Raw genomic sequence first — 72,089 nt, 5'->3', positions numbered from 1 at the left:
TATTTGTATGAAAGTTTACCTTTATAAGCTAATATTCTAAAGAAAAATGATGTATATTTATTATACAAAAGTTTTCTAGAAAATAAATTAGAAAACAATAATTTATTTTATTTTTAAATAAATGTTTGTTGGTTATTAAAATTATTAATAATAATGAATAAAAATAAGAAAGTAACTAATATGTTAGCTTTAAATTTTTATAAAATTTATGGTGTTAAAATTAATTATAATTGAAACATATGGTTTCAGTTTTAAAATAATTAATTATAAATAATTAATAAGAATATGGTAGGATGATTTAATAAATAAAGAGATGATATCTTTATTTATACATTGTTTTATATATTACATTTTATTATGGTTTTAAATATGTATATATTCATTGTTTGACAGAGTTTAAGTCAAAAAGGAGAAAATTAAGTTTCTCTAAAAAGAAGACAAAAGGTCGTAAACAGTAATATAACATTGGTGCCTTGGCACAGTGGTTCAAAGTTTAGACGCAATGAGGCGTGGAGGAAAAGAGGTCATGTGTTCGAATCCAGCTGATGAGATAATTTCTTTTGTAGAAATCAGATCATTGATGTTAATAACCATTCCAATTTCTTGTGTAGAAATTATGAGATGAATGGGATAGTCAATAATGATTTCTTTGTAGAAATCAGACTTGTTAAAGGTATTGATGTTGAAACCATTCCAATTTCTTGAAATTATGAGATGAATGGATAGTCAATGATTTCTTGGTAGAAATCTGACTCCTTAAAATGGCTCTATCATTGATGTTGGAGATGAATGGTGTAGTTAATGATTTCTTTATAAAATTCAGACTTGAGTCTTGATGTGAAAATCATTATAATTTTCTTGTGTAAAAATTATGAGATTAATGTGTTCATAATGATTTCTTATAAAAAAAAACATGATTTGTCTAAATGACATTAATTATGAATGTTGAAATCATTATAATTTCTTATGTAGAAATTATGAAATAAATTGAGTATAGAAATTTTAATTTCTTAAGATTAAATAAGTTGTTTGTGTTAGAACTTATTCTAATCATGCATTGAAAGAGACAATTATGTAAGTCGAAATATTTTCGCAAGAATTATCTCGGTGAGAATGATCCACCTAGATTTGTTTTGAGCATTGCCGCTTCACGTGGATTATCGTTCATAACACGATAATGTAATTACTTCGATTAAGACATGAGGTACATTTGTAGTTATGTTTTATTTGATCATATTGCTAATTGATTATTATTATAAATCATGCATATTAGCTAATAATATGATGATTCATGTTATTCATAATAAGTATGATTATCTAGAAATTTATATATATATATATATAAATTAAGATTTATTTTCTATCTATTTTTATTTTAATAGATAATTTTGAAATTTGTCACAAATTGTATTCTTTGATTGACAAAGAATTATTAAAGAATGTTAAATGTCATCTAATTAATTAAGAAACGAATAATTGATGACATGAATATTTATTTTTATAATTAGTTAGTTTTATATTCGATTAAAGATAAATGATCAACATTCTAATTAAGTGTAATAATTAATATTCTAATTAATTATCATGTATTTTTTAAACGTATTTTTAATGATAAATGAAATTGTATATATATTTGTTTAATAATATATGACATATTATTTATTTGATTACGTTTCTATGTTATTGACTATATATACTATAGTTGTTTTGTTGTGGTGACAAAAATTCATGAAGCAATAATATATAATAACATATATATGGATATATTAAATTTGGTATAATATAATATATTTGATATACATTGTTTAATTGTATCATAAAGATTTATTGGATTTGATATTTTGAAATCAAATAATTACAAGAAAAGTCTTGTTTGATTTGAGAATAATGTGGCAAACGTGCCGATATTGCGGGATGCAAACGTGCAATCGAAAATAAATGTTTAAGCGGTTTCGGTCAAAGATGCTTAAAACATTATGATTTCTTTTGTAGAAATCATGTGATATGGTGAATATTTATTTGATTAAATATTCTAATTTCTTTTATAGAAATTAATTGTTGAAATGAATATTTTAATTGATTAAATATTTTAATTTCTTATGTAGAGATTATGTGAAGAATGATTTATATATGAATAAACATTCTAATCTCTTGTATAGAAATTATATTTTATTCAATTAAATATTTATGATATAGTTATCTTATTCATTGTATGATAAGTATAACAAAAGAAATTTGTAAAAGAATTGTGTGACAATTTCTTGATTATAAAATCATTGATTTAAATCATATAAGTATGTGATTTAAAAAAGGGTACCAACATGAATGTGGGGGCAAATATTTTTATTGATTATAACACAAAAATAATTGTGTATATTATGATAAATAAAAAGATAATTTATTGTTAGAGAAATCTGTTCTCTATAAAAGATAAAGTTGCGCAACTTTATAAAAAGAAAGAAAATAACAAGAAAATGTCTTGTTTATATTTGCTGAGTTGGTGTTCAAATCGATATTTTAGATTTGGGGATTTTGAAATCAAGAAACGTGTCATATTTTGACATTATTTTCATAAAACTATGAAGAATTAATGTCTTCAAAAGGATTTTATGAAATAAATGAAAATGAAAGTTTATAAAGTTTTGATATGACTTATAACAAAATTTATAATAATGATATGAAAATTTGATCATACTTTTATTAAAAAGTGGATGTGACAATTATATATATCATGAAGACAATGAAAATTATTTCATTACGTGTCTTTTGTACGATATTTTTATCGTTGAAAATTACGATAAAAATGATTAAATCCATAAAGGATATGAATTGCACTAAACGAAATATCATGTTGTTATCAAATGATATATTGATATTATTAAATGAAAGACTTTACGTCTTAAAGTGAATATGTTTACACTTAGAAGTGCAATCTACGTATGGAAATCTTCTAAGAAACTTATGATGGATAGATTAAACGTTATAATCTATATTTTTGACTTATGTCAAAAAATAAAATATTTTTATGTAAAATATATAATTGTTTACACTAAGGCAGAATAGTTCAAAGACATTTTGTCTACTAGTTAGCCAGGTAAACAATATTTTCATAAAAAATTAAATGATAAGCATGTACGAATGACTATGCTTCTTATTAGAAGATGTTCCAAGGTTAACTAAGAATGTACCAACATAAATTTCTAATTATTGTGATAGTAATTGAAAATTGGACAAGTTTAGAGTGAGTGACAAGTCTAGACATACACGTCTTAGACATAATGTCATTAGACTATACTCTCTAATGGAGTTATCAAATTTGACTATGTAAGTCAAAGATAACATTGTGGATCCACTAATCAGATTATTGAATAGAGAGATAGTTTGAAGTCTTTTGAGACATTAGCCTACTATAAGTTGGTATGAAGGAAAACCCAACCTATGCAGACTGGAGATCCCAAGAACTAGGTTCAATGGGACAACCTAATTGTACTGACTTGGAAAGTTATTGTTGAGGATTAATCCTATAACGAAACAATAATATTTTGACGAGGATAAGTATATCGCTTTTAATGATTCTTTGTGAGCAAAGAGATCACCTATGTGAGGGAGAAGTGGGGCCGCTTCGAAAGAATTGCACGGCTCAATTCTAGACCCTCTCACAGAACCAGGCGCGTGTTCCATGGCCAAAATGGACACAACCATGAGAGCTTGACATGTATTAGGGAGAATTCTATGTGAAAGTGTGTAATCGTTTACACAAAAGGCAGAATAGTTCAAGGACATCGAGTCTACTAATCAGCTAGTAAAGTTATATGCTTTCACAAGGGAAGGTTCAAAGGGTTACACCTACCTATCCTATGTAGAATTCAACTGTTGAACCTTTCACCGGGTTAATCTTTCAATTTCCATTAATGTGGGGGATTGTTGGAATTAAGCTAATTCCATTAATGAATGGAAATAAGATTGTAAATAAATAAAATCAAATAAAATTCACACAAATTCAAACGTGAATTAACGGTGAATTTAATCCAAATTATAATTAAATATTAATTGTTTAATTAATATTTAATGCCTAATTAGAAAATTAAAGCATAATGTTAGGATAAACATTTAGTTTTAATTGGCCTATTGGCTAACGTATGGACTTTTCAATTAGCTAGCATTAGCATTGAATGTCTAACATTGCATTTCTGCAAATCAACGTATAGGCTGATGTTAATTAGTTATGGATTAATTAACAAATGAATGAGCAATATTTATTGCTAATAAACGTTTGGATGGTTTTATTTACAGGTTTAATTCTCAGCAATATATACCCATTCATTATTCATTTTACATATACTTCATCCTTCATATTTTTCTCACACTAGAATTCCAAAAGTCTTCTTCTTGTTTTGTGAGTGTTCTTTGAGTTATTTGTTCGATTTTTCCGTTGAAACCCGGTGATAGTTCAAGTACTTTATCAAGCTCGTTGTGTAGTGATTTCGGTGCTGAATCACTACTAGATTCGTTGTACCCTGGGAGACAGCCATCTGTGATAAGCTCTAGCACATGGGGAGACGGTGGAACTGTTTTAAGGGAAATGTGCTAAGCACATGCCTCGAATCAACAATTTATTCGGTGATATTGTTTTTTATATATTTTATTTATTTCATCTATTTGTAACATAATTTATATATATATTTCTGTTATTTTTCAAGACAAGATTTCTAACACTAAGATCGTTGAATTCCGATGCAGCATCCTCAGATTGACCATCATCATCCAAGTCATCGGCATCATCATCATCATTAACCACGTTAGTAGTAAGTCTCTTTTCTCCATGAAAATATCAGAATTCGTAATGAAGATTTATTCTATAAATGATGAGGTAAGTCTTCACATCGTCTATGGAAATAGACGTCGTATTCAAGCATTTCACGCAATGACATTTCACTGTTTGTCGTCTTGTACTCTTAATTGCAAACTCGAGAAATTTGGCAACACCTTCCTCGTAATCTGGATGATCTCGACGTAAGATCATCCAAGTTTTATCAGATACTTCCATTTTTCTAATAAGATGGAAAACAACCCGAATTATTATTAATTTAACTTTTTCTAAATAAATTAGGATTACATTTATCTTACAAAATTCTAAACAAATATAACCTAAATCAAACTCAATATAAAACATATTCACCATAAATCAAAATATAACCAAATATCAATCGTTTATGGAATATTCAACCTAATCATACATCAATGAAACCAAATATAACCTAATATATAACATATAACCTAATTAACATATATCTAACATATAACCAAATATGTAACATATTAACATATATCTAATCAAAATCCAAAATCAAACCAAATCAAACCTAAATCTAACCTAATCTAACCAATAATTTAAACATTTTCATCAAATGTAACCAATAATTCAAACATATTAAAAATCAAATATAACCTAAATCTAACCTAAATCAAACATAATCTAACCAACAACTCAAACATATTCATCAAATCTAGACAAAAATGCAAACACATTTAAAATCAAATCTAACTTAAATCTAACTTAAATCAAACATAATCTAACCAACAATTCAAACATATTCATCAAATCTAACCAACAATTCAAACATATTCAAAATCAAATCAAACCTAAATCTAACAAAATCTTAAATCAAACCTAATTCAAATATAAAAAATTAACCTTGTTGTAGCAGCTGCAGGCGGAAGGCGACGGTGGTTGGTCCGTAGATCCGACGGCGAGAAGAGCAGCGGCTGAAGGTGTAGAAGAGAAGCGGCAGCGAGATCTTCAATAGCCGACGACGAATCCGGCGGTATCGTCTTGAATCTGTAGGTAGCGATGACTAAAAGGCGGGGGCGCGGTCGTCGATCTATCGGGGAGGGAGAGAGGAGCAACGTCGTCTTCTTCTATCGTCAATCTGTCGAGGCGTCGTCGGATGGCAGCTGGCGGCGAAACGGGCAGACGCAATTGGGGAGAGAGAGGCGGAGCAATCGGGGGAAAAGAGAAGGGTTTTTTATTTAATCAGGTCTTTACCGAAAGTTATATGAAAATTTTCAGTTTTGATCAATTAATTAATTCCGAGAGTTTTCATATAACTCTCGGTTTTTGATCACTTAATTCCAAAAGATTTAGACATATCTCTCAGTTTTGATCATTTTAGATTTCAAGAGATTTGTTAAATCTCTCAGTTTTAGATAATTTTAAATATATAAAACTGAGAGGTTTGTGTATATCTCTCAATTTTAGATAAATTTTAAATAGATAAAACTGAGAGATTTGTGTATATCTCTCGGTTTTGATGGTCATTTGCGAAAGTTATACCATTAAGTTTCGGTATTATCACTTCATTATTTGTTAAATTAATTAGTTTCTCACTTTCTAATAACCTTGAACAACATTAATTTAACACATTTGATATCCTTAAAATATTACACAATCCATATGATCAAACATTACACACATTCATAGGATAATCAAACATAAACATACATATACACTTCTTTATATAGTCAAACACAGTCATATACATTTTAACATTAAACACAATCTGAATTCTTAAAAAATAATACACACTTGATTAGCTTAGTTAGGAGTCTAGATTAGAAAGTGAAATGTCAATTAAATTAACAAATTATGTAGTGTCAATGCCGAAAGTTAATTAATTAATTATCAGTACCTACATTCAAACCGAGAGATTTTCAAATATCTCTCGGTCCTGACCTTAAACAGAATGTGTTTTTAGAAAGTGTCAAAAGCGAAGGTTTTCCAATAAACCTTCTCAATTACCCACTTCCCAACATTTAGATTTTTTTTCAATTTTCTTAAAAATGGTCAAAAGCGAAGGTTTTCCAATAAACCTTCGCAATTACCCCCTTCCCAACATTTAGAATTTTTTTCAATTTTTTTAGAAAGGGTCAAAACCGAAGGTTTTCCAATAAATCTTCGCAATTACCCCCTTCCCAACATTTAGATTTTTTTTCAATTTTCTTAGAAAGGGTCAAAAGCGAAGGTTTTCCAATAAACCTTCGCAATTACCCCATTCCAAACACTTAGAATGTTTTTCAATTTTTTTAGAAAGGGTCAAAACCAAAGGTTTTCCAATAAACTTTTGCAATTACCCCATTCCCAACATTTAGATTTTTTTTCAATTTTTTTAGAAAGGGTCAAAAGCGAAAGTTTTCCAATAAACCTTCGCAATTATCCCCTACTCAACTCTTAGAATTTTTTTTAATTTTTTTAGAAATGGTCAAAAGCGAATGTTTTCCAATAAACCTCCGCAATTACTCCATTCCCAACACTTAGAATTTTTTTCTATTTTTTTAAAAAGGCTTAAAAGCAAAGGTTTTCCAATAAACCATCGCAATTACCCCCTTCCCAACACTTAGAATTTTTTCTATTTTTTTTGAAAGGCTCAAAAGCGAAGTTTTCCAATGAACCTTTGCAATTATCCCCTCTCAACACTTAGAATTTTTTTCAATCTTTTTAGAAAGGCTAAAAGCGAAGGTTTTTCAATAAACTTTCGCAATTACCCCCTTCTCAACACTTAGAATTTTTTTCTATTTTTTTAGAAAGGCTCAAAAACGAAAGTTTTCCAATAAACCTTCGCATTTACCCCCTTCCCAACACTTAGAATTTTTTTTAATTTTTTTAGAAAAGGTCAAAAGTGAAGGTTTTCCAATAAATCTTTGTAATTACCCATTTCCCAACACTTAGAATTTTTTCCATTTTTTTAGAAAGGCTCAAAAGCAAAGGTTTTCCAATAAACCTTCGCAATTACCCTCTTTCCAGATTTTTTTGTATTTTTTGGGCATGTCAAAACCGAAGACAAACCAATACATATAAAAAAACATTTATAAACCAAAAGATAATTATAATTCATAATTCTAAACCAAAAGATAATTATAATTCATAATTCTAAACTAAAAGATAATTATAAATTATAATTCTAAACCAAAGTCAAAACACACCACAACATGTTATCAGTCGAACGAAAACGTTTACAAATAATTATTTACAAACTTTAATCTACTTAGTGGTTGGGGGAGGATGGGGTGGTATATTCTGCCTCATGAAGAATTTAACTTGTTGTTCAAGATTCTCCAATTTTTGTGTCATTTGCTCCATGTCCGCTTTAATTTTAGTAGGCAATTGAGCTCTTTCCGCATCCCTCAATTGAATTTTCTCCAATGCCAACGCTATGTGTCTCGCATCCTCCTCAAGTTTAACATCAGCAGTAGTCATTGGGTCCAACGTGACAGACCCTGGGTCATAACTTGATTGTGATAGCAAGTTCTGGAATAGCAGGGCAGTTTCTCTGGTGTTTTCCGAATACGCTTCCATTCACTTATCCTTAATGCATTTCATTAATAAATTTATGAATCTAACTACAATATATATAACATTAATAAACTCAATCTAACATGAATCCAAATATAATATATATCAAACCAAAAAGTAACATAAATCATACTAATCAAACATAAATCAAACGAAATAACCTTAATCCAAATGTAATATAACTTAAATCAAACAAAATAACATAATCCAAAATATGTCAAACAAATTATAACCTAATCCAAACATATATCAAACAAAATATAATCTAAACTAACCTAAATAAAACCTAAAACTAACCAATAACAAACCTAAATCTAACCATATAACCAAACGAAGAATCTAACATAACCAAATAAAACAAAATATAACCTGGAATTGGCGGGGGCAGTAGTGGAAGGCGAGAAGAGGGCGGGGTTCAATCGGCGGCGCAGGCGGAAGAACAAAAATCGTCTTCGGATGGTAGTGGGCGGGAGGCGGCGCGGGTGGAACGAGGAATCGGAGAGAGAGAGGGAGAGGGGAAAAGAAATAGGCGGAGAGAAGAAGAGATGTAGGATTTTATTTTTAAAAAGGTCATTAACGAAAGTTTTTTATATAACTTTTGATTTTGACGCTTCCAATTTTTTTAAAATAGAGAAAACTGAAGGTTTTCCAATAAACCTTTGCAATTACCATTTTGGAGAAAATTAAAACCGAAGGTTTTCTAATAAACTTTCGATTTTGACCATTTCCAACACTTATAATTATTTTTAAATTTTTTTTGAAAGGTCAAAACCGAAGGTTTATTAGAAAACCTTCGCAATTACCAATTTGGGGAAAGTTAAAACGAAAGTTTTCTAATAAACATTCGGTTTTGACCATTCCCAACACTTTATATTATTTTTAATTTTTTTTGTGAAGGGTCAAAACCGAAGGTTTATTAGAAAACTTTCGCAATTACCAATTTGGGGAAAGTTAAAACCGAATGTTTTCTAATAAACCTTCGTAATTACCTAATTTCCAACACTTAGAATTATTTTTGGTTTTTTTGGAAAGGTTAAAATCGAAGGTTTATTAGAAAACTTTCGGTAAACTCTCATATCACCGAAAGTTTTACACACCTCTCATAATCTTTTTTTATTAACGAAATATTTCTTTCTCTCGGTACTATTACCGAGAATTTTCTATAACTCTCGGTAAACTTTCTCTGTAAAGGTTTTTTTACTAGTGCTAAGAGACCCCAAAATGAGTAGGCAATCAAATCCTAATAATCCATTACTTTTCATGCATACAACCCAATAAGACAATACATGAAAGACTAAATACAATGAAAATCAAAAAATAAAATAAAAATAAATAAGCTCATTACTACTCTTTTGGACTTATTTGCATAAATGCATGCAATATAGTTTATTAATCTTGTTTGAAATTAACAGCTGTCCAGAATAATTAAAGCTTGCATAAGGCCAATGTTTATCAATGTTTTAGTTGAATATATAAATGTCAAACTTTGTTTTGAAAATAAGGCTACAAAATCATCTTAGGAAACAAACATTGGCTATTTGTTTCAATCTATGTGTTAATAATCTGAAATAAGTTCATATGCATGAGATGTTTAATTATTTGAATTCAAAAGAGTATACATGAAAATCAAATAAATATCTTAAAAGTTTACAGTTTTGATTTTTTTTAAATAATAATTGAATTAGCTAGAATCATGTATAGAGTTCCAATTAATCATTCATCCAAATAAAAAAGGAGATAAGTTGAATGCGTCTGAAGAAACTAGGATGGATATCAGAGAAATGATGAGCTGAGTTAAGAGGAGGAATCATAACTTCTTTTCCAATAATATATACTGTCCCTATCTATCTATCTATCTATCTATGCAACCAATTAATAATATTACCTGTCCCAACACAATAAATTCCCTTTTTTATGTCATAATTTTGAAATCTTAAAAGTACTTTTCATTTTTCACCTACTCATTACCAAAATTAAATGGTTCATATATTTATTCTATAATTTTATTTGTAATGAGTAATAAAAAGTTAAAATATTGGGTAAAAATGTTTAAAAGAAATTAATATTTAATAAAATAAAAAATTATATAGTATATTTTGCTTGATAAATTGATATTTGAAAGTATATGGATAAAATATAATTTAAATAATATAAGGCTTGATTATTATTTATTTTCAACTTTACAGTCAAATTCTAGAAAAAAATACGTTTATTCAATTTAATTATACTTTGTAAATGATATTATACAATTTATATTCAATTTAGGAATACCAATTGAATATAAACTTTATTGTGTAATATTTGGTTTTAAGAATACAAATTTATAATAGAAAAATCAATTTTGTTTTCTAAATAAGCAAACACTTACCTTTAGACAGGGACGAATTTGGAAATTAAAGCTGTGGTGGACTTAAAACAAATTAACGAAACGAATAGATGAAGGTTGATTTTGTCACATTTTTAGAATTAGATAAAAATAAAATAAAAATTGAGGTGATGTGAAAGTGAAACCACCCCGCCCTATAATATACTTAATCAGTTGTCACGTTTTTTTTAATAAAAACTAATTAAATAAATATTATCTATATTATTAAGTTATCGGTCGACAAAATCAGATTGGGTAACTCAATTATCAAAAGTATTGTATAGAATAAATAAAAACTATCAATTCTATGTAGCATTCTAAAATAATTAAAAAAAATATTAGTTTGACATATTAAATGTGTTGTAAATAATAAAATTAATAAAAATGTTTAATTTAAAAAAATATAAATAATAAATATTGAAATTTTAATTAATTCCAAACTAAAATGAATAAAATGTAATTATTTAATTAGTTTAGCATTGCATGGAAATGTTAATAGGAGTTGATTGGATTGATTATTTAACAACATTATCGAGCTAGAGCTAGAGCTACATTTTGTTAGGAGTTATTGATTTTTTTGTAGTTTCTCCGCATTTTAATTATTATTTTCTTTTATTTAAATAAAATTGATAATTTGAAAATGGTTATGGGTGAGAATATATTAAATAATCCAGAAATTTGAAAAAAAATAAAAATAAAAAGATTGTGTCAGCTATAGATATATAAATGACTACACTAGGAGAATCACGTGATTCATATCCATTTCTTAAAGGCCTACAAGTAATTGCATTGCATTGCATGCGTTTGATTGAACGACCAAGAATGCTAGCTGGTGGTCCCGCCATCAACATTTACCTCCAATGTTTTGTTAAAATATTATTATTATTATTATTATTATTATTCAACTCTGATGAGAAAAATAAATCATATGATTTTTGTTTGTAATAAAGAGGTTATTTTGGATATGTTAGTATGACATCTCACTTTTGTAACCCTAATTTTAAATAAGAGCTAGCATTAGTAAAATCGAATGTATTTCATTAGGTAAAATATTTATCACTTAAGTTATTGACAAACAAATAATAGAAAGAATATCAAATATTATCTTTATGTATTCCAACTTGCAGACACAATGTCATAAATATATACATTTTGTCAAATTCATTATATAAACATAATATTTTTAGTTCATAATTAAAATTGACATATATATATATATATGTATAAACAAATCGATCGGTGATAAAATCTGTAGCAAGAGATTGAGAGTAAAGAGATGACAAGAATAGAGGATTTGCACAAATTAAAAATTACCCGATAAAAGGATTTCTCATTATTCAACCTTATTTATATTGTCTCAATTACAAAATGAGTAACAAACTATTGTCTCTAGTCTAAATAAGTCCTTAGACTTATATTCGTTATAATGTCAGAATGAAAGTTAATTATTCTAACTAATTAATACCAAAATGACTAATGCAGTTAATTAACTGCCTTAACAAATATTTAGCAGTTAATTAACTCTAACAAATTTACTCAAATCATAACAACTTTGTTAAACAATAATTAGAAATAAAATAACTTTATTATTTTATTTCTTCAATATATGACAAAGATCGTAATTAAATATGTCATTAGTCTCCCACTTAGTTAGTTTTACTTTGATCATCTCTAATCTTTCCATATAACGGAAATTTATTCAATATAGACATTGCATTAAGTCTCTTATTTTTGCTTGATTTATATCATTTTGAGAACAATTAGATGATGACAAAATTAACAAAGTCTTACCTTTACCAGATGAAGATTCAAGTCATTGCTTTCAAAATATTAGTTCATTTGTTCTACTAATTAATAAGTTATTAGTTTCCATTTGAACAATTATTATTTGAATATTAATTAAAACAAATTAATGTTTTGAAATATATTTTAAGATGTTCTTTACTAATTAGTTATTAAAAGGGTATATAATATTTTTGGTGTACAAGACATATCAATAATGTTTTTATAGGGCGACTTTTGATATTATTTTTATTGTTAGTGTAAGTTTATACTTTATGTATTTATGTAGTATACAATTTTAACTAGACAAAACATATATATATATATATATATATCAAAAACTGTAAAAATCGTCTATTCTGTTTGATTTGAATGGATTCCTTTGTTGAACTTAATTTATTATCTTTATTTATTTTTAAAATGGTTTAAAATTTTATTTTTTTTTATAAAAAAAAAAACTAACACTGATGCCCATTTGGACTCTCACCCTTTTAAAGTTACTTTCCTTTTCAAATTTGAACGCCGTTATGTAATCCATGCCCCGTCCTAATATTTTACTTTATGAATTTGTTTCATTTTGATATTATATATATATATATATATATTTTTTATTTTATTTTATTTTCTTATTTTAGATTTGAATCTTTTGATGGAAATTCAATTTTAGTTCAGAGTTCAACATATTTACAAATAATTTTATCCGAGAAAAAAACTTGTATTCCAATATTACTTACCCTCGTATAAAAGTAAAAATAAAATATCAAGAAAAAAGGGGGGTTAGTAAGAAAAATTGAACAAAATACTAAGGATTCTCTCTCAAAAGTATTTATCAAAAAATAATTAATCTTAATGATGCCAATGCTGCTTATTTGGTAAATTTAATATTTTGATGTACACTATTGTTTTTGTTGATTTATGAAATGTTATTTAATAAAACAAAATAATTTATGACTGATATAATGTTAATATTATAAAATTTTCTCTTTCTCATTTAATGTATAAATTAATTTTTCAGTTAAAATTTCTTTTAGTTTTGAAAATGATCATAGTTTCTTGAATTCTGCTTTTTCCAATAAATTTATAAAAATTATAACCGATGTTTAATTTAAACAGTTAAGACTTTAAGTACTGTTTGATATGATGTTATTTATTTTTCTTCTAAAACAACTATTATATATTTTATCATCAATCAAATATAAATAAAAATATTTAATTAATTAATTTTATTATTATAAATTAAAAAAATTAACTTAAATAATTCACTCTTTATCAAATATTTTAATAATTGATACATACCTTTTTCAAAAATAAACAAGTATTATAAATATTTAATAAAAAAATAACTAAAATGATCAATTATATATATATATTTTTTTGTCTTAGTTAAATTTTTACAAATATAATCAAATATTAATTCATACAATTTCACTAATTACATAAATCAAAATATTTTATTTCTAAAAATAATTATTTTACCATATATATTAATACTTTTAAATTTTTTCACAACAAAAACTCATTTTTCTAAAAAAAACAAAACAAAAATTGGATAATGTTTGATTTAAAATAATATTTTCTTCAAACAAAAACCATTCAAATAAAGAAATAATAATTTCCAAACAAGGCGAAGTCTATTATTGGCGCCCGGTTCTCTCTCGCCCTAACCTTTGACTACCTCGGCGTAGGCGACGCATCCAATTGACCGCCTCTTTCTCTCTCTTCACTCTAATTTGAAAATCAAGAATTAATAATAATTTCCATCCATCCAACCAACTATGAACGATTTGGAATCTGTTCATCTTAGTTTCAGTGATCTAAGTACTGTCACTGGTTCAGATTCCAGCAGCCCTACTGAAATGAATCCAAAGAAAAATGCAGAGGAAGAAGAAGAAGATAAAGAAGGAAGTGAACATAGCATTTTGAGTTCAATCAGTTATTCCTCCAAAGATGGTGTTTTTCGAAATTTATCATACAGATCGAAGCCTCATAAAGGAAACGACTTTCGATGGGAAGCAATTCAATGGGTGAAAGATAAAGACGGTGAATTGGGTTTGAGACATTTTAGGGTTTTAAAGAAACTTGGATTTGGTGATATAGGAAGTGTTTATTTGGCTGAGTTGAAGGTGGGGATGATGAGAAAGTGTTTGTTTGCTATGAAAGTGATGGATAAAGGAATGTTGGTTGGGAGGAAGAAACTTCATAGAGCAGAAACAGAGAGACAGATTTTGGGTATTTTAGATCATCCTTTTCTTCCTACCCTCTATTCGCATTTTGAAACAGAGAAAGTTTCTTGTTTACTTATGGAGTTTTGTAGTGGTGGAGATCTTCATCTTCTCCGGCAACGCCAGCCCGGTAAACATTTTACAGAACAGGCAGCCAGGTCAGTCCCCCTCCAAACTAATCTTTTTTCTTTTTTTTTAAATTAAATTATAAATTATCTGGATTAGAGATCTTAATATTTGAGTTAGACCAAGCTTTTTTTATGTTTGCCATTTCATGGGTTTTGGGTAAAATTTTGTTTCATTTGATTCTTGAAAAAATGAATTTTAAAAATTTAATGACCATATTACCCTTTAAATAGATTTAAAGTTTGGTATTTTGATGGATTATTGATAAATATATTAGGTTTTGGGTAAAAAAAAAAAGGCCAGTATTTATTTGAAAATTATTTTTAAATAACTTAAATCATTGAGTAAAAACTATATATATTATATTTATACATTTTAGTTTTTTTACTTTATAACCCACATGTTCTTAAAAAGAACAAAACAAAGTTATTTTTCATAAGCCATTGAATATTAAAATAATAGGATTTTAAACAAGTCATACACATTTGAATTTGGATTATGAGAAGGGGATTGAAAATAAAATAGTGATTTACATGAATCCAAATAAAACAATATAACTAAAAACAATTTTATAAAATTAAGAGTACTTAATTTTAACACTTATAAACTCTTAAAAATTGATAGAATATTTTAAATAATAAGATTTTAAAATAAATTTTATTTTTAATTATATAAATAAATCCACTAACTTAGTATTTAAAATAATTTATAAATTATTAAAATTTTATGATTTTAACTAACTTAATCATATGTTTGAGAGATTAAGCTAGCTAGACAATTAATCTAATCCTAAGTTAGGCTAATATATAGGTGAATCAAACTAATCCTTAATGAGCATTTCACTTTTTGTTTTGATTCATTAACAATAATATTTCCCAATAGATAGGAAAATAAATTCGGTCAAATTTTTATTTTATTTTTTTGCATAGAACATGTTCTATGTACTATATTTATATATGTGGTCCATCAATCATCATCTTATATTGTTTTGTCATATGTGTTCTTGACTTGTCTTGTTTATGTTTCCTCTTTTCCCTTTCTGCTATTACACTGTCCGAAAATCTGAATGATTTGGCTTCTTCTTCTTATTCTTCTTCTTTTATCCCACCACTTTGCAGGTTTTATGCTTCAGAAGTGCTCCTTTCTCTTGAATACTTACACATGATGGGTGTTGTTTATAGAGACTTAAAGCCTGAAAATGTCCTTGTTAGGGAAGATGGTCATATCATGTTATCAGATTTCGACCTTTCATTAAGATGTTTAGTCAAACCAACTCTCGAGAATAAATCTAATCCCAATTCATCTTACAACATCGAAGATCCGTCTTGCAAATTCTCCGTTTGCATCGAACCTACTTTTTGCTTTAAACCGCGACTATTCAAATTCAATAGCAAATCTTCGAAATTGAAGTGGGAACCGATGTTTTCGACGAAACAAGAATCAGTCCCCGAGCTCGTCGTGGAGCCAACAACCGCTCGATCGAATTCTTTTGTAGGGACTCATGAGTACTTATCACCCGAGATCATAAGAGGAGATGGACATGGAAGTGCGGTTGATTGGTGGACATTTGGGATATTTTTGTATGAGTTGATTTATGGGAAGACACCTTTTAAAGGGATTGGAAATAGGGAGACTTTGTTTAATATTGTTGGACAGCCTCTTAAGTTTCCTAGTAACATTAGTGGATCATCGAGTTCTTCAGCTTTGTCTACGGATTTGATCAAGAGATTATTATCGAAGGATCCACAAAAGAGATTGGGGTTTAAAAGAGGGGCTACCGAGATAAAACAACATCCTTTTTTTGAAGGTGTTAATTGGGCGCTAATTCGGGGTGATAAGCCACCTAATGTCCCCGAGCCAATCGACTTGTCGTTATTGTCTAGTGGAATGAATAGTTGTAAGAAAACAACCGTGCCTAAATGCGATGAAGGAGATTCAAATAGTTCTTCGGGCTCTTATCTCGAATTCGAATTCTTTTAAAGTGGTTAGGAATTGTTTATTTGATTGCATTCATCTTTTTGCCTTCTAGCATGGTTATGTTTGTTGTTATCTAAATCTTTAATGAAAAAAAAATGAATAAAGCTTTTTAGATCATTGTGTTTAGTTTCACTAGTTTTGTGGGTATGGTTTTTTTTAATCAAAATGGTACCTAAATTGTTATTCTCAACATTATGTTGATAAAATCTGTGATTTCAAAACATTTATTTTCACTTTCTTTTTGGGATAACAAAGAATCTCAATTTTTAATTATATGTCAAATAATTAAATAAGAAAAACAATTATTTTGTTTATGATTTAGAAAATAAAATTATGATTGAAAATGTAGGGTGGTTGTGGATTGTATGATTGTAAGAGTTTTACATGCTTAAGTTTGTATTTTTTTTTATTTTGTAAAGATCATTTTTGTGGAATTTGATGGCTAATTGATTGTGTTTCAATGTTAGGTAAAAAAATATAAAGGAAAATATGTGCAATTATTTGTTGGAATAAAAAAGATATGAAATTAAATAAGGGTGATCAAATTATATTATTATGAAAACGTTAACTAAATCACCACGAGATCATATAATAGTGGAGATGTCAAAAGATATCATATTATTTTTATCCTAATTATAAATTCTAAAATCCTATATATATATACATTTTAAACGAGAATTGTGTGAGACTAAAACCTAAAACAAACAAAGAGAGTTAGAGTTTGTAATCCCTATTATAACTCTATTGAATCGATTATTCGAAACCAGAATGTAGGACATTATTGGTCTAAACCTAGGTAAAATTTTCGTATCGTTATTTCATTCCTTCTTACTTTTACATTATTGTTATAAATTCCGTTTTTTATTTTGTTTGTGAATCTGATGTGTAAATGAATTAAGAGTACAATATTGATTTTTTTTATTTAAAATCTTGTTTTTAACAAATTATTATCATTTTAACTATTAAATCAATTAATTTATCATTTACCTAACACAACAAAGTGTTTTGAACCTGTTTTCTTTTTCATTTTTAAAAATTGTGTAACTCTATCTAATTAATATTATTATAATGTATTACTTAATTCAAAATTAAAATATTAAAATACTACTTTAATTAAATTTATATTTTAAATATAAAAAAAATATTTTAATAATTTATCTTAAATATATTTCAAATAACCTATTTTTTTATCTAATAAAATTTATCAGACAAAACGCATTAAATTCTAAACAACTCAAATTGGAAGAATTCTTTACTTTACTTTTATTAAATTTAAATACAAAATTTTATACAGGATTTTAAATAATTAATTTTTTATCAAGCTTTTTCTTTAAATTTCACAAAAAAAACCTAAAAATTCTAGGATCAAATAATCCATATTTATATATTTATATATATATATATATATATTACATTTCTTGATAATAAATCAGTGAATTTTTCTTGAAAATTCAATTTTTTTTATCCGCTGAGCCAAGCCAGCTGTGGAATGAAGTACTTATCCCTAAATTCGATTCATTTTACTATTTGATTCTGATTCCGAATTCGACGAGTATATTTATTTGTATTTATATCTCTTATTTGTCGGTTATTTGATACCCGATAGATGATAGATGGGTAAATGTTACCCAATTAAATATTCTTAAGATTTTATAGGTTGAAAAATAAGAAATGTAATTTCAAAATTAATAATATCAAAATAAAATTAAAAAAAAAACTTCATTTACCCATACTTATGTGGTAGTGATTGAAAATATAAAAAACATTGTTGTTATTAAAATCCAATAAAAATGAAAGAAAATAAAAAGTTAAACAAACTAGAGAATAATGTTAAAAAATTAGAGAGAATAATATTAAAAAATGAGAATAAAAAAATAACTTTTTATTAATAAAAAATGTGAAAATAAATAATCATAAAGATAAAATATAATAAATAATATATATTTATTATAATAATTATAATTATTAAGAAAACATTAATATATATATATATATATATATATATATATATATATATATATATATACACGAAATTTGGGTTTGAGTTCACACATTTTTTTTTATTTTAATCCTGGACTCAATTGAGTAACTTTTTATCTTTTCATCCCTAATCTTAAATCCAATTTAAAATACTCAGACATTGATCATGGGTACTCACGGGTCTCCATTGGCATCCTAAGTTAGTGTCATTTTTGTGATATGCAAGGGAGTCAAGATATCATTTATTTTAAAATTGTGATTGTATCACTCAAATTTAGAGTTTGTTTTAAATTTATTTGGATAATTCGGAATATACTAAATTCAACTTTCAAATTTATCAAACTTCATTTAAACCCAATGTTATATTTCCTAATTTAATCATCTTACTCCTGAATTAAATCTTATTGGGCTAAACTCATTTAGAACATAATTAATTGAAGCTGATTTTTGCATATGTTGATGATCCCTTGAGTTTTGGAATTTTACTAAATGATTTTCTTTTTCATTGGGCTAAACTCATATGATTCATTGATTCCCAATTTGGATCATATGGAGCACTCTTTATAAGACATTATTTGATAATAAACACCCTTGTTCTAGAATAACTTATTATATACAACATACCACAACTATATATGAGTCATTGTGTTCGAATCGATTAACAATATGATGATAACAGTTACATTATAAATAAAATGAAAACGACTCAGTTTCGAGGCTCAACTAGAAATTGAACCCTTTATAAAGAAAAAAAAAAGAGTATGAAGTGTTGAGATTTTTAGGGTTATCTACTCAAACAGGTCCTAAGAAAGAAGAAGTAATTAAACATAGAAAGAAAATATTGAGGGGGTTAAAATGCCCAATTTCATGTACACCTATAAAATAAGGAGCTTTCTCTAATCCTCAAGAAACCGTTCTTCAAACAAAAGAAAAAAAAGAAAGAAAGAAAAGGAGAAGAAGATCGGATATAGATTTTGGTTCCGCAAAGGATCTAATCATCGAAGATTCATTCGATACGAGCTATGATCGGAAGCAGCACGAGACAATCGGGGCCGTCAACGGCGGCGACGACCACCACCAGAACCATAACCCTAGATCCCAATCCCTCCGCCTCCACATCGCAATCGCCAGAGGTATTGGTGCTGAGGCTCAATCGTATTAAGAAGAAGAAGGTCAGTTGGAAAGAAGGAACCGTGGACAACGAATTTCTCAACAAGAAAAGTTCCAAGAAGTGCTGCATTTTTCACAAAGAAAAACCATTCGACGAGGACGACAGCGACGACGATGACGACGACCACGATCGTACTAGTTCTTCCAAGAAGAATGTGGATGATCATCACCATCACCACCACGACGACGGTGGTGGTTGTTCTCGGAGCTAGGTGCGATTTTAACAATGTTATAATTAACTGATTCGATTACCAATACTTATTCTGTTACACATATATATATATATATTTCCTGCGAGGAGTGAACTGTTGTTTATAGGATTAGACTTATTGAATCTCTAATGGGAACTGTTTATATATTATTACATGATTGTTTTTCTTATCTTTGGTTTCCTCATCATGAATTGGTTGTTTACAATATCATTGTTGGTTCATTGGTTGTTGGTGAAAGGATGAAATGAGTTATGTGGTTATGCCTAGATTAATAAGAATGGATAAGTTATGTTCAATCTTATTAGTCAGATTAGGAAGAATGATTGATTTCAAACATTTGATCTTCAAAAGGAGGTATAAGTAAACCGATTAATTAGGGTGGTAAGGAAGGTAAATAACCCTACTCAAAATTGGATTGGTTTGAAATATAGACATTTGATTTCTTAGGTGAATTTGAAGATCTGAAATATAAACTAGAATTTCGAAATAATTCCCCAGATTAGTATGTGGACTGTTTCTTCTGAGAAATCATTCAATGTCTTGATGAGAATAACATAACATTTATAAGACATGAATGAATAGAGTTGTAACTGTAAGTAACTGGTTTGTTCAATCCTAAAGGATCCATGTATATAAATCACCAACTCATGCTCAATTAAGGTTGACACTAATAGGATTTGTATACGGTGGCAATTACATGTAGGATTCAACGAACAACTATGTGCATAGAAGTACTAGGATATGGATATGCAGGGCCGGTTCTGGGGTAAGTCCCAGCAAGCCCGCGAGCTAGGACAGACCATCCATCCATCGGACAGCCAACTTCTCATGTTACATTCCTTTTGAAAATCACAAGAGCAGATAATTTTTTTTGAACAATGCCAAATTATTCTCTCTCAAATTATCTCTCATAAATTCTCTTTCCCAATTATTTCTCTAAGTCTAAATATAAAATTGATCATTAGTCTCACACTTCAAATCAACCAAATATTTATCTCTCAATCTCTAATTACTTTTCATATTTTCATCTTTAAATAAGAAATGTTATTTATCTCATATACATATGATCTTAATATTAAATTTTAACTTATTTCTTTAACAATTATTCTTCAATTACAAAAAAATAAAATAATATATATATATATATATATATATATATATATATATATATATATAAATAAACTATATAAATAACAAAGCTCTATTTTTCAACCCCTGCAACATAATTATGTATCTATTTTTATGTATCTATTTTGATATTATTAGCTTTTAAATTATTTATAATTTAATAAAATTAAATTTTATCTTTTTCAGCATTTATCGTCTTATACAAATAATCAGGTAATAAATACTCGTTGGAATCGAATAACTAACAAATCGAGAAAGGTATTACAATTAAAAATATTTGTGGGGATGACAACTAATAAAATAAAAATCGAGTTCATAAATATATACTTCAATGCCCCCACACGCCAACGCACCATTTTCGTTTGAGAACCTAATTAATTCGGTATGCCATACTTGAATGATTTGATTTTAAAATATAATTAACTAAAGTCACCTAATCTTATTTTAATTACTATTCTTACTATTTTATATATAATTTTTATTTTATCATTTATAGATAAAATAGAGTAAGTTTTTTCTATACTAATTTGTTCAGAAAAATTATTTAATTTTTCATTTTTAAATAGTTGGATTCAATTCTCTTTAAAAATTAATTATAAAGATTTTTAAAGCAAAAATTAGAGAGTTAAACATAGAAACTCAAAACTAAAATTCCCAAATTTCGTATTTTTGAAATTTAATTTTGCATTTTAGAGATCCTATAAATTTCAAAAACTTTTATTTGTCATAAATTATTCTCGGTTTAATCTCACATTCATGTTGTATATTTCTATGAGTTAGTTTCATATTTGTTTTTACAGGTTTTCTTTTCAGCTAAATTCTTGTTTAAGACTCAAACTTGGATTGTTTTTATTGAGCGAGACTCGAACTTTAATTATATTATATGGAATTTAAATTATCAAAATTTCATTCATTTGGCCTCTTTTTCAAGAGGTTAAAACGCATGTCGTGTATTATTTTTATTTTTGAAATTAATTTATCATGTTTTTAAATAAATGATATTTAAAGACGTTTTTTACGTTTTTTTTAAAATTAAGTATTATTTTAGATATTTACGTATTTTAATTTGTCGATATTGATTTGTTTGATTAAAAAAAATCTGTAATCTGTTAAAAAAAACTTTTTTTTTAGGAAATTTGAATAAAGATAGATTTTGTATTTATTTTTCAAAAAAATTCCTAACAACTTTGTGTAAAGTTACCAATTTGGAAGTGTTTATGTTTTAAATTTATTATTTTTTTGAGATATATGCATTCAAAATTGTTAAATACGATTGAAATGATTTTAAAATATATGTAATGTGCGAGAATAATAGGAAAATTCAAAAAAGAAACAATTGTTATTTTGTTTTATAAATGTGATAAATTAATTAAGAAAATAAAAATTCTAAGGAACAATTGTTATTTTGTTTTATAAATGTGATAAATTAATTAAAAAAATAAAAATTAGTAAGAAGACAACTTTAATTTTTTCTTACTTCAATTACTAAAATTGTGATATTTGAAGTCTATAAAAAACAATTTAAAATTCGAGTCTATCTAATATAGTTTTTAAATGTCTATCATATAAATATTTTTAAATTAAGTAATTATATAATTAAATTAACATGTAGTTTTAACTATTAAATCACTTTATTATCAATAAAAAATATAAAATAGACCTCATTTACTTTTATTAAATATAAAATAATATATATATATATATAATGCTTAATTTTTAAAGTGTCCGAATTGCCGGGTCGAGAGCTGTGGTTAATTTGGATATATGTGAGAGTAAATGGATATTTGGGTCGGATTGTGGGTCTCATAAACTTAAAACGGTTAAAAATAAAATTAAAAATGCTATAGTTATGGTTCGAACTTGCAACCTAACAAAACAAATACATCCTTTTAACCAACTAAGCTAATAACACTTTATATTTCAAATTCAACCCAAAATTTGATAAACGTGTGACATTTTAACAATATAACTTCAACTTTTTAACTAACTAATCTATATATATATATATATATATATATATATATATATATATAATGATGCTTAATTTTTAAAGTGTCTATTGTCGGGTCGAGAATTATGGTTAATTTGGATATATGTGAGAGTAAATTGATATTTGGGTCGGATTGTGGGTTGACCCGCCCATAAAAATTTTACCGTAATATTTTTTTCACGGTTTTTTATATTATTACTCGTGCAAATGTACGGATACATGCTAGTTTTAATAATGTATCTTACAAACTTATTTTATTTTATTAAAACATTTTTTTTTATAAAATCCTTAAAGCCCGTGATGAGAGGGACTCTATTATTTTGATTTTATTCAGATGGACTCATAATAGACTGTTAACAGGCCCATGGTAAATATTCTTAACAACATTTTATGGGCCGCTAAACAATGACTACTAATAGGGAAGTAGAGGTACGATATAATGTATTTCTTTATTCTTATAGTATATCTTACTAAAAAATTTCGGCACAAAAATAAATTATATTATATTGTATACGGACATTTTGGAATAATATAAATAACCTTGAATATTGACATATATTAAAATTTCAATATGATATTATACTGTTTATATTGAAAATTTTATATATATATATATATATATATATATATATTTATATATATATATATATATTATTTGGTTTGTTCTATAAAACATTTGATAGTGAAATCAAATTAGTATTATATCTTGTAAAATAAAATGTTTAAAAATTACTTATATTAAATAATATTACAGTTTAATTATATATTAATTTTTAAAAATTAAATTTTTATAATTGACATCAACAAAAAAAAATATATATATTATAATTAGAGACAAAATAAATATATATTAAGAGTTGAAGAGAGTTTGAATCAAAATTCTTGAGGTGTAATTAAAATCTAATTATTTATTATTTTATTTACTTATAAATATTATTTTAATAATACATAAATACAAAAAAATTTAAAAATTTCATATATTTACTGTGTACCAGTAATGTATTTTACCATTTTTTTAGTATACCGAATAAACTAATATTTTTAGTATTGTATGATGTAACAAAAATATATGTAATTTTTTCACCCGTGTCTACGCCTTTTAAATCAGTCATGCCTTTTAAATCAGTCACGCCTTTTCGGTTTGAGGACTCGAACATCTTTTCACTTTTTCTATCATCATCGATCTTATTACTCAATTAATACACAAAATACTAATATATCCTCTACTTAAAATTATTATTTTTATTTTATTATTATATATCAATACTATTTAAGTCATTTTAACAAAAATATTCTCAATTTCTTTACCATCATTATTAATTATTATTTAGTTTCTACTCTATGTTATTAAAATAACTTCCATCCAAATTAGGGCTTTAGCTTTTTTTTTTTTTTTTGGATAGAATTAGAATATATTTTAACTTTTAAATATATAGCAACTGTATTCCTTTGTTTTATATAATTATAAAATTATAATTTTTAATTTAATTTTTTATTTTATCAATATCTTTTTTCCTTTAACATAATTTTGTCAAGATTAACACATTTTGAACCTTTTAACCTATTTAAAATATATATTTATCAGTTTTAATAATATTTTGTCCATTTGATTTGGTTAACATTTTGTTTTTACATATTTAATGCATTTTAATATATTATTACATAATTAACATATTTATGTTTAACATATTATAATCCGTTTTCAAATGGTCTATCTAATAATAAGCCGTTTTCTGAAAGAAAAAAAATATTATAACCCAAATTAACCTTTTCAACTAAATCGGTTGAAATATGTTATAAGCTCTAAACTATGTTGATTAAATAAATTGGTTAAAAATATATTAAACATTTTTCAATATTAAAAGGATAATAAAATGTTAGTGATGTAAAAAAATGTCTAAAGGAAACTGTAAAAAATATATTAAATTAGTCCTAAAAGTGTTAAATTAATCTAATTTATCTTAAATATGTTAATACATTGTTAAATAAGTTGGACCAAATATGTTAAACTCCTAGGGTAAGTATTTAAAACTAATTAAAATTATGATAAATAAATCAAAAATTAAATTGACCAAAATTATAGTTGGTAAGTTAATTTATAGTGTATCAGCTAGGATAAGTTAAAATATTGAGTTAAATCTTACAATTTTAATACTCTAAAAAGTCTAGCATAAATGTTTCAATTTTTTACAATTATAAGTTAATGATCTTAAATTTTTTAAAATTATTTTAATTTTAAGATTTTATATAAATCAATTTAATTTATATTCAACTCTTCAAATTGATTTGATAATTATGACAAAAATATTTAGTATTATTTGTTTATTATTTTTTTCTAAATTAATTTAGTTAATTATAATTAATTAATAAGAATATTATTTTTAGTATTATTTTTTCTTACATTATTTTTATACTTAATTATATATATATATATATAATTAATATTCTTTTAAATAAATTTTATAAATTCAAGTAAACTCTCAATTATAATGAATAATATTTTTAAAAACTTTATAAATGGCTAGCAATCTTAAATACAATTTATATTTTAACTCTTATCCTAGGTATATATCCCTCATAGGAGTAGTATTGTCAAACATACAAAATGGTCATTGTATTATTACAAACTGTTTAAATTGAATACAAACTAAATAATTAGTCTAAGTTGTCCATATATATCTACATAAGACAACACTAACAACCATATTAGTATCAAATCATATTTAAATACATATACAAAGAGTATTTATCTTAATATCCCCTCAAGATTAACATCTATAATTTTAGGGTTTTTATCAAATTAAATATGTTAATTGGTAGTTTGTTTTTATGTTGATGGTTCTAAGTATGTTTTGTTGAATTTATTGTAGTAGATACTTTTCTACCAATTTTTGTTTGACGAGTCACAAGGTTTGCGATCATTTAAATAAATGAAAAATGATTTCATCTTTAAAACATACCACATGTTTATAATTTAACGAAGAATGTCAAATATTCTCAAATCCACCTCAAGAAGGTTTATTTCTCATTAGATTGTTTAGTCATTTTCTTTTTAGAATCTATTGAATATCATCAGTGCATTATAAATTTCATATCATGTCATGACTCATGATCTCTTCTTTCTTTTTTTTCCTATTTATTACTTTACGATTTAGTTATATTTTTAGATCGTTATTTAAAAGACAACAATACAAATATTAATTATAAGCAAATAATATATTTGTATCCTTTAATTTCATGTTCATGTCAGAACAAAGATTATAGATTTGATGGTAATGAATTATTTTGATGTACATATAACAATCAATAAGTTATTTTGGTTTTCTTTAATTATTTTTGCCACCAAGAAGGAGAGTGATTGATCGTAAAAAAGTTTCTATTCAAGTTGGGGAGTTGATTTGACCAAAAAGAAAGTCGGAGCTTGGTGGGAGATCAAAAATTTTATTAGAAAATTTTAATTTGAGAAATCATATTAGAATATGTTAATTTGTTATTGACTTATTTAAAATAGTTGAGTTTTATAATTTTATAAAATTAAGAATTTATTTAAAATTATAAGAATTTACTTTCAAGATATATATAATTAAATATAAAATTAATATTATTAAAGTGAAGGTAATGAATATGATCTCATTCTAACTTTTTAATTAATATATATATATATATATATATATATATATATATATATATATATATATATAATTCAAATAATAATAATAATAAATAAATAATATTGAAAGGATTTATAATTAAAAATCAATTAGATTACTTTATCTATATAAATCAATTCTAACTTTATTTTTGAATTTATAACTATAAATTCACTTTATTTTTGTAAAATTGTATAAAACTATGAAATCAAAATAATTTATAAATTTATTAAATCTTAATACGGTAGAATTTTAAATTTAGAATTATACAAGTTTACCTAAAACTAGAATACTCTGTTTTTTTTTTTTATATATATATAATCTTGTGAATTTATAAGATTTTAACTGTTTTACTATAATACCAATGTGAAATGATATGTCGTATCAAATTTATAAAAAAAAATTGAGAAAAGAAAACAAAATGAAGACTAATAAAATTATTACAAATCTCAGCATATTTAAAATCCGTGGCATCTCCTCTAAGCACTAATTAATACGAGTCGTCTACACCTCCACTCAAAATAAAAGTCCACTTTTCTTTGGCTAGGATTGATACTCTATTATTATTATTATTATAAATTAGTTATTTTATATCTATAATTAAACCAACAAATAAATGTAATTATTATTTCTATTTCTAAGAAAAAATGAGTGATAAGAGAGTAAATTTGGAAGAGATATATTATTGGTTGAAAAAATGATAAAAGGTGAAGAGAGAAAAAAAAGATAATTTTTTTTTGATAAACAAATTGAGCATCATTCTCTCCTTTATTTCCTCTTTCAAATTCTCTCTTCAAATCATTTAAGTTCATATATTAATTTTATTTAAAAAAGAAAAATCAAACACATATAATATATATATATATATATATTAAATTAATTAAGATTTATTTTATTTTTTTTAAATAAAAAAAAACTAACATGACACCTCATAGTCATGGATCCTCTTAAACTCAAAACACTTGCAGATGTAATATAAAATATTAGTTTTAAATGAACTAGCATGACACCCCATAACGTTTAAACTCAAAGCACTTTTAGATGAAATCGAACACGTAATTTTTAGTATTTTAAGCCGACTCTTACTACTGGGCTACTATGGTGGATAACTACTCACTACTTTAAGCCCGACTCTTAGTATTTTTGTTTACTCAACTTTAGCCCTACATAAATGATTTCATAGAGATTATGATGGTAAGAGTTGTCTTACCTCCTAAATTAAAAATGAAAAATACAATCCCTTGTGCTATTTTTGCTTGTGGGCCTTATGAATTTAACCATTTTGACATAAGGGTTATGTTATAGATTAGAAAATCTTTTACCTTGGAAATAATTTTGAGTAGTGTGACCAAATATGTAAATGTTCTTGAACCATTAATTATATGACATATAATACAGGAAAATAATTACCTGTTTTTGTAACTTCCATTAGATAATGATGAAAAACAACAAGAAGCAGATGCAAAAATAAAAAAGCAAAACAAAAAAAGGATGGATTTGATCCGAAGAAAGAGGATGATGATAATGAGATTATGGTCCTTCTCGCATGGCTGCTTTCATTGACAAAACAGCAGCCCGCACTCTCACAGTTCCACTCTCGAACAAACCTTAGTGTCATGATTCCTTATCCATTGAGCAAAGCTTTCCCCACTATCCAAGCATAATCAACTTTTCTTTTATTATTATTATTTATCATAGATCAATATTTTCTCGACATTTATAATAAGAATCAAATATATTTGTACAGTATTTACTATTTTGTTGATGAGACGAATAATAAAATATCTATATTGGGATTATGACGTATTCATATAAATAGTCTTTTTATTGTGTACATCTCAATATGTATCTCATTATACTAAATGATATAAAATGATAGAGCTAGATTTGTTCATTCTAAAAAATACTCAGGACTATAATAGGGAATTGAAAAAATAATCTCCACGCTAGACAGTTCAAAAAATCAATTTAGTCGTTATAGATTTGAAACTATGAAATCCAAGATCATACTAAGATCCGAAAAACACTCAATAGAGGAGCTAAAGTTTCAAAACATTAAAAATTGGGAAGAACGCCAATTTTACACACAAAGTTGTAAGAAAGTGTCAAATTTACTTATTAAGTATCAAAATTCCATTTATATATATGAACTTGTCAAAAATTGTCAAATATATTTAAAATAACAGAAATGTTAAACGGTGTTAAAATTTTTGTCACATGTAATATCCATATATTTTTTATTTTTTTAAATTGACATTACTTTAATTATTTTTTATTCAAACAAAACATTAAAATCTTTTCTTATTTATTTTCTCTTTCTTTACCTTCACAACTTACCATTTTCTTTAAATATTTCTCTCTTCATTTCTCCATCTATGAGTAATTTTATTATTAATAATAATATTTAATTGATTAATTATAAAAATTGTTCTAAAAAGTAACGAGTTATTAAGACTTCGCCATAGCACTGGCAATTTAGGATTCGGCCAACAGAGACTTCACCACAACATTGACAATTTAGGATTCGATCAATGAATGTTTCAACCAATGATGATGATAGTGTAAGGTTTAACTGAGAAAGACTTGGATTTGGAGGTTACGTCTGAGAGCTGATAAAGTTTAACAAGGTGAGTATTATGAAAACTAAAATTAAAACAAGTCGGTTAAGGGAGATTTTACCTTGATTCGGCATTGTCCGCTAATGGCGACAATGATTTAGGGTTCGACTAATGAAGATTTTGGCCACAACGTCTATGATTTAGGAATCGGCCAACAAAAACTTCCACCAACGATTATGACTATTTAAAGTTCAGTTATGAAGCACTTGGAGGTTAGAAGAAGGTAAAAATCCAAAAGAACTTGAGTTAATCAAAGAGAGAAAAGTTAGAAAAAAAATGGAGAGTTGTGGAGGGATGAGAGAGAAAGTAAAAATAAGTTTTGCTTAAATTAAAAAATAATGGAAAAATAATTAAAGTAATGTCAATTTAAAAAAAATAAAAAATATGTGGATATTACATGTGACAAAAATTTTAACACCGTTTAACATTTCTGTTATTTTAAATATATTTGACAATTTTTGACAAGTTCATACATATAAATAGAATTTTGATATTTAATAAGTAAATTTGACACATTCCTACAACTTAGTGTGTAAAATTGACATTCTTCCCATTAAAAATTAGGGCATTGTTGATCTCGAAAATATTAACCACATGGTCAACAAGGATGTATTGAGTTTTTATAATAAAAATTATGATCAATTAGTAGAATCAGAACTATTAATGCCTAGATTTCTAGCTTCATTGAATAGTGCTATTTCATTTGATGCATTATGATGTTTAGTTGCTTCTAATACAAAATGTGAACACATAAACATGTGACCTCTCTTTTTTTTTTACTCCTCCCCATGATTTGAAAAAACCTAGTTGCCAAGATCGACCCGGTCGACCTTAACCTCGATTGATCGTCCATTGTCATCTTTCTCTCGAATCCTTGGTGGCGATCTCCTTTAGGATCTTAACTCCATGTGAGAAAGGACCCCATAATTGATCCATTCTTAGAACAGTTTAACCATTAATATTCACTCTCCCAAAAACCCGGCAATAGCTAGTCCCTAAACTCAAGATAAGAATCAATGGTACCTTATCCATCTCCACCCAAGAACCAAAGAGTTCACAATCAAAACACACAAACAATAATAATTTTCTTTTATATTTGATTAGTTCACAGTTGACACGTACTTATCCAAAAGCTAAATGAATTAAACGTCACTATTTTTCTAGTATGATTTGGCCCTTATACTAGTGTTTATTAGGGGACCTCCTCAAGAAGAGCACTAAGGCTAGGTTTTTCATGTCGGTTTCATTAGATTCATCATGGATTATGATGATGATGATGATGGCCGGGGATAGGATTTTGGCTTTAAAATTAAAGATGATGTGGTAACCATATATCTATCTATCTATTCATTATTTTGATTGCACCTGTTTAATTTATAATATCGATCGTGTTACTAGAAATTTTAGTGGCTGGGTTGCTAATTATAATCATCATTATTGGGACTGTTAACATGACATATAATTCCTCTCAATATATGGTACTTGATGTAATCATTTCTTTTAATAAAATATTAACTAATTGTATGTATAGATACATTTAATATACAAAAGCAAAATAGGAATTGTCCCTTTTTCTTAAAATAAAATAAATTAGATTTTGTTTCGTATTATCGTGAAAAAAGTACTAACATGACGTCAAATTGTTCCAAATTGTATTTTAAACAATTTGAAACTCTATTTTATAAATATAAAATCAATGAAGATCAAATAACCCAGTGTGAAGAACCAGCAAAACTTATAAGATTAAAGTAAATGAAAATCTGAAGACAATTAATGCAAACATTTTAATCTTTCTCTTTTTATATACTTTGATATAATTTTTTTTTATTGTCATGTTATTTTTTTTTTTAATTAAGGAGAACTAGAATGACACCCTAAAGTCCGTTTTAATTCAAAGCTTAGGGTCCGTTTTAATTCAAAGCATTTTGATATGAAATTAAAACGGTGACATTTTGGTTTCTTAAACCGACTTTTATCATTGAGCTCCCTTGGTGAGTTTGTTGTCACGTTATTATTGTTACGCATAAATGATAAATTTTTATCTTATTATATGGATCAATCATTTAAAAAAAGTACAATATTTGATCACCTCTTAAAGAATATTTGCAATGATTTCTTTCGAAACCAAAGTACTCTTCAACATCAAACCAAAAGCTCAATTCCCGAATTCACAACATCTTTGCAATTTCAAGCCAATTTTAGATACATGGTATAATCATGATGTATACACATCCATAAACAAAGGCTTCTCAATGTGAAAGAAGACATGTTGCTTGGTCGGACAGAAAAATTGTAGTTGAAATCATGTCTTGAATCAACAATTTCTTTTCTTACTCCATAATTCCATTTAATAAATATTATTACACAAGACAATATCTAACACAATTAGTGTCCACTTGATAATCCATCAATATTAAGGTATTCATTGCAATCAAAATCATTTCAATGTTAATTATATCATTTCAAAATCATTAAGCCTTAAGCACCACATCATCTTCCAAACATTGTGGTGATCAACTCTCACTAGACTCAGTTGGAAAGGATTCATGAAACACATCTTACCCTTAATTTCTTTTATGACCATTGATGATTAGGTTTCTTGATAACCTAGGGAGTAGGGATTCCACATTAAGCGCAAAAATCACATCTATTTTGTGAAATCCAAACCGATGTATATAAAACAAGTCATCATCACATTATTTGTCGTTAGTTAATCAAACATCATAAAAGGTAGATATCCTAAAAATAAACACAAAGCTCCATAAATTCAACTCTCTTGGCTCATTCTTCACAAATATGATCATACTTAGATCATTCACACATATATAGTCTCGATTTGAAATCGGGGGGCTTCGGCTAGTCTATATATACATTATAAATTTCATACATGGAGTATATTTGTTAAAATACTTGTACTCATATGTTAGCAATAATAATCAAGATTTAATGAATTAGAAATGGTCTAACTAGTCTTTGAGAATATCAAGAAAGTAGATAAAAGAAAGATTGCTTTTGGTGATGGCTAGCTGTATTGAATAAAAAATAGTTGCAAGAAAATGACAATTCAATAAACAATTGATTCCCCAACTTTATAGATAAATTAAAATTAAAGACATTCCCACCTGAACAACCACTCTTGTCCCCATCATCAAGTGCTTATTGTCTTTGAAACCAACTAACTTAAACTCGGATCTCATGCCCAATTTTCTACTTTTTAACAGAGAAAAACATCATTAGCTCTTTTCTTATCGACACACGTCGTCTGATCGCATGGAATTTCCGTGCTAGCTCTTGCTTACGCACGCACACAACATAGGTCTATTTGTTTCCGAATAATTAAAACTATATATTTTTCATTTTCTTCGCAGTACATGCAAAGATCGTTTCGAGTGTAAACCATTACATACCATGCAAGTTAAGCATGATATTATAATTTGTCATAATCCATCAAATTAAATTAGAAATAGCTCTCATCCATTTATATATAAACAATTTCTCAATAATTAAAGATGGGTATTTAATTGGATATTGTCTTCTTGTTAACAGATAAACCAGATAATATTCCACTAGGAAAAATAATAATTAGAGGTAAATAATAATTTTTCAATTTGCAAGTTCACCAAAAATATCAAGATGCTCCTACAATAAGACACTAGAGAACCAAAACACACATCAACAAGATTGATCAAAACGAAGTTTATGACACTAACCGATATAATCTTGCCTTTTCTCAAATATTCTAGATTTCTAAAAAAAGCCAAATATTTCACCAAAAGACTTTTAAGATTGAGATTCCATTTCTTCTCAATAGTAAAAACCTACACAACCTGATCCAAGCTTCCCAAAAACCTATCAAAATCAAGGACAATCTTCAACATGCTATAGATCTTATCACAAATGTGACATATATATGTTGATTATTGAACATGCAATCCCCTTAAGTTTGTCATCCAAGTGAACAAAAAACATGTTACTATTTGAAAAAGTTATTACAACTCCATCGAATGAACTCCCCAAACATCCAGATTATGTGTTTGTCCCACAAATGTTTTGCCTTCCTCCAAAACATGAAGGGATACCACCAAGAAATATCATTGACAATTATTTCATTAATGTGTCACATCTAAGTGCACCAAGAGCAAACACGAAATTATATATATTGTTAACAATCATTTTAATAAATTTATCAGAGATTTGACACAAACTCGTCTTAATAGAAGTATATCATGTGCGCAAAACGTGTACGCATACGAAATTACTATATATTCTCCTCTCCTTTACAAAATTTGCAAGATATAAGAGAATAATTAGTAGAAATCAATGAGCCTCCAACTAGAAGAAAATATACTAATATTTATCCCCAAAAGCTAAGATACCTTGATTCTACTTTGAAATGATCACAAAAGGTCCAAAGAATGGAGAACCCACAAATATTGATGAGTAGGCTTACACACACATGTATATATACTATTGAATTGAATTCCATATATTAAACAAATAGTACAACATTAAGTTGAAAACAATAATGAGAGGAATATATACTATGAATAGTAATTAACTAACTAGTAATGATAGTTTCATAATTATTAATCCCATTTTAAGGAAAAAAGTATTGTTCTTTTTAACTCTTTATGAATAATTAAAATAAACTTGATTATGTGAATGCCAACATTTATTTAAACACTTAATATTATTTGTCAATTAAATAAATATAGTGGATTTTGATTGCCATGCACCATTTAACAGTTATTTGGTGCTATGTACTCAACTAATTAACAGTAAGTTTTTGAAAGGAAAATCCCATTATATGAAGTTTAATTATATTGTTTGTGTAAACCCTCAAATATTTTGAATTCCTCCATTAAACCCTTTTTTTGAATAATCATTGATCAACTATCAAACACTATTAATTGATACTAATTGACCCCCAATATAATTAATTACAGCAAAAAAAGTGCAATAAGAAAAAAAATGGTATTATATAGAAAAATGACAGTTTTTTTTTCATTAATTAATCTAAGAAATTAACATATAAATTGTTGACACTTAAGTACGCTGATGTGTTATATAAATTGAGAGTTAGAATTAAAATAATATATGTTTATGTATATTAAATTTGTTAGTTTAATTAATTATAAGACTTTTAAATTTAACAAGCTTATTTATAATTTATAAAATTAATTGTCCCACCTCTTGTAATAATTTGGTAGTTTTTTTTTATAATATAATTTTGTTATCGATCCTTAACTCATATTAATATTATTAAAAAACAAAAAATAGAGTTTATTTTCGGAGAAAAGTTAACACGACTACTCTTCACTTTTATTTAAAACATTATTAAGGAAAATTAAAGCTAGCTAGATTAATATTTATGGGTTTACTTTTCTCTTATTAATTTTGTCTTAGCGGATGATACTTATGTGCTTTAAAGGGTCCCTCCCTCCATTTACACAAAGAAAGAGACAAGACTGAATATGCCAATAAGCACGATAAATTAAATAATCAATGGCATTGAGATCGATCATGAAAGGTGCCTCGATCAAATTAAGACAGGGCTAAGAAGTTCGAATTCGTCAATGGCTTGATTTTAAAATTATTAATCACTTGTTTTAAATATATAAGCTTTAAAGTTGTTATTCCCAAATCGGGAAGAAAAAGTGGGGGAACAAGAACAAGCTTAATCACTTTGATGTAAGGAGAGAATTCCCACTTTACTAAAAAGAAAGAAAAAAGAATTTGTGTCTCGTTGAGTAGGAGAAAATTATAAAACATACCAGGCCTAATAATTATCAATAATATATATGCCACCTCAATATGTTGGGTCAAAATAACCCCATTTTCTTTCTCTTTTATATTAATTGGCATTTTATTAAAATATGAATAGTACCCAAAATCCGTTATATGTTCGAAAAGGATAAGAAAGACGATCAAACCGAGAGCACATAATCTGAGTTTTGAGTTTTGAGTATAGCACGAATGTTTTAGTTTTTCTAATGTAGAAAATTAACATGATCCCTCTTAACCATGACTTTCATTTCAATTTAAGGCATTTTAATTGAGAATCAAATAATTAATCTTTTATTTAGTAAGAATCACTATTATTGTCACTTAATCTGAGTTCAATACGCATATTTTTCTGTCTTCTTGATTTCTTAGGAACCAATGTAACATAAATTGTGTTTTTGGTGACAATGTGAACACTCTTATTTTTGTTTTAATTTTGCTGTTATATTTAAACGACTATCATTTATATAATATTTCATTAATTTTTTTTCAAAAAAATAAATTGTTCTCCCTCCTCTAATAAAATAAATTAGCATTTTCAATGGAGTGATGTATGAAAAACATATACTTTCTTAAATCATGCAAAAAAAAAAAAAAAAAACTTACTTTAAATTTGTGTTAGGCAATATCATTAGTGAATAATAGCTTATTACTGACGTTTATACCTACTATAGAAAAACAAGGTTAAAAGTCATTCAATTATTAATGACAGTAAATATGTATGTCATTATAATGGTGATAAATAAATGGTTAAGAGCCATTTATTATTTTTTAAAAGAAAATACATAGTACCTTTAAAGTTAGTGTTAACAGTGATTATCGATACCTTAATAAGAAAAATTAGCGAAGGATTCAAACTGCTATTCTCTGTTTCTAGTTTCATTGCCTTCGCAATAACTTTATGATCAATATTTTCTACCAAATAGTCAAATAATAATATTAGCGACGGTTGAATGATATGTCTCTATTGAATAAAAAAATATTATTTAAATTACCGTCACTAAACTAATTATCCCAATAAATTGGAAGATGATATTTTTTTATCTCAATTGGTCAAAATGAAGATTAATTTAATGCACAGCCAATATTACAAATCCAAATATGTGTTGATCACAATTATAGTTTATCTCAACAATTAATCCTTAGTGCAATTTATGGTCATGGACTCATGGCATCCTTCTTCAAGGATAATGTCATCTTTCCCGATCTTTGATAATCTTGGAACCGATGATCGAGTTGACCTATTATCGAACATCCCAACGCTAGCTACCCGAATCTGAACCAAACTGACTATGGTTTCTTTATATATGTGCCGCCTCAAGAGGTTCCTCAACCAAGGGGTGACCTTTACACAGTAATAGGGTAATGAGATCACCTCTTTTATTTTGTTAAAGGAAAATTATAATTAATTAACTTTAAGGATCACAATTATATTGATGAGCTACTTTTTCGTTTCTCTTTAATAATTGAATACATATTAATGCTCTCATACTATTTAATTTGTAGCTTTATGCTGTTAATAATTGTTTGTCTCTCTGTTTGTGCATGCGTAGCTGATGAGACATCCGAATAAATTCAAATAACTAAGGATTGATTACTAGATAATTATTGTAAACAAATAATTAATCATTTTGAGAGAGTTCTAAAACAAGAGGTGGTGTACCAATTAAATTGAATTGAAATAAAAATAAAAATAAAAATAAAGTACAAGAAGAAGGTGGAAAGGTGGAGTGATAAAAATAAATTAGAGTTATAATGGACTTGAAAAAAAATTATAATTAAATAAATACTTTTATCGATAGTGAATTAAGTTGAAAAAACAGGTATTTAAAGTTGTGTCACATTACTATATTAAAAACAATAATATATAATAGTTTTTTTTGTGGCCAAATCAGCTCTGTACTAATATATAAATCTGTCCTTAAAGAAGAGTCAAGTGTCATGGAAATGTTTAGCATATTTTCGAGTACTTTTTTTAAATATTAATTATATGATTTAGAGTGTTAATTTAAAATAAAATTTAAGATAATAAAAATAAATATATAAAGAAAAATTCAGTAAATTAACTTAAGTGGTAAGAATTGTCCAAATTCGATTTTCACTTTTATGCAATTTCCCAACATTCAAAAATAAGTTAAACTATAATGATATGTCAAATGTTAATAGTATAGCTTTAAAATACTAAAAATTACTAATTCAATTTTTAATAAAAATGTCTTAAATTAAAATCAGGTCCGGAACCAAAAGTGGTAGTTGGTGTAATACCGCTGCAGACGGGTCCGCCGTCAGAGAAATAGAGCAAAATTAAAGTGCTAGTCCGCTCTCGAGTAATAAGCCAGCAGGATGAGTCGCCTTGTTTTTCACAAGAGAGGAATCACAATAAATATATCAGGTAACTTCTTAAATTAAAAAAATAATAATAATAAGTAATCACTTTTTAATTTAGTTAATTAGAATTTTTGTTAAAAAAACGATTATCACTTACAATCTCTTAAGTTTTAAGTTAAAGTTTATGTTAACGTTTTATATTAAAAAATAAAATAAATAAATATCATTACAAAATGAATTCCTTCTAAATAATTTAGTTGCTTAACAATCAATCAATCTAAAGATATATTGTGAGAATCTCATACGCGTAATGCTGCTTGTTACCTTTAAGTACTATTAATAATCAAAGATAATCACTTATTTATATTTTTATAATAATAGTTTTGGTTCCCTACAATTCTAGAACTCATAAGATATATGCATGTATCGATGCTCATAACTTTTTTATTATATATTTTCAAATAATGAAACCCTTTTAAGGGTATAAGCTTCAATGGTCATAAATTTTTCATTCAGGCATATGCTTTTATTTTGTTCATTTATTTATTTCTGTTTCTTTTTTAATTTTTTGTATGAAGGATAAATAAACAAATAAAATAGTTCGAAATATCCAACAATTATCTTATGTTAATTATTTTTAAAATTTTAAAAAGGATAATGACATTACATTGTTCTGAATTGATGCGACTAACATGACATACCTACATAATAAAGTTACCATCCCAATTATTTTTTGATTAAAGATAAATCGTCGAATTTTCATTGATCGTAATCATCCGATGCATATCATTTATAATGTTATTATTATAATTTCTGATATTTTTTATTTTTATTTATTTTTATTTCACCTCATGTTTTTTTAGTTGTGCTCAAACAATTTTCATCATTTTTAATATCTATAGACTTTAAAAAAAATACATTGTTATTAACAATTTTTTAATTGATATTTCTTTTGTTATTATAATATTATATGTTTGAACACTTTAATTTTAAAAATTCAATTACAAAATTTGTAAGTTATAGCAATATATTATTAAAAATAAAATATTGTGTCTAAATTTGAAAAACTAAGTATTATTTTAACTTGATATTAAAATTAATTATATAATTATATTTAAATAATGATTAGGGAATTTGAGGGAAGAGAACAACTTGACATCGTCTTATTTGTTAAAAAAATATAAGTAAAGAAATACTCTAGAAAAAAATATTTAATTTATCAGCCAATCTTCAAAACATTTCTCTATATTCATTCTCTCAAATTTATCCATCAATTATTTTTTTTTTGTTAAATAATATATTAATATGTATGTAATCACATCTCGAGGACTATTTATGTAAATTAGTGTGCAAGCATAATATAAATAAATGTTTAATTTATTAAATTAGTTGCATTAAACATTTTAATTTAATTTATACTTTTTTTTTATTAAAATTGAATTTATTATTTATTATGAATTTTATGAGATAATAATTTCAAATCACTTTATTATACATGGTCAAAATTTAACATTAACTTTTTTCGACAAAAATCAATTAGCGACTTTGTGTGAAAATATATAATCTTTTAAATTAATTATGTTTAATTAATTTAAACTAAAGAATTTTTAAAAAATTAAATTGTGATTTAATTATCGTAAATCTCCGAATTATTTAAAATTAATCCCGAAATTAATTATTTAATTAATTTCAAAAGGTGACAGGAATCAATGAAATCTTTTAAAAATAATGTTTTATTTTAAAAGAAAATTCCTAACACGCAAACCGATGTTGAACTTCTCGAACCTTGAGCTTTTCACATAAACCTAATGCAGGAGAGTTTTCCGGGGTTACAAATATGATAGAAATAGATAGAATTGTTATAGATATAATTGTATTATATAATATAATTAGATACCTATTTGACTATTTTTAAATGTCAATTATAAAATATAATTAATGTAATTGGTAAAGTAACAGTAGTAGAGTGACAAGAAAGATTGGACTAAAAAGGCGAAGGAGTATCTCGTATTCGTGATCTCGTCCGTTGCACGTCTCCACTTGCATTTAGAATTTTCAATTTCTAAGAGGTGAAGAAAAGAACTGGAGTCGAATCCCGGCACTCCGAGATGCAAAATGTAAGGGTCGTCGGCCGTCGCGGAAGAAGGCAAACCCTGTTCGTTGTTCGACTGTCCCAAAAGAAAACGAAAAGTTTTTGTTAACCGAAGGTATTTCCGATTTTAAGATTTAATTTTCATAAATTGCTTCAACTTTCAAACCAATTCTCCACATTTATGATTCAGGTCTCTATAGACTAAGATTTGTGAAGAAGTTTTTTTACTTTTATTCCAGCTCCCTGTTTCAGACTCCAACCCCAAAATTCGTTTATTTATCATAAAAGTCTAAAAGGTATTTTCGATACCTATTACCTTTAATTTCTAATTCTAATATTTGTTTAATTCATAAATGCTAGAAGTAATAATGTTAGATAAAGTTTAAAGATGAATAAGATAAGAAGGTGTATGATTAGGATAAAACTGACTTTTTGAGTCTAGGTTGAAATTTGAAAAAAAAAATTATATATTATAAAATTTAAGTATTTTTGAGCCCATGTAAAAATTTGATCACTGGTTGTATATAACTGTTTATTAAGTAAAACTTTGTTTAAAATGATTGATATGGAGCATTGTTTGTTGTGAGTATTATATATGTTAAACTTGATAATGTGTTTATTTTATACTTGATATATGGTTGATATTTGTATAAATTTTGAATTGAAGTTTCTCTTATAAATATATATTATGATAAAATTGATTAATATGATAAGGAACATGGGGCAGACAATTGATCACATGCATGATTTTTTATCTTTTTCTTTGTCAGTGTACTCTTGACATCCTTTTGAATAATAATGTGATGAAACCCATCACTCTTTAGCTAGCTTCACTGCCAAGACTAGAGATTTAAAGAGACTATTGATGTACTTTAGTTTTTGAATGCCATCAACTTTTTTTCTTTGTCATGTTACTTGTCTTTTATCTTTTATACCAAATGGCTGAAATTTGGTGACAACTTAAAACACTCTCACCACTTTTAATTGTTACATATATAAAGCATGTTTTTTTTCTTTTTTTCTTTTTTCTCAATGCAATGATTGACGTACATTCATGAAACACTTTGTTTTTAATAAAGTGTTCTTCTTAATTAAATGAATGTTGCGGGAGATAAAAAACAAAACAACACAAAATCTTATGTACAATCAAAAATGGATACGATTCAAATTTCAAGAAATGCCTTATAAGGAAGTAAGAAACTAAATATAACTTCTTTTGATTTGTATTTTCTTAGCTTAACTTTATTAATAATAGACAAAAGAACAAATTAAATTGGAGGACAATAATTGTGAGAGTCTTTGCTAACTTATGCAGAATGTGTAAGAGAAAAATGAAGAAAGAGGAGAAATATTTATATTTAAAAAAAAAAAATAGCTAGCAAAAAAAATTTATTTGATCATAAATGAAAACTGACCAATCATATTTGTTAGAAAAAGTTTACAAAAGAAAAAAATAGCTTGATTTAAAATTTTATCAAAAAAATCACTTTTTCACCATCTTTTCACAATTTCACCTAAAAGTTTTATCTAATTAATCACATCTTTTTTATAACAAATGAAAATAAAATCACTAACTTTATTTTGGACAATTTTAAAATATGATATGGTGATTGTAATGGTGATTGTGACAAAATACTAACTAATTTTTAAATAACTTCGGAATTTAATTCAGAATACTTGTCATGAATTTTAATAAATAACTAGCTTTTCTTGTCTAGACTATCTTAACAAAAGGACAATTTGTGTGTTTCCAAGAGGGTAGAGGTTGTTCACAAGGCTTAAAATTGTGTTTCTATGAAAATTAGGGAAAGTTAAGAGAGTGGTGAAGATCTCTCATTTCATATTATCTATCTTGGGCAATAACGCTTACAAAACCAGGTAATAGTTAAGGTAGATTAAGTGATGATTCTTAAGATATCAAAGTTTATAGGTTTAATTCCTCTTTAAAATATTTTAAGTCGAAGGGTAGGTAATAGTTATGAAGAATTGTATTACTTCCTATAATAGAAAAAAAAAAACACAGAAAGTAATTAGTTATCCAAGTCACAAGTGTCTCGATCAACCGTAGCAAAGAAAATAATGAACATATTTAAAAACACATCATCTTTGATCTGGATTCTCATGATCAAGATAAAGAAAATTGTTTCATGTGTCTAGTTAAGTTTTTGTTTTCAGATCTAGACTAGAAATTGTTACAAATAATTTAATGTGTTTATTAATTTCAAACGAGATATCATCTAAATATCTATTAGCGAAATTGTTACAAATACTTTTGACAAAAAGAAATGTTTCTACAAAAACATATATTATTCCAAGCCAAGTCATAAACATTTCGATTAATCATGTCAAGGAGAACAATATTCACAACCAGAAGTAGAAGATGACTTGGAGACTTTTTGAGGCTTTCAAATTTAATCAAGACAATGATCAATTTGGAAATCTTTCATGAGCTGAATCCGGTGACTTTAGACAAGAAAACGTTGATGAAAATAATTTTAAACATTTTTTTTTTGTAGATATAATATTTCTTTTAACCTTACTTAACTAACTAGACTAGCCGAGCTCAAGCTGACTCGATTAAGTATTCTTTAGCTCGACTGATCAAACTCGAGTTTGATCGAGTTTATAAATTTGAGTTCGAGATTGACTCGACTCGAAAACTTGAACTAAAATTAAATTTTCAAATATTTGTAAAGAAAATATATTTATTTTAAATTGTAGGTTTTAATATTAAAATAAATAAATATATTATTTATTATCAGACTTGAAAAAAGTTCGACAAGTCATCGAGCATGTATTATATGAGCTCGAGCTCGACTCGAACATTAAACAAGTTGGCTCGACTCGAACTTGGTTAAAGTCAAACTCAAGTCGAGTTTTGACCGAGCGACTCGCAAACCGCTCACGAAGAACTTAACTCATTTGCATCCCTAAATTATACATATATTTATAAAGTTGTTGGTGTTTCCTACCTACACAATATTTGAAGCAATAAAAAAAATTCAAACATCAAAATAAATCATGTAAAGGAAGGATAGAAAACCAATTACATGTGAAATGCCTTGTCAAGGTATTAGAACCACTTCTAGAAAAGCTTTGTATTTGCAAGAAATTCAACAAATTTTCCTAAAAGTTGACAATTAAATTGATTCATTGAAATCAGATAAGCATTTTGGCTAATTTCTCAACATGTATTTATTTTTTCTAACTTATATTTGTCAATATTTAGAGTATTAATTTTCTTATTATAAGAAAGATGTGAGTTGAAACACGGTTTGTCTTTTAATTCACGCTCTCATAACAAAATAAATAAAAAAGATTTGCTTCTTGCATTGTATCTTCTTTTTCTTCCTGTTATTATTATTATTGCTGACTTTGTGATATTATTTTATTTAAATGGTTATGAAATAAATTATTGTTTATGCATATATGTATATATAATGTACGTGGCACTTAGTCAACTATGTGCTCTCCTATGGACCATGAGCACATTATTGTAAATGGGAAAATACTCTTTTTTTTCTTTTCCTTTTCAATTCATACTTTTCTATATATAAAGATACAGGATTCGAAGGATAATTTTAATACTTTTTAGTTTTAATTTTTATAATTTTGTTATCTCATCATTTTAAATATCAAATCACTCAATTTACTCAACTAAAATATTAAAATATTTTTATTTTAATTAAATTTAAATTTTAAATAATAAAAAATATTAAATAATTAAACAAAATAAAAATTCAAATAATTATTTAAATAATCCATCCCTTCCCATCTTTTCTAAATCAAAATATTAAAATATTTTATATTTATATTTGAAATATTTTTTATTTCAACCATCACCATATTTTTCATTACTTTATAATAAATAAAATTATTTAAATAACTTAAATTATCACAATCCGTGTTAATAAGAAGAATAAACATCATTTCATTCTACTCTCATCAATTATATCACTAAATTCATCATTAATCAAAATTTTAAAATATTTTTTTTAAATCATAATATATTTTAAATAACTAAAAAAAATTATTTAAATAACCCACCTCCAAACAACCAGACCCAAATTAAATGAAAGAATGTATAAGAGTGGTAAATAATTAGAAGATTGATGATTTGACACCGTAATTAATAGTAGAAGATCACTAATAATAATAATAATATTATTATTATAATATAAAGAGTCTTGGCATCTTTCTCTTTGTGTATGTATGTATATATAAGTGGTATGTGTATTGATAATCTTTGTCGCAGCTAGCTGTTAGACGCTTTTTTGGAAGCAGAAGAAGCACTCGTACACGAATTCAGAATCTTAGTACTGTTCCTCTCTCAATAAACATACATTATTATTAATTTAATTTTAGTATATAAAGAGATATAGGCTGTTCTATTTTTAAACCCAGATCAGAGACAGAGAGAAATAGAAAGAGTTGAAGAACTAGATGGGGGATGGTAAAAGTGGAGCGATTGATCATGATCAGAAGGAACTCCCAACAACGAAAAAGAAGGGTTCTTCATTCTGGTGTATTTTCATGCATGCAGATTTCACCGATGTTATTCTCATGATTTTTGGCTTCCTTGGGGCTGTCGGCGACGGTGTTTCCATGCCGGTCGTGTTATTTGTCACCAGCAAGCTTATGAATAATATTGGCGGTGGTTCACTTACTCTTAACATTACCGGCGCTGCTCTTTTTACCGAACATATTGATAAGGTTTTTCTCTCTTTATTTATTAAGATTTTAAAAGTGAATTCTATATGTTTGATTACCATTATTAGGTTCAATTACTAATTACTCTTGGCCTTGTTTTTTCAGAATGCGGTGGCTCTTTGTTATGTGGCTTGTGGGCAGTGGTTGGCTTGCTTCCTCGGTTAGTCTTTCTAGCATTTTTTTCAAATAATTATTTTGTAACTTTGAAAGTATTTAATGTTTTTGTGTGTTGAATCGAATCAGAGGGTTATTGCTGGTCAAGAACAGCAGAGAGACAAGCCTCTAGAATGAGAGCTAGATATTTAAAGGCAGTCCTGAGACAAGACATCGGATTCTTCGATTTAAACATGACAAGCATGGCCGAGGTTGTCACTAGTGTCTCCAACGATAGTCTTGCAATTCAAGATGTTATTAGCGAAAAGGTTAATTTGATCTTGAGTAATTAATTTAAGTAAAAAAAAATGTTATTGGTTGCAAATAATCTGATGGGTTGATTTTTCTCTTTTTTAAAAGGTGCCTGTGTTTTTAATGAATGTATCGACATTTATTGGGTCATACATAGCGGCATTTCTAATGCTATGGAGATTCGCAATAGTAGGGTTCCCGTTCGCGATCATTCTTGTGATCCCGGGATTGATATATGGAAAATCTCTTATGGGCATCTCGAGAAAAATGAGGATGGAGTATAACAAGGCTAGTGTGATAGCGGAGCAAGCAATTTCGTCTATAAGAACTGTTTACGCCTTCGTGGGGGAAAACAAAACCATATTGGAATACTCTTTGGCTCTTCAAGGGACGGTTAAACTTGGATTAAGGCAAGGATTGGCTAAAGGATTGGCCATTGGAAGTAATGGACTTGTTTTTGCGGTTTGGTCTTTCTTGGCTTATTATGGTAGTAGGATGGTCATGTATCATCGAGCCCCAGGTGGCACTGTTTTTGCTGTTGGTGCAGCCATTGCGGTTGGAGGATTGTAAGTGTTCTAACCTCTTCGTTTTCTCATTATTTTTATAAAATATATTCAAGTTTAAAAGAAAAAAATACATATAGCAATGGATAAAGAATTTTATACCTAAACAATTATTGCCAAAACATAGTATGTGTTGCTTCTATCAATTGATATTCTTTCTATAGAACACTTCAATCCGCATTCATTCGGAAATTATGATAATATCAAAAGATAACATTTGACCAACCAAAACATGTCTAAAATTAGGAAATGTAAGGACATTTCCTAGAACATGGAATAACCTACTATCCATCATTATACATCAAATCAATCACATAAAAAAAATAAAATTATCTTGTTGTTGGTATTGCAAAGAGGTCCAGAAATTGACTTTATTGGATATAGTGATGAGAATTAGTTGTGGATAAAGATTTCCTATTATGAAAGAAAACAACAAAAACTATGGCATTTAAATGGGCTTTACTGTTTTAATGGGCGGTGTTTATTATATAAATATCCCCCACCACTATTACTTTTGCCACTAAAATTAATAAGAGATAATGAGCATCACTGTTTTCACATCCCATCTTATACCACCTATTTATGCCCATAAAAAACAAACCATCTATAGGACAAAATATCCAATCATTTTTTTTTTATGATATCAATCAAAATCAATTCTAATTTATTAGATAATATTGTTTTCACTTTAGCATAAAATTATTTTTATCAAAGTCTTTGTTATATGAATAAATAACTAGTGAGTTATCTTAAGAAATTTTATTTTCTTAAAGTTATTAGAAATTAATTAAATAAAAAACAAAAAGTAAATATATAATGAAATTGTTTTTTTCTAAGAAATATCTTAAATTATGTAATTAATAAGTGGTATAATAAGATGAAATGGTGAGTTGTTTTTGTTAATGAAAGTTAAGAAAATATTTTTTTTTCTTATGTTTGGTATTAAATTAAATTTTTAATCATATTTATGTTACTTTATTTATTATGTTAATAAAAATTACAGAAACAATATTTGCTAACTTTTTTTAAATATTTAAAATATGATAACATATAAACCTAATATTGAATTAATTGTGTTCAATGTTATTTTATAAAATTAAGATTTTTATTTTTTAGAAATAGATTATCAAATTATTATAATATTTTATATTTTAAAATTATTAATTAATATATTTATTTATTTTAATTAATGATTTATATTGCTGATATAAAATCTAAAAAATATGTTTGTTTATTTGGTCAAAGAATCATCTTTCTTTTCCTTTTATATATTTTAAATTAAAATATATTCCCTCCTTTAAAAATAATTGATAATTTGTATTTGTTAATTCAGATCTCTGGGTTCTGCTGTATCAAACTTGAAGTACTTTTCAGATGCAACAGTCGCCGGAGAACGAATAATGGAGATGATAAAAAGGGTTCCGGCTATCGATTCCGACAGCATGGAAGGAAAGATCCTAGTAAAAGTTTCCGGCGAGGTTGAGTTCCGGCACGTGGAATTCGCGTACCCTTCTCGGCCGGAATCGAGAATCTTAAATGATTTCAACCTCTGCATTCCGGCCGGACAGACGGTGGCGCTGGTCGGAAGTAGTGGGTCAGGGAAGTCGACGGTGATGGCGCTTTTGCAGAGGTTTTATGATCCAATTAGTGGAGAGATAGTATTGGATGGTGTGGCTATAAATAAACTTCAATTAAAATGGATGAGATCACAAATGGGATTGGTTAGTCAAGAACCTGCTCTGTTTGCTACATCCATTAAAGAGAATATCATTTTTGGGAAAGAAGATGCTGAAATGGATGAAGTTATTGCAGCTGCTAAAGCTTCTAATGCTCATCATTTCATTTCTCAGTTGCCTCAAGCTTATCATACACAGGTCCACTTTACTCCCCATCAAATCATTAAAAGAAGATTTAGGGTTTTGAAAAAGTTTAATGAGTGAGCTAATTAAGACATTTTTTTGAATTAGGTTGGAGAAATGGGAGTGCAAATGTCTGGTGGACAGAAACAGAGGATTGCAATTGCTCGTGCTATAATAAAAGTTCCAAAGATCCTTCTCCTCGACGAGGCTACTAGTGCCCTCGACTCCGAATCCGAACGGGTAGTTCAAGAGGCCCTCGACCAGGCCTCGGTAGGTCGGACCACCATCATCATCGCTCATCGTCTTTCCACTATCCGCCATGCAGACCTAATCGTCGTCGTGCACAATGGTCACGTTATCGAGTCCGGCTCTCATGACGACCTCATCCTTAACTCATCCGGACATTACTCATCCCTTGTCCGCCTCCAACAAACCAAGATGAATCATGACGTGGATCACGCCAGCAACGATTTTGATCATGCAACAACGTTGTTAGCTAAACTCGAACTCCATGACTCAAATAACCATAGAATGTCTACAGTAAGTCGTTCGAGCTCGTCTAACTCCGCAACTAGGAGCCAAAGGCTCGAAATGGGAGTTGCAGCTAATAATGCATGCGTTAATACGGATCAAACTTTGTTGGTGCCATCGTTTAAGAGACTATTGGCAATGAACATGCCGGAGTGGAAACAAGCTTTACTAGGTTCGATTAGTGCAATTCTCTTTGGAGCCGTGCAACCATTGTACGCATTTTCGTTGGGATCCATGGTATCGATATATTACTTGCCCGAGCATAGCCAAATAAAAGAGAAAACGCGAATGTATGCGCTTTGCTTTGTGGGCTTGGCTGTTTTCTCGGTATTGATCAATATTTGTCAACACTACAATTTTGCATACATGGGGGAGTACTTGACAAAGAGAGTTAGAGAAAGGATGTTGTCTAAGATATTGACATTCGAGGTCGGATGGTTTGATAGGGAAGAAAATGCTAGCGGTGCTATTTGCTCTCGACTCGCGAAAGACGCTAATGTGGTATGTTCTATCTCCCCTTACCAATACTTGTAGTAGCTATGCACCAATTGGCTTGGTATGTTTAATATGCATGACTAAAAATGAAACACTTGCTTATTTTTTCATTCATGAACATTTGAAAGGTGATAATATTTTGTAATGACATGTTTATTTGGCAGGTGAGATCTTTAGTAGGAGATAGAATGGCACTCCTTATTCAAACTCTTTCGGCTGTGACTGTGGCATGCACAATGGGCTTAGTTATTGCATGGAGGCTCGCCATTGTCATGATAGCCGTTCAACCCGTGATCATATGTTGTTTCTATTTCAAACGCGTTTTGTTAAAGAACATGTCCAAGAAAGCAATTAAGGCGCAAGATGAAAGTAGTAAGCTCGCAGCCGAGGCGGTTTTTAACCTAAGGACCATCGCGGCCTACTCATCCCAGGCTCGAATTCTCCATATGTTGGAGAAAGCCCAAGAAGGCGCGCGAAGGGAGAGTATCCGACAATCATGGTTTGCGGGCATCGGGCTCGGATCCTCGAATGGTCTTATGTCATTAACATGGGCTTTAGACTTTTGGTATGGAGGCAAGCTCATAGCTCATGGTTATATCACGGCCAAGGCATTGTTTGAGACATTTATGATATTGGTGAGCACGGGTAGAGTCATTGCTGATGCTGGGACCATGACTAATGACCTCGCGAAAGGGTCGGATTCAGTGGCTTCGGTTTTCGCGGTTTTGGACCGTCTCACGAGAATTGAGCCCGAAGACCTAGAAGGGTCCAAGCCCAATAATATAACGGGCCTTGTGGAGATAAGAAATGTTGATTTTGCATACCCGGCTAGGCCCAATGTCATGATCTTCAACAACTTTTCAATTCGAATAGAAGCGGGAAAATCAACTGCTCTAGTGGGACAAAGTGGGTCCGGGAAATCAAGTATCATAGGACTCATAGAGCGATTCTATGATCCAAATAAGGGGACAATTAAAATTGACGACCGAGATATAAAGACATATCACCTTAGATCCCTAAGAAAACACATTGCACTTGTTAGCCAACAACCGACATTATTCGCGGGGACCATTCGCGAAAACATAACTTACGGAGTAGGGTCGGATAAAGTTGATGAATCGGAGATCATCGAGGCGGCTAGAGTAGCCAATGCCCACGATTTCATCGCGGGATTGAAGGATGGTTACGACACACGGTGTGGGGATAGAGGATTGCAATTGTCGGGAGGTCAAAAACAACGTATCGCAATAGCAAGGGCTATGTTGAAGAAACCGAGAATTCTCTTGCTTGATGAAGCCACGAGTGCGCTCGATAGCCAATCGGAGAAAGTTGTTCAAGATGCGATTGAGCGTTTGATGGTCGGGAGGACTAGCGTTGTGGTGGCTCATAGGCTTAGCACGATTCAAAATTGCGACATGATTGCGGTGTTGGAACAGGGGAAGATCGTCGAGAGAGGGACACACTCGTCCTTGTTGGCAACGGGGCCAACGAGTGTTTACTACTCGTTGGTTAACCTACAAAACAAAAACAAGAAAAAAATGAACAATAATTAATAACTTAACAACCTATGAAGCTAGCTTTTTGAGTGTGTGATTAGAACTTCCTAACGTATGAGCTTTCAAAAGCATGCTCATTTTTATTGCATATTGTTGTATGTTCATGTGATGCTTTGTTAATATAATTAAGAACAAGGCTGAAATGTCTCACAAAAATAAATCTCCATTGGCATGTGCTTAAACTTAATTATAACCATAAGTTAAACATTAAAAAATTTCTAAATGATGGTTCTAACTTCTAAATGAGGCAAACTTGGCTTAAATGTCACAATAAAAGTTGTGATCTCATATCATTTCGAGTTTCGAATACCAAGAATAATTTCACATTGGTAAACCTTGAGATTTTTTTTTTTTTGTTTTTTAAGATTTTTTATGATGTTATACTTGTTTATTTTGAGTCTATTTGAGTAACTATGACATTCATAATTTGGTTATAATATTTATTTATTTATTTTTTATTTATTGTTTTTGACAATTTTGAAATCTTCTCTGAATTCTGTTTAGTGAAATATTTTTCCTTAAAATAAAAACTAACCAAAATAGTAATTAATACTCTCAAGTCCAATTTAATCTTTTATCATCTTATACCAACAAATAAAAAATAAAAACAAGAGAGATGGTTGAATTTAATTTAGTGTAAGACAATATTTTACTCATAGCAACTCTTTAATAATATATTGAGTCACATGGATAGAACAACCATATACACAAAGACATATTGGCCAAGTTTTTCTAGAATAAGTGGAATATAGAAGATGGCATAATGCCTTTGGAACTCCAAACAACCATTAGAAAAAAAAAATAAAGTCATTTTGTAAGAGACCTTAATCCTCAATTCCTAAGAGCTTCTTTGATATTGGTTTTTTGGGATTTTATTTAAAACCTAGTATTTTTCTTGATTTTACTTTGTCTATTATCACTCATTCTATCTAACAAAATATCAAAACATTTTATTTAATATTTTATCTCATCTATTTAATGGTTATAATAATTATTTAACTTTAAAAATTAATATTTTAATAAATTAAATTATACTCAAAATTTTGATAAATTCCAACCAAACAGAGATAAAAAAAAAAACTCTATAAAAGAAACACTTATAACAATTTCCAAGCATCAAAATCATATCTAAAATTTAGATAAATCCCAACCAAACGAAAATAAATAAATAAAACTCTAAAAGAAGCACATATAATAATTTAAAAGCAACATTAGATTCATTACCATTTTACAGTTCATTGTATTTGTAAGTGTCAAAATAGTATTAATTGTAATCATGTTCTAGCCAACTATCTCTTATCATATATAATATTATTATATTAGATTCTTTTATAAACTTAATATAATGTTAGATCTCTTATTTATTGTATACAATATTATTATATTAGTTTTCATATAAATTTTATATAATATTTATACATTAAACATATTAGATGTAAATAAATAAAACATTGAATACAACTTCATCTTGTTTCAACGAGAGTTACTTCATCTTGTTTGAACGAGAGTTACGTTTTCATTCTTAAGCACACAAAATCATTATCTTTTGCTCTTTCTTTATCAATTTTATTTATGGTTATTTTAACCACTAATATAGGATCTAATAATTTATTATTATATTTTTTAATTATTTTTTAGATTTCTGTTTATGTTATTATTTTTCTCCGTTATCATAATTCCATAATTTATTTTTAGTTGTTATTTCACTCCAACATTCAATTCCGATGTGATTTTACCTTCTTAGTTAATTATTTTTAGGCAACACACTTTTTTGAATGAATTATAACACTTATGAGTAGTTTCTTTTTAGTTATTGTTTCATCCCAACCTTCAATATCCCATGAGATTCTACTTTTTTTTTCGTTGATTTATTAATCAACACTGTCATTTTGTCATTGGGTGAATTTTAACATTCACGAGTTTATAATACTTGAAAACATAAAATTAATATTTCACAATCTCGTCATCACTTTCAACTGTCAAATTATTTTTATCTTGAGTTTGAGAAAAAATATTATCATCTATATGAGTATATTTATATGATATTATTACATTATAATAATAGCGTGATAATATTAATATTATTATATTAATTTTTATAAGCTTTATATATTAAATGTGATATATGTAATTAAACATTTCATTTAACTATCTCTTATATTAACAACTCATATTCATATCTATCCATATATTCTTAAATAATTATTCAACATAATTTATCGTAAATATTCAACTATATAAACAACTAAAAAAAAAATATACAAAACAATGCTACTATCCTTTTAGAACACGAGAGAGCTTGTGGCAGCCCAAGGGTAAGAATAGCTGGACGACAAGATATATTTAAATCTCAGGGCTGACATAACTAAGTGAAGCAAATTATACATGTTTTTTAACCTAAATTTAGTTAGTTTGTAAAACCTAACTATTTTATGATTAAAATTTGTTACAATTTAAAAAAAATAAAATTAAGAAGTTAATACAAACCTATCTCCTTAATTTCAACTTAAATGTTTTTAGTGAGAATTGGACTTAAAAGATCGTTACTAACTTATACAAAGACAAATTTTATTTTTTCTATTGTAAATCCTTACCATCCTTATTATTTTATTAAAGATTTTGTATTTTATTACTACATGTCGAGCCCAATATGGCCTATTCCATCAATGAACTTTGTTTTATGGGCTTTATATATTAAAGTCCAAAAGAGAAGAAGATCCTATTAATATGGGTCTAATGGACTTGCCCTAAAATATAGGCTTATACATATTTTTTCAGACATACTAAAAATAAATAAAAATAAAAATAAAAAATTTACGCGCAGTTTAATATATTTTGTAATAAACATTGAAAAGGGAAAGTTTCTTAATTTCCTTGTCTCTCTCTCTCTCTATACATGTATTGGTTTTTCCCTTCAAAACTTGAATGTATCTTCTGAATATTAGATATAGAGAGAAACCCTCTTTCTTTTCTGTAGTCGAGATCGATACAATTGAATTTTGAAACTAGGTTGTTAGATCTACTCTTAGGTTATCTGGGTTCCTTCCATTTTGAAGAGTTTTCCTTTCATCTCTATACAAAATCTGGGTTAGTTTCTGTTCTACTCAATTCTTCATGTATTTCTATCTCTTATGATAAATCTACGCCTGGTTTTTGAGATTTCGTCAACTTTTTTAACCCCTTGTGCGGTGCTGCGGCAGAAATGAAACGATTGCGAGACGACCTTAATGTCAACTCGCAATTTAGGCGGCCGTTAGCTTCTTCTCGTGGAGAATCGTAAGTTTTCGACATTTTTATCTATTTTTATATCGTATCTACCTCTCTTTTGTAGTCCTTTAGTTGTTAAGGTTTTTATTGATTTGGCTTGGTTGATTGGTTGATTGATTGATTGATTGTTCAATCATGCAATTGTCTTGTTTATTTTTGTTCTCAGTAATTAGATTACTATAACTGTTGATTGATCCATTTGTTTATGTGGGTAGGGGTTTTCTAGGGTTGACAGATGGGTTTGTATAACGCATCTGAGAATTTAATACCTTGTTTGCTTTTTTGGATTCAACTGTTCTAGATGGAATAAATGTTTTAGAAAAGGTTTTGTTGGTAATAAAACCTATATAATCTGCTTACTATCCTTAATTTGTCTATCTGTTTGAAGACTGCTGAAGAATGTTTTCGATTAATGGAAATGAAATCTTGAGATGGAAATTTGTAATTTTTTGGGCAAAAAGACTTCCCCTTTTAGACTTTTTGACGTAAAATTTATGGTTTGTTTTTATTCATGCACAAGGAATAAATGGATATACCAAACTTCTGGAAGAGCAGTCACATGCGTTATCTAATCTAGTATTGATTCTGCATTTAACCAATTGCCGATCAAGTAGTTTATGTAATGTTTACTTCAACAATTTTCCTGTGGGTGTAGCTATGGACAGTCTCAGGCTCCTGGAGTTGGTAGCGGCGGAGGAGCAGGAAGCGTAGTAGATGGAGATGGTGGAGGAGCTGGTGGAGGAGTTGCACAGAAGCTGACAACAAATGATGCTTTAACTTATCTGAAAGAAGTTAAAGAAATGTTTCAGAATCAAAGAGAAAAATATGACATGTTTCTTGATGTCATGAAAGATTTCAAGGCTCAAAGGTTGGTGATCATATCTGCTTCCTTGTATTGAATGTGTACATTGTTATCGGTGTGCGTTTGATAAATTGAAAATCACGTGTTAGACTGTTGAATACGGAATTTTAAGCGTGAACTAGTTAAGTGTGAAAAAAAATATGCTGAATAAACCGAATGAAAATATCTGAATTTTAAATACTTGATAAAAGGTTGAACTACTGTTAGGAAAATGTTTACCCTTATAGTAACATAATTTGATTTATTGACAAAGCTTAAAGTTGTATTTTGTACACTTCACTATATTATCGAGTTAACTCATTCATATCTTACCGAATTAAGCTAGATTTTGTAGTTTTTTTTACATAATTTGAGCTGAATCTATGAAATGAGCTTAATTCAAACAGCCGCTTAATTATTTAAATCAATTGATAAGTTGTGTTATCAAACAATGCCTAAATTCATTATGTGGATATGTTTGTGCAGAATTGACACTACTGGTGTCATAGCAAGGGTGAAAGAGTTGTTTAAGGGGCACAACAATCTAATCTTTGGGTTCAATACTTTTCTACCTAAAGGCTATGAGATTACTGATATTGAAGAGGAAGAGGAAGAGAACCCTCCCAAGAGAACTGTCGAGTTTGAAGAAGCGATAGGTTTCGTGAACAAGATTAAGGTTAAATGATTTTTTCCCCTTGAAATAGTTCATCTAGTTTTGATTCATATATTGACATTGTACCTGGCTTCTTCTCCTATAGAAACGATTCCAAAACGATGAGCATGTATATAAATCATTTCTGGACATCTTGAATATGTATAGGAAGGAACACAAAGGCATCACTGATGTCTATCAAGAGGTATGATCAATTATACAAATAACCTATATAATAACTTGACGCATTTCAAGACTCGTTTATTAAGATCATATTATGCTACTGTGCAGGTTTCATCCCTATTTGCAGATCAATCGGATTTGCTTGATGAGTTCACTAGATTTTTACCCGAAACTTCAGCAACCCATGTTTCTTTTGGACGACCTTCTCTTCATCGTTATGATGAACGTAGCTCTGTAATTACTGCGCCACGCCAGACTCCAATTGATAAGGTAGATCCCATCCTTGTCAAAGCCTTAAATTTTTTTTTATTTTTAGCGAGAAGATGAATCTTATATTTTCCTTGGTTTTATTATTCTATAGCAACGTCGAAAGGATAGAATTATTAATTCTCATGAGCGAGACCAAAGTGTTGAACGCAATGATTATCATGATGATAAAACGATAATAAAAAATCAAAAGGATCCAAAGAAGCGAGCTGAAAAGGAGAGCAAGGAGAGAAGGAATCACGATCAGGATTACAAGGAAACTGAGCACAACAGTAATAGGGACTTCATTATGCAACGAAATGATAAACCAAAAAAAAATCCGAAGTTTGAAGACGTCGGTACAAGTTCTGTCATGGCCTCTTATGATGATAAAAATGCCTTAAGAAGTGAGTGCTTTAGGAATACAGTTCTTTTCTCTTCTCTCCATTTAGTTTTTTCTGTATTAACATTTGGTTTGCATCATTCTATGCAGGCATGTATAAGGAAGAGTTCATTTTCTGTGACAAAGTGAAGGAAAGGTTGGGTAGTTCAGATGATTACCAAGCTTTCTTGAAGTGTCTTCATATTTATAGCACGGAAATAATTACTAGAAAGGAACTGCAAAGTTTGGTATATGCTCCTATTCTAAACTTTTTATTCTAGCCGTTATTACAATTTGTATCATGCTAGTGGAAATGTTTTTGCCTTTCTGGAATTCGTTTCTGGATTGGTTGCATTTCTTAGCCTTTCCCCATTTGGATCCTCATGCAAAAGGTAGACTGACTTGCAAGTAGCCAAATCTATTTGTGGCCTTATTCTATAATTTTTTTCTTTTCATAGGCATGGTTAACTTTCTTAGCCACACAGGGTAGTTCGCTCAAGTAAGGGTAGAGCTCTCAAGTTCGATTATCACTGAAAAACACCTTGTTTGTCACACCTTGATTAGGAGTTATGGCGGTGGCATGTTGTACTAGTCCCTCCTCTAAGGAAAAACCCTTGTCTCAAAAAACTTTCTTGTTTGTCGATGTATATTCAATGTAAAAGAAGTCTGAGTTACAAACTTGGGAGTGAAATTTGTTTTCTTTCCATACTCTAGAGTGTGTTTTCTTGGAATTTAGCCTTTATAGGGCTTCATATATTGAGTAGTTGAGCTTACATTTGATAAATTAGATAGTGCGCCAAACCTGGACTTTATTCCGAGGCAGTGACGCCTTAACCACCTCATAGAGCTCACATAAGAGATTACTTATAACTTCTCTGTATAATTGAACTAAGTTCATTCACTCGTATCAGGTGTCAGATTTACTTGGAAAATATCCAGACCTCATGGATGGGTTCAATGAATTTTTGCAACGCTGTGAAAATATAGGTAGCTTCTGAAGCAATTTTGGTTTGAATTTTTATTTTTCACTTGTAAAAGTTGTTGCAAGTTAATTGATGTCATTTATAATTTTTCTTTCATCTGCAGATGGATTTCTTTCAGATGTTATGAATAAAAGTAAGCATGCCTTTTTCTTCACACATCCTTATGCAATAGCAGATTTTGTTTATTGCTACTAACCACATTAATTGGACGTTCACCCACCCACCACCTAGGGTAGCTCAAGTGGTAACAGTTGAACTTACAGGTTTTGAGGTCTTTAGTTCCAATCCTAATGAAAGCACCTTAATTGAAGTGTGTGGTCATAACGGTGGGATGTTATCCTAGCCTCTTCTAGGGGAAAAAAACCCTTGTCTAAAAAAAACACGGTTGTTTTCCCATTTCCAATATTTGTAAATGTAATTATGTAGCAGTTGATATTCCTTTCTGAGTGTTGTGTAATACCCCAAGTCTCTTGATCTTGCATGGAGATTCAAGTTTGCCTGTATGATCTTATAAGTATAACTTGACTATTATTTATAGCAGAATCATTGTGGAATGATGGAAATTCAGCCAAGCCAGTTAAGATAGAGGACAAGGAAAAGGAGCAGAAGCGTGAATTAATGGAGCAAAAGGAGAAAGAGAGACACAAGGAGAAGTATTTGGGAAAGTCTATACAAGAACTTGACCTCACTAACTGTCAACGCTGTACTCCCAGCTACAGGCTTCTACCGGATGATGTATGGCATTTCAAACAGTATTTTTTTTCCTGCTTCTTGTTTCCAATTGTGTGAATACTTGAAGTTTTTTGCTGATATCAAAATGAATTCATGCAGTATCCTATACCTATAACAAGCCATAGAACAGAACTTGGCGCACAAGTGTTAAATGACCATTGGGTCTCTGTAACTTCAGGGAGTGAAGATTACTCATTTAAGCACATGCGCAGGAATCAGTATGAAGAGAGCCTATTCAGATGTGAGGATGACAGGTAAAGATCAGTCCATTATATAACATAAATTGATATCTTTTTATTCAACCATTTGTATGGATCTTAAATCTTGATTCTGGTCATTGTTCTTTTTGGTTTGTTTGTTCTTATAACTTCTTTGACTAGCCATATAGGATGACTGAAGCCTATTTGGAAACTAGTATTTTGTCACGATCTCGTTAAAAAACCACTTAAATTAAAATTGGAATTGTTATTTTCTTAATTTCAATTAGATTATTTTCTGTGTCATGGTTCAGATTATAATGTGATTTTCATTGTTTCATTTGGTATACAAATCATTTTCTACATCATGATCCAAATTATAATGTATATTTTTCATCATTTGTATAGAGTTTTTTTCTTCATCCTGATCAGAGTATATTTTAGATATTTTGAGAAACATAACAAATGTAGATTTTTTCGGACCAACATGAAAATTTGAACTCACAACAGCCCAATTCATTTGAAGAGTGATTGAACATTTTTTTTTGTGAAAATAGTGATTGACCATGTTTTGGTATATTGTCTTGGATCTTTATTTGTTCAGTGATAAATACATGGAATCAAACTTTCGTTTGTATTGTTTTCGTGTTTGATACGTTTAATGTATTCACAAACTTTCAGATTTGAGCTGGATATGTTGCTGGAATTAGTGAGCTCAACTTCTAAGCGAGCTGAAGAACTATTGAATGGCCTTACTGACAATAGTATCAGCTTAGAGATCCCAATGCGTGTTGAAGAATATTTTACAGGTAGATGATCTCTTATTGCGCTTCACACATACATATAGTGAGCCTATATGGTATCATGATTTTTACATGGAATCATGATCCAAACATGTGTTTTTCAAAATCTCAATCATCCAAAAATAATCTAGATCATCATCTAGAAGATAATATGGATAATGATTGGATCACAATAATTCATTTTTGGATACAAAAAACAATCTTATACAACAAAAAAATATCACTTTGACGATTTCCAATGGTATTGTGATTCTGACAAGTCTGGATCTCTTGGTTTCTGCTAGTTCTCAATTTAAGGTGCATTGAACGCATTTATGGTGAACATGGTTTGGATGTCTTGGAGATTTTAAAGAAGAAGCCTTCTGTTTCATTGCCTGTTATATTAACCCGTCTAAAGCAGAAGCAAGAGGAGTGGACGAATTTTCGCGGTGATTCCAACAGGGTTTGGGCTGAAATATATTCAAAGAACCACTATAAATCGCTTGACCATCGTAGCTTCTACTTCAAGCAGCAGGATTCAAAGGACTTGAGCCCAAAAAGTAAGTATAAACTCAAACTCAGAATTAAGATGCACTATGTTTCATTGATTTTTGTGATTTGATCCTTCACATTTCCTCCTTGAAGATAGCAAATTTAGAATGAACTTCAACTACATGAATTGCGAGTATGATTAAGTAGAATCCAAGAGCTTTTTGATGTAGATTATTTCCAAAGAACCCACTATCCAATCAATATTCCTATCATCAACCAAAATACCCTCTTTTTTCAAAACAATAATTATTTATTTATAACCTTAATGTCCTTTTACTCAAGTAACCTATTTTTTCATAACCTACATCAAACAGTGTTATTTTCAAATGACCACCTTGTTATTCAAATAACCCCAGATCAAACAAGGCCCAATTCTTTTATAAGAAAAATGTATAATATAAAATCATATTTATTTTCTTTCATTCAGTTCCAATATTTTTTGTTTTAATGGCAGCGTTGGTAGCTGAAATCAAAGAAATTAAAGAGAAAACACAAAATGTTGATGATGTGGCTCTAACTATTTCTGCGGGAAGTAGATATCTTATCAACCCGAATCTTGAATATGAATATGCTGATGCTGACATTCATGAGGACTTGTATAAACTGGTAAACTTTTCCTGTGAAGAAGTTTGTTCAACAAAAGAGCAGTTGAGTAAAGTTATGAAACTTTGGACCACCTTCTTGGAGACAATGTTGGGTGTCAAGTCACGGTCAAATGTAATGGAAGGTGCTGAAGATGGTGCTATGGAAATGCATCATGCTGTTATAGCTAGTACACCTGTTGTAGAAGCTTCATTGCTGAACTCTAAGCGAATAAAGCCTGTCAACAATGAATCGGAAAGTAAATTTCCATTACCAGCAACTCCTTGCAAAACAAATACAGAAAATGGGGATGCCCCGAACAGACAAGAGGGTTATGTCCAAAAAGAGCAGAATATTGCCACTATATCGGATAAATTGGCAGATCTTGTCGTTACAGCAGGTTTGAGTGAGCGTTTGACCAATTCAAATATCTCATTAGCTGTTGGAGCTGACAAAAATTGTGACGTAATTAGTTCTGATATGGTGCCAGGTTTGTGGCTTACTCTGGGATATACGTTCATCTCAGTATACCTAAATATACACTATATATTATATTATTCATTAAATATGGTTTTCATTCTCCAATGTCCAGGAGGAGCACCTTGTTTACACAATGAAGCTATTGTCGAGGACAAACCAGAAGGAAAATCAGATGTTAATGAGGTAAATACTCAGGTGGTTTTTTATAACAACTTATCACCTCATCTAAACAATTGGGTGCTTATTTGAAATAAGTTTATTTGATAAATTTATTTTAAATCACTTAATTATTTAGAACTCAAATGAAGCTAAAAAATCTGGCTTAATTTGGTGAACTATAATACTAAGGGTAAAATAGTTTATAAGTACTTTCCCGACATTAGTTCCACCTTTTTTTTTATCAAGCTAACTTGGTTATTCTAGTTTAGATATTTTCCTTCGATTTATTCTAACATTTATTTCTTAGAGACAATGTATGATAACACAAATTATCACTTGATCAAAAGAATTTAGTGCTCATTTGATTAAGTTGATTTGATAACTGCTGCAAATTATTTAGATTCAGCTTAAATCAAGCTAGCTTAATTGAGTAAGTTACGAATGTCTTAATTCGGTTATATAGTAAGTGTATAATAGACAATTTTAATCAAATTACGTTACTTAAGTATAAAATAGATCTTTTAGTATTTTAATCAACTTACATATCCTGTATTTTGTTTTTGAATAAATTCATATATTTTCATTTGTTTTTTCAGTCTTCATTTTTCAATCACTTAACTAATTTGACAACTAAAATCCAGTACTCAACATTCAACACTTAATTTTCAGTTTTATTGAACCCAATGTTAATATTATTATAGATTGTTATTCCTTTCAAATATCTACTGAAGGCTACTCTTCGGGTTATAACTATTACAGCTCTTCTATTTCAATTTTTCAGGTTGTCATTCAAGTTAGAGCAGTTACATTGGAGAATGTAGAGTGCAAAAATGTGAACAGATATGAGAAGGATTCTACTGAGAAAGAAGAGGGGGAGCTATCACCCAATGGCGACTTTGAGGAGGATAACTTTGTTTATGGAGAATGTCGTCTACAAGAAACATTGTCAAAGAATAAGAATGCTGAAAATGGTGATGCGATATTTTGCCAAGAAAATGATCTAGACGCGGATGATGAGGACAGTGAAAATGTTTCCGAGGGTGATGATGTTTCAGGAAACGAGTCTGCTGCCGATGAATGCTCACATGAAGAAGAGGAAGAAGATGGGGCTAAGGTTGAGAGTGAAGGTGAGGCCGAGGGAGGATTAATGCCTGATGTACACTTTGGTGGGGTTGATAGCATTTCACAACCTATGATGGAAAATCTCTTACGGACTGTAAAGCCATTGGCGAAGCATGTTGTCTTAACCAACAAAGAAATGAAGGATTCCCGTGTTTTCTTTGGAAACGACTCTTTTTATGTGCTTTTTAGGCTACATCAGGTACGAATCCACGCATTTTCTTTTTGTCTGCTAACTATTCTCTCTTGTTGGAAACCGTTTTTTTAATTATTTATGCTTTCTTGCTTGCCAGGTATTGTATGAAAGATTACTATCTGCAAAGATGAATTCAGCAGCTGCTGAAGCTAAGTGGAAGAACTCAAAAAATAGTAGCTCGCCCGACCTTTATGGCAGGTTAGTTTGAATATAGCATTTTTCTTGCACATGATTGAGATTCAAGTTATGTATGGTTAGCCTTGTTAAAATATTTAGGGTTTATAGAATATGTAAGTAATATAAGGGCCCCATTTGAAAATACTTTTTATTATTGTTTCTATTTTGCATATCCAGATAAAAAAACTTGGAAATTAAACTTAGACCTTGTTCGTTTATGGGTTATTTGGATAACGAGGTGGTTATTTCTAATTAACCCTGTACGTTTTAGGTTATTTAATGTGGATTATTCAGGGTTATTTGAGTAAAAGACATTGGGAGTATTAATATATAATGAAAACAAAGAGAATTTTTTTGTTTTAGTTGATAATTTGAACGATTTGATTGATGAGGGGATAGTGGTTATTTCAGATTAATCCCAAATAACCCAAAATAGACAACTCTTTAGTTAGAGATAAATGCATAAATTTATTTTGTATTTGTATATCTATTCAGATACAAAAACAGATTTAAAAAGTGTATCACTTATGGGGCCATTATATTTCAAGGGTTAATTTGCTATTTCTGCACCCTGTACTCACCCTAACCCTTTATGTCATTAATTTAATCACCTATACATCCATTGTTTGTAGATTTATGGGTGCCCTCTATGGTTTGCTTGATGGATCTTCTGATAATAGCAAGTTTGAGGATGATTGCCGGGCTATTATTGGCAATCAGTCTTATGTTCTGTTTACCTTGGATAAATTGATTTTTAAGCTGGTGAAGCAGGTAATAAGAAAAGAAAAGAAAAAGGCCCTTTCATGTTTGGTGTAAAGCAAATCTTTTACCATGTACCATAATTTGTTATTTTTTTTCTGTAGCTGCAAACGGTTGCCACTGATGAGACAGATAACAAGCTTCTTCAGTTGCACGAGTATGAAAAATCTAAGATGCGTGGCCGTTATGTTGATTCCGTATATTTCGATAATGTGCATGTGATTCTTCATGAAGAGAATATATACCGGTTTGAATGTGTAAGTTATTAGTGCCTACTCCACTTTAATCACTGTAGTTGCATATTCTGATAAACTTCGACTATAGTAAATAACAAACTTTTGTACTTGTGCAGCCCTGTGTTGGAACACGTTTGTCAATTCAGTTGATGGACGATGGAAGTGACAAGTCTGATGTAGTTGCTGTTTCAGTTGATCCTAGTTTTTCCAATTATTTGCTCAAGGGTTTTCTATCTTCTTCCAAGAAGGAACCGTCGGGTATCTATCTTCAAAGGTAATTATTATTCCTAAAACTGTTAGAATCTTGGATTGCTCGAATTTGTGCACCTATGGATTTTTTTTTTCATCCTTTTCTTATGTCATAAGGCCTTGTTTGATGAATGATTGTTTTAATTCATCAATCAAACTATTTAAAACATCAACTAAAATACATCTATATACTAATGTTTGGAGGTGAACAATTGGAACTAGAATAGGAATTATAATTACAATTATAATTACAATTTTATAAGAACTAGCGGTTAATTTTTCGGTTAAATGTTTAGTTCTATATTAAGTTGATTTTGTTTAGTTCTATATTAAGTTGATATTGTTTAGTTCTATATTAAGTTACTATAAAATATATCATATATTTAGTGAAATATAAATCCTTTATACAATTAAAATTTGTTTTTTAAATATATATTTTTTATAATAAATAGAATTATTCGCATTTTTGAAAAAATATAGGCGTCGTTTATACACAACGACAAAAGCATGTATAAGTTCCATACAATTTTTATATCCTTACAATCTTATCATCTACTCTTGAAACCCAAAAATCCCTAGCATCCTATCAATTTGTCCAACACAAATCCAATGTTCCAAAATATCATATTCATGTCCAAAACATCCAAATCACATCCAAACATATTCAACCACACATCCAAACATATAAACAAATGAATACAGCCACACATCAAACAAGCAATACCAAGCAACCAGCCTTACCAAACATACAAAACCAAAGTCTTAATAAAACTTACCTCCCTTGACCTTTTCCTTTTTCTTCTTCTTATCATTTTTACTCTTTCCCCTTTCTTTTCTTTCCCCGTTTCTTCATCCTCATTTCCTTCTTTATTCTCCCTTCCTTCAATTCCCTCTTTGATTTCTTTCCTTTTCCTTTTTTCCTCTTTTCCCCTTTCATGTTATATCTTCACACCACCACAACCAAACAACAAGGATAACCTCGCACAAAAAAAATCAACTACCTTTACAACCCTATCCTTCAACAGCTTTTCTTCTAAGCTTTCTATCACTAATATTATCTTACTCAATCTACTATCATACAACACATCTCCATATTATATAAATAATTAATTATATTAACTAAAAATATTAACATCCAAATTATTATTGCAAGATAACTATTATGTACTTAACATAGCAATAACTATCGACCTGACATCATAGGACGCAATCTCATGCAACCATTTGTATTTAACTTCCCATAATAATTTGTTGCATACAATCACCCGACTAGTCCTTTGACCAATGCCTTTGGTTCATGTGCCTCAACGAATCTCTTATTGTCAATGTAGTGTAGTTCAGTGGTCAGAGTGCATGCTTTTTTGAGTAGAGGTCGTGGGTTCGACCCTATTTGGCGGGTTTCACCCTTTCAAAATACTCTCCAAAAAATAATAATTCCTTTCTCACAAGCCAAATATGGCCTTTTGGAGGTACCACATGCCTTCCACAAACTCTATTATTATATATATACATAAAAATTGGAATTGACTTATAAATCAATACTATGTTTGGAGAAATCATACATTATGATCTTCTTATGTTTCATTTCCGAATTTGAACAATGACATTTAAACTTTAAAAATTGGTTATTGGGGCCCATACGAGAGATTTCCTTGCCTTTTGAAGCAAGATTCTAATTTCCTTGCCAGCAGATTTACATTTTGATTTTCTTTATATAGATACTATTTTACTTACGAACTTTGTTGCTTAAATATTTTAAGTCATCAAACAAACAAAGGATTTGAAATTGGACCACAATCCAATTCCTTTCTAACCAAACATAGCTTTACGTTATTTTTTATAAATATGAAAAAAATAACTATATCAAACAAGCTCAAGAGTTCCATATGGGTTCTTGCTTAGTATTTTTTTTCCCAATAAAGTAAATAGCATAATTGTCGCCATAGCGGCTTTCTCAAACTTATAATAGCCTATTCATAGTTAATTGTCGAGATTATCTAGAAGGCCTAGTTTTTCCGTAAATTTGCAATGGCTTCGTTATCTCTTCATATTCAAAACAACAAGATTGTTTAAATAAGAACAATTCCAGATTTTCAATGATTGTATGTTCTAGATTAAATAGAGTAATTGAAGTCTCCTTTGTTTATAATATGGATGGGTTAACAAAATAAGACAATATCATTGAGGTTATAAAATTTTGAAGATTTGTAAAAAGTGAAAGATTCTGGAATTTTTTGTTGCAGAAATAAGCGTAAATCACTAGTCGATGAAACTTCTGATGTATGCACGGCTATGTTAAGTGTTCATGTTCTGAATGGTTTGGAGTGTAAAATGGCCTGCAACTCTTCAAAGGTAAATCCTCAGCTGACTTTGATATTTTTCGTTCTTTTTTATTTTTATCTTTTTCTAATCTTTGATTTTGTTGTATGATATAGATTTCCTACGTTCTAGACACAGAAGACTGTTTATACCAGACTAAAAGAAGATGTTTGTCAAAAAGTAGGCAGTCGTTTTCCCAGGATCAGGCGAGAGTAAAACGCTTTCACAAGATTTTGTCCATCTCATAAGCGTATATGCTCGAATGTGCAAAGGTTGATAGGAATTTTACATCTTAATCCATGATTGCTTTTTGTTCAAGTTAGACAGTTATCCTTAAAAATCTGTGTATTCTTCTTCTTGCTTTGACAGGCTCGCATTGAGCTCGTAACTGGGCGAGCTGCTGCTGCCGGAAACGTAATGGGGGCAGATGATGGGGCTACCTGGGGATACAATGAATGAACTCAATTGGTGTGTAAATAATAATACTCTTTTGTAGAGTAATGATTTTTCCATAGTTTTTCCTAATGTAGTCTTATTTAGTAGTGCTCTAGTTGGTTCTACTTAATAGGATGTTGGTCAGGTCAATTGTGGTCAATACTCTTTTTTTCTTGTTGTTTTTAGTTGGAACTTTTACAGAATTTAGAGGTTTATATATGTCATGTACTTGTCAAATGTTAGAACAAAGCTAAACTGACTGAAAGGCACTTGTAAGGATTTATTGGTGGGGGGCATAACTGTTGTTTTTTAATATAAAATGAATGGTTTGGAATTTTGATGGATTTATATACTTTGTTTTTGAGAAAAAGTCTCGAGCTTGGGTAGTTGAGTGATAAGAGGTTTGGAAAGTGTTTATTAAATTGAAGTTCAGGAATGTTGGTGGGGCTGCTGGACATGGTTTTGTTGGTTGTTTTGTCTTATGATACCACCCACTGAGACCATTAGGGATTGGCACTTCAGGGACAGGAATGACAGACCCCTAATGGTCTAATGAGACAAATTTGATACAATATGGTCTCTTTCTACTGTTGTCCTAAAAAAATTGTACCATTAGATTGAAAGGGTAATGAATACCTTTTCTTAAAGGTGGTGTGTCTTCTTGAGGGTTACTCGCAGCAGGTTCATATCGAACCATTGTGAAATGTGTTGACCCTTATCAGGTTGTGAATGCGATGTCTTTTCCCATCTTTTCGTCAATTGGAACAACCACTTGTTGATATTGTTGATTGGTTTTCGGTGTGTTAGAATCGTTGTCCGACTCCGGCCTCAATTCAATTCCGTTAGAGATCTTCTATTATGAAAGCACATCCATTTAGAAATCTCACAAAAAACATAGATTTTGGAAAAATCATTAAGACATGATTCTCATCCATTTTGACAATTAGAATCACACTTACCTCCTTCAATAGATTTTCCGTCTCCATCAATGTTTAATCTTTTGCGTTTCCCCTTCCATCCGGTGACGACGCCTCAACGATGGCTTCTGGAAAAACAAAATTTTGGCTATAGAAAACGAACATTCTTTCCTTGTGCACGATGTCAATGTGAAGGCGTCAAGATTGTTGGTAGAGAAGTCGGGTGAATGGCATTTCGAGGAGAAAATATAAGAAATGTCGAAGAGAAATTCAGCACTAGCTGCGGCGTATTTTAGGGAGAATTAGGGTTTTTTTCTCTTCTCATCTTAGCACGTATAATTTATTACTTTACTATATATATCTATATTATAAATATATATATATAATATTACTTTATGTGCTGTCAAATTAAATCGTTCTATATCGTTACTTTTTGCGCTGTCAAATTTATATCGAAGAATTAATTAATCTGTCAAATTTATATCAGAGAATTAATTGATCTTCGAACTTTATTTCTCTGTCCCTTCCCTTATCTTCAATCAAGAACTTCATTATAAAATATCTAATAAGTATACATTTGAACCAAAACATTCTTGAAATCTTCATTAGATAAGTCAATTTTTAAGTTAAAACGATCTGAATGAGAATTGAACTAGACAAAACAATTATGATTTGAACTATATACTAATAGTAATAGGTTGAGTTAGAAAAAATATTTGTGACCAAATTAAGTAAAAGTTGTCAATATTTTACTTTAAATTTTCTATATCAACAAAGAGATCAGTTGCATTCTAAGAAGGATAACAAACAAGTTGGTTTTATTATATATATAATGTTCTTATCTTAATAAAATTGTAATAAATAAAATTTTATAAATATTTACTAGCAACAAAATATAAATTACTAAGAAATTAAAGAGAACATATATTATACATGGTTTTCCTCTTTAGGCTTTCTTTCTCTTACAATAAGCCAACAGCACAACTCAAATGTAATCTATTCTCCAATCCTCTCAAATGATGACCCATTAGCATACACCTGCATTTTTACCCAAAAATAATGTCTAGCTAAGTTAAGCCAGCCAAACCGAAAACATTATTAAAAAAAATGGGCTGACCAGAATAGAAGCTTTGCTAGGTAATCACGTGAAGAAGCGGTTATACTGTTGTGTAGCTCTTCAGTCTCGGCCGCATTCCTTAATGAAGCTTCTTTATTGAATTGGCGTAAAATATTTTGAACAAGTTTTCGAATAATATCCTCAACTTCTGATGAAGATGGCTGTGATAGTTCAGTTACCTGTTGAAACACATGTATACAACTAAGGAAACAGTTGATAAAATCGAAACTTTTATGGGGGAGTTAATCAGTTACCATATCAGATTCCAAGGACCTCAAATACTCCAATAGGTCATTGTTATTTTCTCTCATACAACTTTCTATTTGTGCATTTTCTTGCTTCTTCTCATCCAGTTCCTGCAAAATATGAAATCAACATGAAGATCTTGTCACCAGCACAATCCAATGAAATTATCATCCACAACACTTCAAATTGATTTAACTAGTTTTGATTTGTCTTCTTTGTTTCTGTCTTCAGTTTCCTATTTTGGAAATGTCACAAACTCAACCAATTTTTTATATCAATTCATTGTTTAAAGCTAAATGGAGATGAAACAGAAGTTTTATATAAATGTTGACATATCTTCAGAGACAAAAAAAATAGCTTACGATTTATTTGATTCAATAAACTGGGTTTGCAAGTTGAGGAACAGAATCAGAGCTAGAGTTGTTTGATCATGGCATTCTGTTCTTGTTTGAGGTAAAAAAAAGTGGTTTGTTTGAATAAAATGATCAAAATATCCTTAGCATTTAAAATGTTATAAAAATACAGTAATAGTTTTTTAGTAGTTTAGTTAATGATTTGATGGAAGAAGTCATTGATGATGGGATAAATCCAAATAAACTAAGATCAAACAAGCTCCAAGTTAGGTAACAACGAAATTGGTATCCAAAATTGAGCTGGATTTGATCAAACTCAGATTTCGTAAGACAATAAGCCTAACATCCAGCTTGTGATTCAACTAAAAATCCAACTACCAAACAAAATTTGGGATTGTAATCCAGGCACAGTTTTGTTTTCCAACAACACTTTTTATACCAACCAAAAAAAAATGGAAATTTCAGAACAGACCAAGATACAACAAAAAATTGAGGATAAATCCTACTTACCAAGAGAGCTCAATGTTTTCCTAATTGCTAACAATTTGTGTCTAACCAACAGTATACACTTGGGTAAAAGAATCAAGCTCCCAATACAACATTCAGAAAACCAAGGTATCAAACAAGAGAAAAATAAAGGATGATGCTCAAACTCAAGAATGACAACACCTCTAAAGATTTATTTAAAAGTGAACATTTACTATTCAGTTTCTGACAATTTATCTCACTGGAACTATTCGAAAGAATGAAGCTCCACCAATAATAACCCACTGAAAAGTGTCATTTTTGTATAATGCCAAGGAGATAGACAAAGCTTTTGTTCATTATTATGTTTTCAAGGAATTTGCTATATCTTCGGAATATGTAAATTAAGTGTGATACAAGTATGAACATTTACTAATAGAGCCTCCATTACACGGGCTTCTATAGCAAATTCTAGAATATTTGCTCAATGTCAAGTAATCAAATTATGGAAAGCAATCGAAGATATGGAAATCATTGATGGTAATTATTAGGAAGAAGGTCATTTTGACTCAAATGGAATCAAGTTCTCATGTTATTATGACAACTTCATTAAAAAAAAATTAAACAAGAGTGTATTCTCCAAAGAAGCTAGCATACCCCCCAACTTCAACTTAGGGTGTTTTAGTGGGAATGGAACCTGATAGAAGTTTAGTCAATTTAAGAGTAACTATCGAAATAAAGACTTTAAAGCTTAATTAATATACTATACACTTTCAAAAGAGGATTGAAGTTAAGGAGTTAACACATGATTTATGAACTTGAGAGCATTTGATGTAGATTCATTCGATGATATCATTTGATTGCATAAAAGAAATCTCATTACTCAGATTGACAAGTTAGAAGTGTATATAAATGTGTGTACAATTGTTAAGAAAAATCCTTCAATATCTGTATCTATCTTCATAGTAATCTTACCAGGTGCATTAGAAACATCATATAAGCATATATAGAAGCAAAGATACTATCACTAACCTTCTTAGACAAAGATAGTTCGGATTCTAGGTTCTGAATATAGTTCAGAGCTTCAGGAGACAAAGCCCCAATGCTTTTGATATCCATCTTCTCAAAATAATCTGCACACCGATCATCGTCTGTCTCATCACTACTCTTCACTTCCAGAACATGATTCTCCTCTGCAAAATCTGATCTACTCCAACTGTCTGACTGTATATCAAAATTCCTCATCAATGAGATTCTGTACTCCGCGTTCCATAGCGTATACCTATAACAATCTCAAAATTGTATATAAAATGTCAAGTTCTAGCACATATAGTTAAAATCTACGGGTGAAGTGGAAGAATTATTTATTACCCGGTCATAATGGAGGACACAAGAAGGCGATAGAAAGGAATATTAGATGCGCTAACAGTAACGGAGAATTGGTCGGAAGGAAGTAAACCTAACATGGCGGAAATAGTCTCTTTCATGGAGTCCTTAGCAGAATCAGATACTCCTTTAGAAATGAGAGATGTATCTAGCGGTTCGATTTTCATAAGCATGTTTGCAATTACAGAGAACTCTCGATCGAAACCGGAGTTCCTTGTGGAGACGAAATCATCAGAAACGCCGCCACCGTCAACGCCGGAAACGAGACAGTTAACTGGAACGGAGGAACGTTTTCTGGAGACGGAAGGGAGTAACGGTCGGAGAAGGAAGTGGTGGGAGAAAGGGAGACACGGCGGCGCAGGTTGGAGGAGCATGAAGGAGTGGTCAGCTGCGAAGCGAGAGATCACGAAAGCTCTAGAAGAAGCGGCCATTAACGAGCGAGCGAGCGAGGAGGAGAATTTGGCTGAGGTCTTAGTATCGTCGCTCGTTAACGGCGATGGAAGCCCTCCCTCCTGACGTCTACCTTTGAGGATTCTTTGTCCCTTTACCTTACCCTCTCTCTCTCCTCTTTCTTTCTTTCTTTCTTTTGGTTGCCAGTTGCCATCAGCCACCAGACCACCCTGAGAATGAAAATAGTTTTTTTTCACTTTTGACCCTCCAACGATCTCTTTGAAAAAATAAATAAAATACATTTAGGCCTGATACTCTTTGAATTTTTTAAAAAATCTATCTAAATCAATTTTATAATTAATCACTTCTCAACAATCACATTACTCATTTCATTAATTAAAATGCTAAAATACCTTCTATTTTAAATTATTATTTTTTATTTTATTTAATATATCAATACCCTTTAAGTCTTTTTTATCAAAAATAATCACCACATTCTCAAAATCATCACCAATCATTATTTTTTTCCTCTTTAGGTTTTTTCAAAAACCCTAATCCGAACAAAGCCTTATTATTTGAAGAAACTTTTTTACCAATCTTTTTTTTAAACTCGTACAAATCATGGGAGAATACTTGTAAATAGAGATGACAACGAGTATTCGTATGCCTAATACTCGTAGGTATGATAGTCGAGTTCATGTATTTTAAATTGGGAAATTTGATGAAATGGCCTCCATAATAGCCTTAATTTCAAAAAAGGCATGCGTTTGATAATGTTTGCAAAATGAACCTTTTTGCCCTGCGAAAAGTCTGTAATACCCTCGCGCCTGATTTACCGTTTATTTATGAGAAATGTACATTCACGCATTTTCATCTAAAACGTGTTTATGAACTCACGCTTTTTAGATGAAACCACGTGAATGACATTTCTCATAAATTAGCGGTAAATCAGGCGCGAGGGGTATTACAGACTTTCCGCATGGCAAAAATGCTCATTTTGCAAACATTATCAGGCGCAGACCTTTTTTAGAATTAAGGCTATTATGGAGGTCATTTCATCAAATTTCTCTTTTAAATTGGGTTCAGGGTCAGAGATTGGGTACCCGATGAATTGAGAATAGGGATAGAAGTAGATATACCCGTCGGGTCCAGGGTCGGGGATAGGATCAAATAATAAAATATAAAACGGGTTCATGAATAGTTACATCACTACCCCCTAGATAGGGTACTCGTTGGTATTCCTACTCATAATAGTGTCTCCATATAATAAACTAGTTCTAGACTTCTAGTAACTCTTAATTGAAGAAAATAAAATAATTCAATATTAGATTATTTTACTTCATTTAATACTAAGAAGGAAAAAAAGACAAAAACTCGAAAAATAATCACAAACACAATCAAATGGTATGACCAACATAAAGGACCGGCCCCAAATTTTGGACTTATCCACAATCCAATGGTATGACTAGCATATAGGGCCGGCCCCAAACTTTGGGCTTCCTAAGCCTACACAAATATTTTAACTGCTAAATATTGGATAATAAAAAAATGGATTGTGGTGAGATTAGAACCCATGACAAAATAAAAACCTAAATTATATCTTAAAACACTACCAAAACACTACCAGTTGAAAGTATTATTTAGATTATAAAAATTCGAGACCAAAATTTCGATTTAATTAAACTTGATGTTGAATTGAACAAAATATAATACCAACTCAAATATGAGTGATGATGAGAGAAACAAAACACTCTCTTATTCTAAAAAAAATCAATCATGTCATATATAAATGAT

The 72,089-nt window shown here is 29.0% G+C and overlaps 5 protein-coding genes across 7 annotated transcripts; 4 read left to right on the top strand and 1 right to left on the bottom strand.

Moving 5' to 3' along the window:
* The first annotated feature begins 14,178 nt into the window (after positions 1–14,178).
* On the top strand, positions 14,179–16,927 carry LOC124921187 (serine/threonine-protein kinase D6PKL1-like). Its single transcript, XM_047461812.1, has 2 exons — positions 14,179–14,877; positions 15,964–16,927. The coding sequence occupies exons 1-2, from the start codon at positions 14,273–14,275 to the stop codon at positions 16,823–16,825; spliced, it is 1,467 nt and encodes a 488-aa protein (XP_047317768.1). The 5' UTR covers positions 14,179–14,272; the 3' UTR covers positions 16,826–16,927.
* A 2,786-nt stretch (positions 16,928–19,713) lies between these two features.
* LOC124921771 (protein phosphatase 1 regulatory subunit INH3-like) lies at positions 19,714–20,351 on the top strand. Its single transcript, XM_047462473.1, has one exon. It carries the CDS (start codon positions 19,825–19,827, stop codon positions 20,182–20,184), a length of 360 nt encoding a protein of 119 aa, XP_047318429.1. The 5' UTR covers positions 19,714–19,824; the 3' UTR covers positions 20,185–20,351.
* Positions 20,352–44,063: 23,712 nt separating this feature from the next.
* On the top strand, positions 44,064–50,043 carry LOC124918707 (ABC transporter B family member 15-like). 2 transcript variants are annotated; one of them, XM_047458746.1, is made up of 8 exons: positions 44,064–44,090; positions 44,179–44,487; positions 44,590–44,644; positions 44,728–44,906; positions 44,998–45,455; positions 46,786–47,326; positions 47,420–48,343; positions 48,502–50,043. In XM_047458746.1, exons 2-8 carry the CDS (start codon positions 44,218–44,220, stop codon positions 49,888–49,890), a joined length of 3,816 nt encoding a protein of 1,271 aa, XP_047314702.1. In that variant the 5' UTR covers positions 44,064–44,090; positions 44,179–44,217; the 3' UTR covers positions 49,891–50,043. The 2 variants fall into 2 exon arrangements, with proteins under 2 accessions (XP_047314702.1, XP_047314703.1); XM_047458747.1 differs by lacking the exon at positions 44,064–44,090 and having other exon boundaries at positions 44,152–44,487.
* Positions 50,044–52,779: 2,736 nt separating this feature from the next.
* On the top strand, positions 52,780–65,755 carry LOC124918706 (paired amphipathic helix protein Sin3-like 2). 2 transcript variants are annotated; one of them, XM_047458745.1, is made up of 24 exons: positions 52,780–52,980; positions 53,094–53,169; positions 53,816–54,028; positions 54,488–54,677; positions 54,760–54,858; positions 54,945–55,106; positions 55,198–55,489; positions 55,576–55,712; positions 56,376–56,451; positions 56,551–56,580; positions 56,989–57,182; positions 57,279–57,433; positions 58,058–58,185; positions 58,464–58,718; positions 59,165–59,782; positions 59,885–59,955; positions 60,713–61,252; positions 61,344–61,444; positions 62,056–62,194; positions 62,287–62,439; positions 62,535–62,692; positions 64,911–65,019; positions 65,103–65,258; positions 65,356–65,755. In XM_047458745.1, exons 2-23 carry the CDS (start codon positions 53,096–53,098, stop codon positions 65,232–65,234), a joined length of 4,026 nt encoding a protein of 1,341 aa, XP_047314701.1. In that variant the 5' UTR covers positions 52,780–52,980; positions 53,094–53,095; the 3' UTR covers positions 65,235–65,258; positions 65,356–65,755. The 2 variants fall into 2 exon arrangements, with proteins under 2 accessions (XP_047314701.1, XP_047314700.1); XM_047458744.1 differs by having other exon boundaries at positions 56,986–57,182.
* A 1,377-nt stretch (positions 65,756–67,132) lies between these two features.
* Positions 67,133–70,597, bottom strand: LOC124930066. The gene is made up of 5 exons (XM_047470435.1): positions 69,891–70,597; positions 69,552–69,801; positions 67,710–67,811; positions 67,456–67,634; positions 67,133–67,376 (listed from the first exon to the last, which is right to left on the bottom strand). Exons 1-5 carry the CDS (start codon positions 70,595–70,597, stop codon positions 67,301–67,303), a joined length of 1,314 nt encoding a protein of 437 aa, XP_047326391.1. The 3' UTR covers positions 67,133–67,300.
* Between the last annotated feature and the right edge of the window lie 1,492 nt (positions 70,598–72,089).

Source organism: Impatiens glandulifera, chromosome 1, assembly GCF_907164915.1.
Source record: "Impatiens glandulifera chromosome 1, dImpGla2.1, whole genome shotgun sequence".
Lineage (NCBI taxonomy): Eukaryota > Viridiplantae > Streptophyta > Magnoliopsida > Ericales > Balsaminaceae > Impatiens > Impatiens glandulifera.
The sequence above is the reverse complement of the archived record's forward strand: the minus strand, read 5'-3'. Positions and strand labels throughout refer to the sequence as shown.

What these genes read in the sequence shown, in the direction of transcription:
- LOC124921187 (XM_047461812.1), top strand. Translation starts at nt 14,273, where the DNA reads ATGAACGATTTGGAATCTGTTCATCTTAGTTTCAGTGATCTAAGTACT. An exon ending in TTTACAGAACAGGCAGCCAG is followed by an intron (nt 14,878 to 15,963) that starts GTCAGTCCCCCT and finishes ACCACTTTGCAG; the next exon opens with GTTTTATGCTTCAGAAGTGC.
- LOC124918706 (XM_047458744.1), top strand. Translation starts at nt 53,096, where the DNA reads ATGAAACGATTGCGAGACGACCTTAATGTCAACTCGCAATTTAGGCGG. An exon ending in GTTTCGTGAACAAGATTAAG is followed by an intron (nt 54,678 to 54,759) that starts GTTAAATGATTT and finishes CTTCTCCTATAG; the next exon opens with AAACGATTCCAAAACGATGA. An exon ending in TCACTGATGTCTATCAAGAG is followed by an intron (nt 54,859 to 54,944) that starts GTATGATCAATT and finishes GCTACTGTGCAG; the next exon opens with GTTTCATCCCTATTTGCAGA.
- LOC124918707 (XM_047458746.1), top strand. Translation starts at nt 44,218, where the DNA reads ATGGGGGATGGTAAAAGTGGAGCGATTGATCATGATCAGAAGGAACTC. An exon ending in GTGGTTGGCTTGCTTCCTCG is followed by an intron (nt 44,645 to 44,727) that starts GTTAGTCTTTCT and finishes GAATCGAATCAG; the next exon opens with AGGGTTATTGCTGGTCAAGA. An exon ending in GCCATTGCGGTTGGAGGATT is followed by an intron (nt 45,456 to 46,785) that starts GTAAGTGTTCTA and finishes TTGTTAATTCAG; the next exon opens with ATCTCTGGGTTCTGCTGTAT.
- LOC124921771 (XM_047462473.1), top strand. Translation starts at nt 19,825, where the DNA reads ATGATCGGAAGCAGCACGAGACAATCGGGGCCGTCAACGGCGGCGACG.
- LOC124930066 (XM_047470435.1), bottom strand. Translation starts at nt 70,597, where the DNA reads ATGTATTTTATTTATTTTTTCAAAGAGATCGTTGGAGGGTCAAAAGTG. An exon ending in AACTATCTTTGTCTAAGAAG is followed by an intron (nt 67,812 to 69,551) that starts GTTAGTGATAGT and finishes CATATTTTGCAG; the next exon opens with GAACTGGATGAGAAGAAGCA. An exon ending in GGTCCTTGGAATCTGATATG is followed by an intron (nt 67,635 to 67,709) that starts GTAACTGATTAA and finishes GTGTTTCAACAG; the next exon opens with GTAACTGAACTATCACAGCC.